We start from the raw sequence: 72,089 nt of genomic DNA, 5'->3' as shown, positions 1-72,089 counted from the left end.
TTAAAATTAAGTGTACAATTCTGGCTTTTGAAAAAAGTATCATTTATTACTGTAAGTGTTGCCGTCGTTTTTTAATAATTTTTTTTTTATTTTGAGTCATTTTTTAGAAAACTGTGTCTGGCAAGGTGTTGCCACCATCAAAACTGTCTGGCTCTTGAGGTAACATCTTTTCATAGGTTCCCAAATAACATATATAAAATTTAGCTGGTATACTATGACGAAAGTAGGGTCATAATTTTTTCAAGTTTAGGGGTGTCTGGCAGGGGGAAGCAACCGTTATAGGTGTCTGGCAATGGACGACGAGACTTCTGAAGTTATCCTTAAGAAAATATAAAAAAAATGAAGCGGTATACTTTAACGAAAATAAGGTACTATATTTTACACCATTAGTACCGTTTAGCTGCCAAAGCAACCACAACCCAGAACTAAAAAGTCAATGGTCGTTCTTACCTCTATGTGGGTATGCACAGACAAACTTTCAGCTTTTATAAAATGACGAAGGTCTGGCAGTCGTGGGCTCTTAGTCTATTCCGGAAATTCAAACTTCTACAAGCTAAATGAAAAAAAAAAATGAAATGTGAATGACAAATTTGAGTGAAGTTGGTGGAGGTTGAATGATTGAATGATGGAATTTGAACGAATGGAACATGAAACAGGTTAAATTGAATCGCAAAATGCAAAACACAATGCTCTTTAGTCGAATACACTTTGCATTTTCTTTTTCCATACTTTTTTTACGTAGTTGAGCGCAGTTAAAACGTAGTTTAACAATATCTAAATCAGGTTTTAAATATATCAAAAAGTAGGTATATTATATATACCTGTGTATTTTGTCTTCAAAAAGTATAGTTAATCGCAAGAAAACAACAACAAATACTATTCAAAATAAAGAAACTATTTTGGTATAATTGTGTTCAAAATTATTGCAAAAAAAAAAAAATAAAAAAATTTGCACTCGAATTTCGAGGGCGGGGTGGGCTAGTATATATAAAAATATGTTAAACTTGAATTAAAATCAATTATGTAGCTCTTGTACATTTTAAGGCTACACTACAAATAAGATATTGTATCTTACAGTGTAAGCTAATCATGAAATAAATAAATACTAAAAAATACTAAAACTTGTCACTCTTAAAAAAGCTGCACTAATACATACACATCAAGAAGAAACTATTTAGTCGAGAGTGCGCGCAGGTAGGTTGAATTTTGAAGGGTACAGAATTGTTTTGCGGTCTGCTCAACTTTTTAATCCTCGCAATCGACACATGAAAGAGAAAACCACTACAATTGATATGTACGGAGGATCTCTTCTCTTGTAAATATGGGTGAAAGGAAAAAATGGACTACATTTTTGTTCTCTCTTGCACTAATGCTAAATTGCTCAACTATCTAGTTGAAAGTGCGCGCTGTTGCATACGATTCAGTACGACACAAAACTAAAAATCTGATTTGGCTCAACCGTTTAGTTTGTGATAAAACACAAATCGTTTAATTGATCAAATCGACAACCAAATAGTTTCCGAATGTTCGCGGGGTCTCATACAAGACCGTGTATTAGAGTTGGGCACTTTAGTTCATTTGAGTGATCGATCACTTTAGTTCAAATCACACTAATGAACTAGTTCTGAACTAGTTCATTTTAGTTCAATTTATTTTAATCACTCCGGTTTTGTTAGAATTAAAAACAAAACTGGTTTGTACAAACTGTATCCAAATTTATGTAAAATTGACGCATTCTACATAATAAAACAAATACAACCTAAAAATAACAGATATGTACATATTTTATTTTCTATAAAAATTCTTAATTTCGTTCATATACTTGTCGTTCTGGTTCCTGACAAAAGTCCAGAAGAAGTACGTTTTGCTTTCATTAAATGGAAATCATAGTAATGCAAGGACCAAAATGCTACTTGTTTTTTGTTCTTGTTTGAGTTTCTGCACCCCTTCTTTAAACGTCTTTTGGGTTAAAATGGGCGCTGTCGTCGTATAAGACAAGGAGACAAGGACCAAATTTGAAAATTCCCTATTCAGATGGGACTTCCTTTCACCCAAAAAATATATTAAAAAAATGATAATGTAAGGTGAGCGCAAGCTGTTTCGTAATGTCATATTACGACTGCTTAAGGTTGCTGTTTAGTTTGTTGAAACAAATCTTTTTCGCTATTCGCGAACTAAATTGAACTAGGTAAGTGAACTAAGTTCTGTAGTTCACCAAGATGAACTAGTTCATTGAACTAGTTCGTTCGCGAACTACACAAGCCTACCGTGTATTAGGTACATTTTTTAATCAAACAGTTGAGTTTTTTATAATGAGCGCGCACTAAAGGGGTTTTGGGTACCCTTAATATGTATATATAGATATACACAGTACGAGCTTTATTAAAAGAGGAAGGGATGTAAAAGGAGATACCGATGCACATTGGTTTTAAAGTTCTGATTTCTGAACATTAAAATGGGAGGGAAAAACTGAGGCGGGTAATGCATTCCACATTCTAGTAGTACGACTAAAGAAAGAATCTCTGTATTTGACGGTACGTCCGAAGTTGGGCTCAAGTGTAAACTGATGGACATTCCTTGAAGTACGAGTATTACGGCTGAATTGTTTAAGGGGAGGAATGCAGCTAGCTATTTCATTAGAACATTCTTTGAAAAAGTACCTATAAAATAAGGACAGGCATGATACATTCCGGCGGTGCTGAAGAGGTGGGATTGTATCAGTAATGGACCGATCACCTATCATTTTAAAAGCTCTATTTTGAATTCTATCCAAATAACTCAAGTGGGTCTTAGGAGCACCTGCCCATATATGGGAATTATACTCGAGCTTTGGACGAATATATGCTTTATAGATTATAGCCAGATCAGAAGGGGTGAAATATTTCTTGGGGTCAACCCAGGTTATCATGGGACAACCTATCATGAGACATCATACGACAACTTATCATGAGCAACCTATCATGACGCAACTGATCATGATCATACGGTTTGATTCGAACAAATTCATTTTTAGTTCATTCTATTTGACTTCTCCTTTTTTGGAAGGATTTCTATTTGGTGGTTGTTTTTCTTTATTTTTTTTTATTTTTGGAGTTTAGGTTTAGTTTTTTTTAGACGGAATTTTGCGTTGATTGATATGTGCGAAAGGTGTTTGGTTTTTTGCAATTTTTTGTGTGTTTTTTATGAAGGGAATGAGAAGTAGGTAAGGTAGGGACATAGTTTTTTTTTTTATCTTCTATATAGGATGTGATTATGTACCTTCTTACGGCTTTTTTATGAATTTAGGGTGTGTGGTCTAGGTGGTTTTCGTGGGAAGGAAAGACGTATGGTGTATTAAGTATAACTATATAGAGCGAGGGAGAAAAATATGTGCCAATATCTTTGTTCTTGCTTTTTTTTGCATGAACAAAATGAAAGGTAACATGTAGGTTACCGACGTTTTTTGGTGGTCATAGGCAGTGCATGTTCCTTACATGTAACATGAGAATAACACATTAGTTTTGCTATTTATTATTTTGGAAAATAACTTTTTGCTATTCATGTCTCGTAGTTGTGATGTTTTTGACCCGATGATACCGAAAAAACATTTTTTAATATTGATTTTTATAGCTTGGGTTCGAAAGGGTTAAACCATTAAAAATATTTTTGCCGATTGGTGCCTATTCTTAGTCTTAACAGTAGGTACCTATTTATCTACGCTATCTACGATAGTTTTTTATTCCTCTCTCTCATCAACCAATTAAAAAACTAGTATAGGTACCTACCAGACAACCCTAACCCTATTACGGATGCCAACTACCTATCATCATTTTTAACGATTAAGGGTCATTTGCTGAATGGTAACTTTAATAATTTATGTTGAACATAAACTCTTATTCTCTACTTTTTCCTCTGCCTAAACTGTCACAGAAAGATTTATGTTGAACTTAAATGCTTAAGTTTCGATTCACTAAAACTTTTATAAAATGATTAATTTTTTAATAGGTATTTAATTTGAACTTTTATCAATTTACTAGCTGACCCGGCGAACTTCGTTACGTCTCTTCTGCTATTTACTTCCAATTTTGGAGTGTGTCAATCTTTTCCAAAAAAAAAATCGGGTCACAACATCAAAATTTTATAGGTCTTTATAAATAAAAGAATGTGTTTTTTTGAGTTCTATAGATCGCATTATCAAGATTGATGTTTTTTGGCTTAAAATTTCTGTATTAATAATATGAAATATTACGAATTTAGGCTATATTCATATGAGTTGGAAAACTAACTTTTTTGAACCCCTTGAAAAAACGTTCAAAAATTTGGAGTGGACCAACCTAACCATTTAGTGGTATGAAAATAGATGTTGGTTGATTCTTAGACTCACCCGATGATCCACAAAATTTCATAAAAATCGTTCCAAAAATATATAAAAAAAAAATTTTTGTTGGACCACCCTAACTTTTTAGTGGTATGAAAATAGATGTTGGCCGATTTTTAGGCTAACCCGATATACCTACAAAATTTCAGAAAAATCATTCCAAAAAAATATAGAAAATATTTTGGTTGGACCACCCTAACCATTTTATCATACGAAAACTTATGTTTTCGACAAATTTCAAAAAGAACGTTCCAAGAAGATATAAACAAAATTGGCTGGACCACCCTGATAATGTAGAGGTATGAAAAATAGATGCTGGCCGATTCTCAGACCTACCCGATATGTGTACAAAATTTCATAAAAATCTGTCCAGCCGTTTCGGAGGAGTTTGGTAACAAACACTGCGACATGAGATTTTTATATATCAGCGATTTATCAATTGAATCATTAAACAAGAGCATTAACTATAAGTACCTACACACCTACCTAGGTACCTTCATGCTACATCTCATTCTGTTCAGCATACAAAAATCAAATCACAAAATCCCTTTCGCGTTGACAGAAAAGAATTACCTACCTATGCTATGTACCTACCTACCTACAATCAACCAAACCAATTGAATCAAAATCTTTGCACATACATAGGTACCTATCTTTCCCTCTCTTCTCATTATCCTAATATACCCACACACTTGCCACCATACGTCACCGAATTAAAAAAACCTAAACCATAAACAAACACACCCCATATTCATAAAAAAAAAAATAATTACAACATGTTTTATGTACCCATATAATTTTCTGCATGCAAAAAAAAAAGCAAGAATAAAGATCTTGGCACATTTTTCTCTCCCTCGCTCTATATACGTCTCGAATGATTTTTTTCTAAACCACACACCCCAAAATCATAAAAAAATATTTGCAATAACCCACATAGGAAGAAAAACAATGCAAAAAAAAAACAGTATATCCCTAATTATATACCTACATGTTACCTTTCATTTTGTTCATGCAAAAAAAAGCAAGAATAAAGATCTTGGCACATTTTTTTCTCCCTCGCTCTATATAGTTATACTTAATACACCATACGTCTTTCCTTCCCATGAAAACCACCTAGACCACACACCCTAAATTCATAAAAAAGCCGTAAGGTACATAATCACCATGGTATAAAAAGAGAAGGTATGATCATTAGAAAAAAATCAGTATCGAGACCTGTCAAAACTTATGGCTACTTAAGGTTTTGACAGCCCAGCCCATTGATATTTTTGTTGTAAACAAATTTGTCTTGGAAATTGTTGTTGTTTTTGACTTTGCCAAGTGCCAAACGTCAAAACCTTATTACCCCATTTTGTAAGATGGCGGCTCTAATGATCATACCTTGTCTTTTTATACCATGCATAATCACATCCTATATAGAAGATAAAAAAAAACTATGTCCCTACCTTACCTACTTCTCATTCCCTTCATAAAAAAAACACACAAAAAAATTGCAAAAAACCAAACACCTTTCGCACATATCAATCAACGAAAAATTTCGTTTAAAAAACCTAAACTCAAAAATAAAAAAAAAAAAAATATAAAGAAAAACAACCACCAACAAGAGTCTTTTCTTGAAAGTCTCCTCCTATTTTTTTAGAATGAACTCAAAATGAATATTTTGTTGCAATCGATAAGTTGCGTGCGATATCTTGTCCCATGATATCTTCTGCCATGATAACTTACACCCAACCCAAATTCTACGCGGTTTTTTATTCCCCATTGGACAATGCATTCGAGATCAGAATTTAATGAGCTTATCATATTTTGCCGTTGGAGTTCCACATCCGAAGGACATGGGTGTGAATCTTCAAACGAATATGAAAATCTGAGGGTACTATCATCTGCGAAACAATTTAATGGATTAGAAGTTTCAGAGAGCAAATCATTAATGAAAATGAGAAAGAGAGTCGGAGAAAAAACAGAGCCCTGGGGCACACCAGCGTTTATATTATGGGTTTCAGACTTGAATCCATCTAGTGGCTTAAAGTTGAATGTGCCCGACTAGCCTTATACGTCAGATAGTAGATGACAGAATCGTTGAAGTCGTTCCATTACGAGAAATGAATTTATTAATTGGAAATGAAAATGACAGAGCTTCTCAATCGTGTTCTCAAACTGTAGTGAGGCCTCAAACCTCTTTTTAATTGAATTGCCGTCTGTCTATTAAGTAATAACAATGAATGAATAGAAAAACATGTTAATGTAAATAATGGTATTGAAAAATGTAAAATCTTATATTATTACACATCTGGTTTATTTAATGATTTTTTTAGTTTTATTAACCAGTTTGAAATAATATTTTTATTTGAAACCTATCTAATCAGGTCCGTCAAGCTGGGTACGCCACAACCGAAAATCCAAAATCTGAGTACGCAGGAATTTGTTGCTAATTTGGACCTTATCTAATCGAAAATAGTTTTAATTGTTTTCAAAATAAATTCCACAAATACGAGTTAAAAATTATACCTGCAATAAAAAGTCATGCGAGAGGAAGGGCGGGCGGAGGATGCATCTTTGGTTTTAAAAAAGATCTGGATAAAAAATGTTATGATTTTAAACAACATGGTGACATAACTCGACCTTAATATCAATGGAGAAAACTTTCGGATTATACCTGCTTATATCAACTGTAACCATTGGGCTACAGACTTTGAAAAAATGCAAGAGTTATTGTGTGGATCAGTCTCAAATTTGTTGGTTACTGGAGACTTGAATGCAAGAGTAGGTACTGCAATAGGAGTAGAAAACGAACTTCGAGGGCAAGAAAGACGTTCCAAGGATACGACGAAGAATGCCAGAGGTAACAAAATTTTGGAAATGTGTAATTCTTTTGGACTTCGAATACTTAATGGAACCAGTGAAAGCGAAAAACTCGGTGAATTTACATTCAGTGATCACGGATTTTGAGGTACAGCAAATACCATACTCAGACCACATGCCAATTGTTGTTTCCTATCAATGCAGAGCAGAAGAAGATATAGAAACAGATAATGGCAGAATTCTAAGGCTGGTTGTTACATAAATCAATTGGATCTGTGGCTGATGGCGCAAGAAACTGATAACTTGAAAAGTGTTGAGGAATACATTAAAAAAACTGCTCCGAGTTATACAAATTGGAGAAAATATAATGAATACAAAGAAGCTTGGTTTGATAAGACATGCATGAATGCTAAGAAAATGTCATATGCTTGGCTTAAATTGTATAGGACAGACAACAAAGAAACAACAAAGAACATCTACCTCAAATATAGCCGACGGTATAAGGCTCTCTGCAAAAAAAAGAAGGAAGCTTATTACGAAGAGGAAGCAAAAGCCTTACCAAATGTAAGAGTACAGGTGAATTCTGGAAACTTGTTCAAAAACTGAATGGCAAGGTTTATGTCATTAATCGACATCTTTATTGTGACACCTTAAGAACTCACTTCAGAACTCACTGTCACCGATAGATAACAGAATTCAAGTGAAGTGAAGTCAAGTGAACACAAAGGAAGAGGTATCCGAATCTATCAAAGGACTCAGGGATGGTAAAGCGGCTGGATCTGATAGAATATCTTTTGAGTTCTACACTTATGGCACAGATGAATTCATAAGAAAACTAACGGGAATTTTTAAGAATATTTTTGAAACTGGATCTATCCCGCATGAATTCAAGGAAACCCAAGTATTTCCAGTTCACAAAAAGAGAAACATGGGAGACCCCTCGAACTACAGAGGTATCTCCTTTCTGAATGCGTCATACAAAGTTTTTACGTCAATACCTAATACAGAATCGACTAAGGTCGTTTATAGATGCTTATAAGCTTATTCAAGAGACCATATTTTTGTCCTCAGAAGTATGGCGGATTCGTTCCTGGCACGAAATAAGAACTGTATGGGTTTTTTTTTTTGTTGATTTCAAGGCAGCATTTGAATTCATAGATCGAAATGCATTAATGTACAAGATGTAGGTATGCAATAGGAATGTCATTGAAGTTTGGACGAGTTGTACAAAATCTTTACCTTGATACCTAAGCAGCTGTATGGGATGGTGAACAAATTTCAGATTTTTTCCAGACGGTGACAGGTGTAGGACAAGGATGCAACCTGAGTCCAAGCCTTTTTGCCCTCTTTGTTGAAGATATTACCGACTTTTTGCCTGGAGGTGTGGAATATGCAGGAATCCTCATCAAAGCACCTCTTTTTGCTGATGATATAGAATTGTTTGCTTATTCCCTGGAATCACTGCAACTAATGATAAATAGGCTGTATGAGTATTGTACAATGTGGAAACTTCTAGTCAACCTAGAAAAGTCGAAGGTTCTAATATTCAGAAAAGGTGGAGGAAAAGCGGGTTCCAGAGAACAATTGACTTATAACAATGAAAGAATTGAAGTTGTTAATGAATATAAATATCTGGGAGTTTATATTTCGAAAAATAATAGCATGGAACTGCACCTTACTGATAAGCTTCAAAAGACAAAAACAACCATTAACGTAGCATGGAGACAAATTTTCAACATATTAATCAGAATTTTGGTTGAGGCACCGTTGCTTATAAACTTTTTATTTTTATTTTTTTGTTTTATAATGTTCAAATGTGTTTTCATCATGTAAGTGCAACAGGTTTTTTTTTTGATAATTTCAAATTGGGCTTGTTTATCAAGCCCAATTTGAAATAATCAAAAGTTAAATATATATGATCAAAAACCAATACACAGATTTTTTTTTGTTTTTTTTTTTTTTTATTAGAAAAAAAGCTTCGTCAATTTGTTTTAATTTCATGTCTTTTTACCCAACCTTCTTAGAATAACTTTACCATTTATTAGTGTTTTTCGATGAAACAAAAAGAAAATAATACAGTGGAATTAGGAGAATCCAATAAAATTGTTAAAATTGAATTTTGAGTTAGGTTGAACGGTTAATTTGGAAAAGTGTCAAAATAAATTTTTTTAGCATTTTAGTCGTAGGACAAAGCGTGATAATATTTTAAAATATTTTTGTATTTTATAATGAAAAGTTAATAAAGCTGTTCATCATGTCAGTTTGCAAAAAAAAAAAAAAATTGATTTTAATACACCTATATTGGCATTCTTTTTTTGAGGAGAAGAGTCAAAGCATCCACAATTTATTTTTATTATTTTTTTTTATTATATTTCAAATCAGTTTAAAAAATAAATATATTTTTGCTCACTGCATTTCTAATATAAATTGTTGAAAAAGTGTCTATTTAAGCTTTTTTTTACTTTGAAACTCACGCACACATACAAACCTAGTTCAAAAGAATGCCACTGCTGAAGTTGGCGCTGATGCACGCTTTCTTTCTGTTCTCTTCTATTTATTTAAAAAAAAAAGTTTCTCATGCACTCTCATCTTCTCGTTAATTTTTTTTTTTTGTTTACGTAATACTTTTTTTTTGTTTCCTATTTTCTCACTCAGACAGGCAGAAATTATTCTATTTTTGGTTTTCAAAAAGGGTTGTTTTGTTCTTGTTGACACTTGGGTTTTTCCTAGCAATTAATTTCGTGTTTATAATGCTGGATTTACATACCCCTGATATGCATTGAAAGGATACACAGTATTTAAGAACCACAGATGTTGGATAGAGAGAGTAGATGAGAATGAAGAGATCTTCACAAATGCAGATTATAGAAAGATTATGCAGAAGACGAACATGTTCGCAATTGCAGTAGATCTACTGCATTTTTTTTCAAGAAACAAATCTACTGCCTTTAAATAAAATCTACTGCACTTTTTGTTTTAAAACAAATCAGCGAGTTTCATGTGAACAAGATTTCACCCGAAAAAATTCAATTTTTCAATTACTTTTACCCTATTATAAGTTCCGTGATGAAAGTTGTTCACGTTCACAAAACTCCCCGTAGTTTGAACTTTTTTTTCAGTTAACGAGTGAGGTAGTCGACAGGTCTTTTCTAACTAAAATTTAGGAACTAGTTTTGCCGAAAATATAAATTTCATTCGGGGGAAACTTACAATATTATATTTTTAATTTCTATGCGAACAAAAATGTTTTGGGTTGAAAATTTCCACGTGAATCTCATGTAAAAATGTTATGATCATATTATTTTTGTTTGACCGTATTTCTAATTGCAGTCAATGCATAGGGGGAAGTGGTCACCCTTCGTACAGTTTTTACTTATTTTTTTTTAGTTATTTATTTACTCACTCCAGCTTCGAGAAAATGGACTTTTATTTTATTTTATTTTATTTATTTTATTTATTTCATTATTCAAAAATACATATATACAAAATTATAAAGTAAAATTAGGTATAGAATAAGACTAATATAACAATATGTAGGTATTTAGAATAAGTAGTGATATAATTAATTCAATATAAATTAGTGTGAATATCACATCAAAATATAATTATAACTAAGTTCAAGTTCAAATTAGCTGTAATACATATGTATTTTTTTATTATTTTTTTTTTTTGTTTGTATTATTGTTGTGGGGTGAACAATTATTTATTTAAAAAAAAAATTTGTAATTGATAATTCTTAATGAATTTCATAATAAGACATCATTTTTATTAAAATTACACAACATTTTTTTAGAGACTAGATCTTTAACAAAATTTATGACATATATGTCAGAGCATTAATAATTTCATCATGGCTGAAATTTAGAAGCCAAAGCTTTACATGCTTTAAGAAAGAACATTGATTTCTTATGAGCCTTAGATTTAATGGCAGAGAATTATATAATTTGCATGCGACAACAGTGTAAAAGTTTCGAAAATGGGTTGTTCGAAAAGAAGGTATATTAACCAAAAAAGCTGAATTGCTTCGTAAACTACGAGTGTCAGTTATAGGACTCCGAAAATAACCACTCTGAATAAAATATATTTTTAAAACTTTATAGTAGTAAAGATGTTTTACTGGAAGAATTCTCAAGTTCTTAAAGAGCGACATAGATGGACTTAAGCGACTTGCACCAGTTAGTAAACGAATAGCTTTTCTGTATTAAAAGTAAATTTTGTAGATAAGAGGTATATGTGCCTCCCCAACAAGAAATCCCATATTGTAGCCTAGAATGAAAAGTTGCATGATATACCGACCTTAAAGTATTATCACTCAAATATCTTTTTAAAAGAAAGAGGTGGCGAAGAGAAACACGAAAATTTTGTTTTAAATAATATATGTGATCTAACCAATTCAAATTTCCATCAATCCATACTCCTAAGTATTTGAACTTATCAACTACTTCAATTGTAAAACAATCCGAACCACAACTTAAATTTTCATTGAAGCTATAATTATTGTTGTGTCTACCACAATTACAGTTATAATCAAACATGAATTTGTTACAACTCCAAGAGTGGAAACATAAATCAGTGTCAGGGGATTCCACCTGACGCAGATTAAAAAACAATAATTTCGTTTTGTTGCTGATAACTAACCTATGAGTTAACAACCAAACACTCAATAATCGAACGTCATGATTAATATCGGCAACCAAATTCAAGGCGCTGGAAGAACCGTACGCAATCCCAAGGTCATCTGCAAAAGCTGTAGGTTTACCTCTAAACCGTTGGGAGAACAGTGAATTAACAAAAATAAGGAAAAAAATGGGTCCAAGGACAGATCCTTGGGGAACTCCTTTATTAATAAACACAGAATCGCTAATAATTTCATTTATCTTTACTTTTTGAGATCTATTAGTGAGATAAGAAGAAAACCAGCTTAAAATAAATCCACGAAAACCAGCAAGGTATAATTTATCAATAAGAATGTCATGGTCCACCATGTCAAAAGCCTTTGTAATATCGACGAAGAGTCCTGCACAGAATTTTTTGTCATCTAGTCCCTTGTATATACTGGAAGTGAATGCTAAAAGAGCATCTTCAGTAGAGATACCCTCCCTAAAACCAAACTGAGCATCGTTGAAAAATTGCATCTTTTTAAGATAGCTCAACATTCTAACTTTTATGGCTCTTTCAAAAATTTTAGAAATTGATGAAAGCAATGAAATTGGCCGGTAGTTGTTTTTATCTTTCTTGTTTCCTTTTTTGAAAAGAGGTAAGACGTACGCACATTTTAATTTGTCTGGAAAAGTTCCTTCAAAGACGCTCAAATTGAAAATATGTGTCAAAACATCAACAAGGTTTAACGCAATTTTTTTTAAGGCAATGTTTGAAACGCTATCACATCCACTTGAGTTAGAATTATCTAAACCATATATTAATTTTAAGATTTCTGACCCTGTAATAGGTTCAAATAGAAAGCTTCTAGAGCTGTTTGAAGTTTCAACTAATTCAGTGCGTGGATAGCGCATACATAAATGATTATTATCCAGTGCCAACGAGTTTTCACCAACAGAAGAGAAAAACTTATTGAAAATATTGGTTACTAGAGAAGGTTCATCAATTTCATGTCCATCATCATCGAACAATATGAAAGAACTTTGTATTTTTTTAGCTTTTCTATTGGTTATTGAATTAATGACTTCCCACTGCTTTCTAGAATTTCCTTGGGCGCTTCGAAATTTGTTATGAAAGTAGAACTCACGGCTTCTTTTTATCTCAAATCTAACTTTTTTGTTTAAATTCTTAAATCGAAGTTTCAGGCTTTGATTTGAAGGGTTCTTATGACACTTTTTACACAATTTATTTTTTAGTTTGATTAGTTTGAGAACATACGACGAACTCCAAGGTTTTAATTTTCTATCAGACTTATTTTTAACAAACGATTTTGAACAAACTTGTAAGTAATTCTGTAAAATATTCAGAAAACAATTATATGCATCATTTACGTTTACTTGAGTGTACACAGCAGACCAATCTTCCAATAACAGTTTGTTATTAAGCTCTACAAAGTTAATTTTCTTAAATTGCACATTTTCCGCTCTTTCAAGTAAAAAATCTTTTAAATCAACTAATACTATTCCGGTCATCCAGTGATCAGAAATTCCTAAATCAAAGATAGCACCAACACACCTTTCATCTGATAGTTTCGTAAATCTTCCAAAGACATGGTCCAAACAAGAACCAGATTCCGGCCTAGTTGGTTCGTTTATGAAACTTAGAAAGCCATTTTCAGCCGTCAGATTTAAAAAGGAATTAGATACTAAACTAGATACCAATAAATCGATATTAAAGTCACCGAAAAGAACTATGTTAGATCCTTTCTCGGTCTGTAACAAACTTGAAAATTCTTCCAAAAAAACACCTGGTTCAACTGAGTGAAGCCTATAAAAGCATAGAAAGTGAAAGATTTCATTCTTGACTCTACATGATAATTTTAAAACATCAGCACTACTAAGACAAAGATATGTAACCTCATGTTCGACAACGTCACGCACAAAAACTCCTACACCGCCAGCAGAGTAATTATCATTTGTTTTAGCATAAAAATTGTAACCAGTAATAGAAAAATCGTCTTTTTCACAATTATATATCCAAATTTCTGATAAAAATATAATATCTGGCAAGTAAGCAAAGGCTTCTAAGTGGCTTAACAATACATCGAAATTCTTACGCATACTTCTAATGTTTTGATGAAAAACTGTAAATGAATTTTTATTTCTAGAGTTCAAATTAAAATCGTTAACATTTTTTATAATATAATTAGAAGGATCATTGCTATATGGATCTTGAATGTTGCTTAAGGCAAACATCAAAGATTATTATTTAGAACTATTAATGTAAGAAAAATTAAAATTAATTTTCAAGCATCAGCGCCTTCAAATCATCCCGAGATCTTATAGCAATGATCTTTCCTTTATCTATTTTACGTAGTAAAATTTTTGAATTTTGGAACCAAAGATATTTAAATTTCTTTTCTAATTTTACTTTTTTTGCTTCAAGAAATAGAGCTCTATTGTAGCTTGTTAAACAATCATTAATATATACAGTGCTGCTAAAAACATTCCGGATTTTTTCGTCATTTTCATCAATTGAAATTTTATAACACAAAACTGGTACAAAATATTGTTTTAATATTTTTTCTAGGTCGTTTATATATCATTTCAGCAATTTCAACTAAAAAAAATGATCTTTAATACATACAAAAATTTTAAAAATTGAAAAATGAAGTAATGTGAGAATTTCAGCTGTGAAAAACTAACCGGATTTTTTAATGTTAATTTTTAAAGTTTATATTTTGCTCAGTAACCTTCCTTTTTGAAGACTGCTTGGCACCAACGAGACTTGGACTAGGCCAAATTAAATAAAATAGAACTAGGAATATGCTCCCAGTCATTTTTCAAAGCTACAAGTACGTTAGTTGCTGAGGTGTGCTTTTTCTTTTCTACCCGTCACTTAAAGATGGCTTATTGTTACGGCTATTCTAATCCAGGAGTATTGTCTGCCCCAAACTACTGTTTAATGAGCTTTTAAGAATTTTTGGCATCATAACTTGCAGAAAGAGGTGACGTTAAGGCATTTCTTTCTCCTTTAATGGAGCCATTATCGACTCCAACATCTCTCTATTCTGGAAATGATCCATAATTCCGTTAATTTGTTGTAACGGGCTAAAGCCTGCAGCTGAAAAAACCCAAACCATCACTGATCCTCTGCTGTGCTTCACAATAGGGAGCATATTTTTTTGGTTTCAAACATGTCCATGTTTGCGCCATTTCACAATCGGAATAAAACAAGCTAAAATTGCTTTTATAACTGAAAAGAATATTTTACCGTTGTGTTATCGAGCAACTCAGCGTTTTTTTTTTGTAAATACAACCATGATGAAGTATTTTTATTTTCAAATTTAAAGTGTTTCTTAAGATCCTTTCATTGCCTACCTTTTTAGACAGTGCTTTGTATAAAGAAATGGCCTTTTTCCGAGCCGAAAGACATAAAGACCAAATCTCTCAAACCCTTTCTTACTGTACTTGATGTTGAAGGCAGATTAAGCTCCTCACAATTCGTTTAAGAAGTCGCAAAAGGATCTTTTATCAAAAAACTCTTTATTCGCCTATCTGTTTTTAGGGATATTTTGTGATGGTATCCACCCAATTGATCTACTTAAACAAATTTTTCGCTTTTTTATTTTTTGACGATATCAAACTCACTTGACGTTGCAATTTTCAATATCCCAAAGGGATAATATTTTGTTTTATTTCGGCTTGAAAACGTTCTACAACTCAATAACCAATTTGATAACTATAACGCGTTTTTTTTCCGTTGTTCGATTAAATAATTTTTACAATTCACAAAGCTAACAACTTTTTTTGTTACTGCAAACAAAAATTGTATTGAAGTGACGCTTAAAACCGTTACCTCAACAACGAGAATCGAAATCCTTGAAAAATCCGGTTAGTTTTTCACAGCTGAAATTCTGACTCTACTTCATTTTTCAATTTTTAAAATTTTTGTATGTAATAAAGATCACTATTTTTTTGTTAAAATTGCTTAACTGATATATAAACGACCTAGAAATAATTTTAAAATAATATTTTGTTACAGTTTTTAGTTATAAAATTTCAATTGATGAAAATGAGAAAAAAATCCGGAATGTTTTTAGCAGCACTGTATATTATTATTATTACCACTACTACTATCTTTGTTGCAAAACACAGATGAAACCAGTTTTTTTTTGGCAGACCTCTTGCTGAACATGACTTTCCTCTTTGCATCTACAGATGAAAATTTGATGCGAATTATATTGTTGTTTTTGTCGCCGTTGTTGTTGTTGGTAAAAGAGGTAGAAGTAGAATCATATTTTTTTGCTCTAGTTTGTCTTACATAAAAACTCTCAATTTCGTTAGATGATATGCTGACGTTTAGAACATCATTGAAAATCGTGTGTATGTACTCCGACACGTTCTCCTTATTGACATTCGGTATACCTTGGATTTCAATGCTGCTCTCCAATTGCTTTTGTTCTCTCCAATTCAATTTTTCCTCAAGAGAAGAGATCCTCTCTTTCAAACATTTGTTCTCGTCTTTCATTAGATCAACAGTACGAACAAAGTCTCGATGCATTTGTTTCAAGCTTATGATTTCTTCATAAAGCATTTGAAGGGTTATTGACCCATTTGACTGCATAACGTAAAGTTCTGCTGTATCGTTAACTTCGGCTTTGCTTGATGTTTTTGGAGTCAAATGAGTGCCAGCATCAGAAGAAATTTCGCTTATAGATGACGCATTAGGAGATGAGCGAAGGAGAAGGGTATTATGCGTTGCTGTTGTTGCAGTAGTTGTTGCTGGGATCCAAGGCAAATCGTGAAGGTGCATAGATTTACGACGAAGAGCTTTACATTTATCACAACGAAAAGAATTATCTTTCGAGTTTTTATAAAATTCAATTTCGGCGGGCGTTAAGTTCATACACGAGCCATGACAATACAAATTACAGTCACTGCATTTAATTTTGTTAACACTGTTGCGTTCTATCTTATTATTGCAAATTATACAATTCATTTTAGAGAAAATTTAGTTTAACCAAATTACAAACTGTGCGCACCCCACGACACGTCCGATCACGGCTAAAGTTTCTCTCTCTTATTTGTAATATGTATATTATTACACTTTACAAAAAAATTTGACACTTCTAAGTCAAAGGATTAAATAGTTATAGCCATTTTACTGGGACTAGATTTTTGTACGAATCCTCCCCACCCGTTAAAAAAAACATCGATGTTTGAATACATCGATGTTTTATTTACAAAAATTGAATTCAACTTAGGTTTTTGGGTTTTAAACAAATAAGACATAAATATTTTGTTCTTTAGATACAGTAGAACGTATTTATGTCCAACCAATACACAAAAACATCGATGTTAAAAAAACATCGGTTCTATCTTCGAAACATCGATGTTTTTGTGTATTGGTTGGACATAAATACGTTCTACTGTATCTAAAGAACAAAATATTTATGTCTTATTTGTTAAAAACCCAAAAACCTAAGTTGAATTCAATTTTTAGGTACCACAAAACAGACAAATTTATCAACAAAATGAAACATATTTTCTTAATACGATTTTCGTTTTCATTTATATATAAATACCATCAATTCTAATCAAATGGAATCAATTTTTTTAACGTTCAGAGCTCTGAACGTAACTCACAAGCATGTCAATAATGGTCGCCATAGGCGTACACACCATTGGGCCAAGCGGGGCGGTGCCCTGAGGCCCCAACTGACGCTAGGGCCCTGACTGGAGACAATGCAGAAAAGGAAACTGTTATTATAAATAAAGTAGAAAAAATATTACCTCAGGGACCTCAAAAAATGCTACTAAAATAATCTAAGCGACCAACAAATAATACTTCTGGGGCCCCCAAAAAAAGAGAAAGGCGTATACATATCCTTTTTAAAAAAATGTCGAAATGGCCCCTTAAAATTAATATTGTCAATTTTTTTAACGTTCAGAGCTCTGAACGTAACTCACAAGCATGTCAATAATGGTCGCCATAGGCGTACACACCATTGGGCCAAGCGGGGCGGTGCCCCGAGGCCCCAACTGACGCTAGGGCCCTGACTGGAGACAATGCAGAAAAGGAAACTGTTATTATAAATAAAGTAGAAAAAATATTACCTCAGGGACCTCAAAAAATGCTACTAAAATAATCTAAGCGACCAACAAATAATACTTCTGGGGCCCCCAAAAAAAGAGAAAGGCGTATACATATCCTTTTTAAAAATATGTCGAAATGGCCCCTTACAATTAATATTGTCCCGGAGCCCCGGCAACTCAACGTACGCCTCTGATGGTCGCGTTCTGATTTTTGAACACACAGAAACAGTCTTTTGAATGAAAACATAAAAAAAAAACTTTGAAGCTTTGAACACTAGACAAAAAAGATTGAGTTTGAGAGTTCAAGTTCTGTTACCATGCAAAAAAAGAAAAACGAGTAACAAAATGAACGATGTCGATGTTTTGCAGATTTAACGTCGATGTATCGGCGATGTATCGGCTTAAGAAACATCGATGTTTTTAACAAAAACATCGATGTATCGTTTGCATCCCTACCCGTGGGGTACCTTCGTACAGCACATGGGGTACATTCGTACAGGATATTTAAAACGTTAATTTGACTAACTTTTGATTTGTCAAATGCCAAATTTGAGTTTTAAAACATTTAATTACTTAGTAATTTATTAATTAATTGAACTTTACTCAGAAAAAAACAAAAACAAATAAAAAACTTAATTTTTCGCGATTCGACGATTCTGAAACAAATTATTATTTAAATATATAAAAATACCAACCTTAATTTACTATAGAATGCGAAAAACTTATTACGGAGGTTTAAATTTCATTTCAATAAAACTGTAACTCCTCCGTGTTTTGATTGTTATCTGCTCAAGAAAATTTACTGGCGGGCATACGTATGCGTACGAATGTGCCCCATGTTTGACTGTACGAATGCTCCCCAAGCTGTACATAATGCAGAAAAATCGATTTTTGAAAAAATGTACTGAGATTTTGCAATATTTATAATTAAAACACAAATTTAACACTTTAAACAACAATTCTTCATTACTGTTTAGCCAAAAACATACTTAACTTAAACACAGCATGACATCAAATGTACATACAAAAATTACTCAGAGCACTAAAAAACACTAAAAGTCTTGTGGCGACCGAATCCGTTGCACTTAGGATTCAAAATTTATCTAGCAGCTCGGCGCCTACTATGTCTATGCACACTAGTAAGCACGTGTTTGAATACCGTTTAATTTTTGTTTTAAGCTCACTGTACGAAGGGTGACCGTGTACGAAGGGTGACCACTTCCCCCTACATTTTTCTTTTGTTCTGTTTTTGTTTTATTTTATTAAAAAGAAATAAATGTTAAGTTTTTGGTAATTTTTAGGAAATTTTATACAAATACAAAAATCTACTGCGATAAAAATGAATCTACTGCATTATTTGTTCAAATCTACTTCTACATTTTTTTCAAAAAGTCCCATCCCTGTTGGTAACTATGCACTTGTTTGTGTGTGTAAAAATATGTATTGACATTTAGCATGTACACAATGATTGATTTGCATATTAAGGTTGATTTCTGGGTTTTACCTATTGTTTATTTATTATATTACACTCGCGCGTGCGTGTTTGAAAAATGCGTTTTTGTGATTTTCTCGGCTCCTGTTTATCGTAGAATGTATTTTGTTGTCTTGTTTTGTAGATATTATGCTTTCACTTTTATTTATTATAAATTTTTTGTTTTGTATGTTTCTAAAAAAAAGTTATTGGGGAAAATATGGAAAATTTTCGGAGATGATATTGAGTTTTACTTTTTTTTCGATTTAGGTTCATCTGAGCGAAAAAGTTCAAAATCATATACAAACGTAAACCGTGAGTCGATTAAATTCAATTTTATAGTTGGTAAAAATGTGGATTTGTTTCGCAAGTTGGTAAAAATGTGGGTTTGTTTCGCAAGGTGGAAGCAAAATGACATTTTTCCATATACCTTTCTGACGTAATTTGTATTTTATAATTGGGTTATTCTTGAAGAAGTAGTTCTTCTAATTTTCTAACCATCATTATAATGTATTCTAAAACGAATTTAACTTTGAAGTTCACAGTGTTCTTTATACCAACAATAGCTATCAGGGTTTTCAATTCTAATGTTTTTGTTTAAAAACAAATAAGAGCATCGAATTTTGAAAGTAAAATTAGTACTTAATAACATAAATTTTGAAAAAATTAGATTGAAAGGAGACTGGGCACTTTTGTATGGGACGTGGCCCATCGGTGTAACACATTGTGACATACATCAAATGAAAGGTCTCAATGAGCGCATTTGTACTTTGTATGGACAAAAGTCTATACTTCGTGCAGAAAAAGTGCATTGGTGCATTTTATGTTCAAAGATAAATGTAACACATTGAAAATTACATACATCAAATCAAAGTTACTGATAAGCGCATTATTTCTTTGAATAGACAAAAAACTCTATCTCGTGGAAGGTGCAGTGATGCATTTTATGGTCAAAAAAGTATTCAAGGTTATTTTAAATGTTTGTGTTTTTAGAACAAAAAAAGGTGGAGAAACGACTAAATCCATGTCGTATGGTTTGTGGTTTAAATTCATAATACCTACCAACATTTTATGAGTAATACCTATATGTAACTTGTAGTTTGAGTTGCATTTTTGAAAAATTAGTCACAACCTTCGTATATTTAAATTATTTTAAAACCAACAAGGTAGTTTCGCACACGACTTCAAAGTACAGAAGATCATATACTAACTCAAACATTTTTTGGTATTGCATTTCATAAATCCATAAAAACCGATAAATGCATTTTTTTTTAAATTAGAGCAGTTGATGGATTAGTCCAACAAAACAAAGTTATTATAATGTTTTTGAATCAAGTCAATCGAGCATCTAAACAAATGAGCCACTTCCCATACAAAAGTGTTCTAAAAAACGAAAAATGCATTGCGTCATGGGTGAAAACTGGTGATGGAATAGCCCAATTGAACTTCCAACACAGTTTTGTAATGTTTTTGAAGTCAAAATGTATACTTTTATGAATTCTATTACATAAATTTTTGAAAATAAAATGCACCAATGCACTTTCCCTGCACGAGATACAGACTTGTGCCCATACAAAAAAATAATACACTCATCGAGACCTTTCGTATGATGTATGTCTCAATGTGTTACACCGATGGGCCAAAATGCCCACTCTCCTTTTTGTTTCGAATTTTCTTTTCAAAATTTTGATTTAGTAATTTTCAAAAACTATGCAATAAAATGGCTTTATTAATTTTTTTTTCATAAAAGACGAGGTTTTTGGCTTTACAAAAAGGTAGGAAGCACGTTTTTGTATATAAAATTGTTGATTTTTAATAATTTTTTTCCAAAATAAATGCATTTTTTTTAATTACCCCTCCCCGCTAAATGCTCTAGCTTTTTGGCAATTTTCTCCTGAATAACCGCGTATACAGGGTGTCCGGTAGAAAATGGATAATCCTGAAATGGCTGATAGGTGCACTTTTGACTGTTCTGAAACCGAATAGAAAAAGTTTCTATAGCAACCAGTTTAGAAAACATTAGCTTTTTTTCGTTCAGTGTACTTTAAATTTCATCATCTTACCACAACCACGAATGAATGAATTTTATAAATTTCTTATTTTTATAATTTTCTACAATAATTGGCATAAGAAGTTAAAAGTTTTTATAACTGTTGCATCTTTTCTTTAAAAAACTTTTGAAATTTGTTTTTCGATGCAAAATGTGAAAAAAAAATTTTATGAAACTTTTGAAACACCTGTGGTATAAAAAAAATCTATAGGAACGTAGGTGGCCAATTTTTTTTTAAATATGCGCGTCCAAAGGGGATTGCAGAATGGTAAAAGTTTTTATCAAATCTAGAGTTACTAGGAAGTTATTGGTACCAAAGTGCAAAAAAAGCCTATTAATTTAATAAATTATTTTAACTGTAAAATCTTAAGTTTTTCACATTGCTGCCACAAATGCATGGATTCCATCAGTTTTTTTAATCACTCATATTTTACAATAATTCTTCTTACACATAGCTATTAAAAAAGAGTTATAACCGTATAAACCGTATAAACTGGTTGCGATATAAACTTTTTCTATTCGGTTTCAGAACAGTCAAAAGTGCACCTATCAGCCATTTCAGGATTATCCATTTTCTACCGGACACCCTGTATGTACGTAAAGTTGAGTGAAAAACAAAGTTGTCTTATTTTTTTATATAGGTACATAGCCAGGATGGGTGCCATTTGGCACTTGAATAACGACAAAAAAGTTTCAGATCGACCAAAGAAATTTTAGAGGGTTCACAAGTCACTTGGAAAAAATAAAAAAACCCTGAAGGAAAAAAATTAGAAAGTGATATTGTAGGTACGATTTTAAAATATGTATGTATAAATCTTTGAATCAATATTTAATGCAGAGATACACAGAAGGACGTCCATTTCCCCAGCCCGGACCTATCTCAAATTTAAAAAAAAGTATGCCAAAGTTTTGTACAAGTTTTGTACAGTATTGTACAACCAAAGCCGAGTTTTGTACAAGCTTACAACGAAAGTTATAGCCAATTGAAAGTACCGGGCTGGAGAAACGTTTCCCCAGCCCGGACATTTCTCAAAAAAAAAAAAAAAAGTATGCACAAGTTTTGTACAAGTTTTGTACAGTTTTGTACAACCAAATTCGAGTTTTGTACAAGCTCACAACGAAAGTTATAGACAATTGAAAGTACCGGGCTGGGGAAACGTTTCCTCAGCCCGGACATTTTTTAAAATCGTACCTACCAAAATTAAAAAAAAAAAATTCTAAAATTATCTACGAGTTTTGTACAGTTTTGTAGTTTTGTACAACAAAATCGAGTTTTGTACAGGCTTAGTTAAATAATTAAAGCTAATTTTATTTTACACTGGGTAAATACGTACCAAGCCAGCGTTATCCAAAACTTACAAAACTTAAATGCAAATTTCATCAAAGAGTTATGTACAGTATTGTACAGATAAAATGGTACATCAAATTTAATTGCTGATATCAATATTAATTAAATTGATTCGTTCTTAATTAATAACAAAAATCTACATTGTGTGTCCTTGAAACCTAATTAGAATATTACATACAAATTTCCCAAAAGTATACTGCTAATTTTCACTTATGAACTTATGACTAAATCTCCCAAAGGTATGCAACGGAATTTCTCTAAATATGCATCATTTAAAATAAAAGTACCAGATTCATTGTACCAAAAACTAAACTCTCCATTATTTTGGCCAGGGGGAATAATAGTCCACGAATTTATAAATAAACACCAGAGCGCCAAACAAAACCCTTTTCAGAAGGAACGGACAATGCCAAAATACCAAAAAAGCAGCTTCATCAGATACTAATCTTCTATCAGAATGTAAACGGGTTAAGGACAAAGATCAATACGGTCTATAAAAATATAAATAACCTCCTTCATGGAATTATTGCTCTTACTGAAACGTGGCTGTTTAACCACTCTTTTCTTTTCTGAACACTGAGCTTTTTGACGGGTCATATCAAATCTTTAGACGTGATAGGCATAACTCAAATGATCTAGAAAAAGTTGGCGGCGGAATTTTGCTTCTACTACTACTTCTACAGACGCTGAAATAATAGCTATTAAAATAAAATTCGAAACTGGCTACCTATATACATAGCCGTAGCTAGGATTTCATTTCGGGGGGGGGTTAGCTCAGACCAAACAAAATTTTTTTTTAGAAATCACAATACTTTGTATCAACTATATGTAACTGCAGTCGATTCTAAATCCCGCTAAATCAAATAGTCATTTGAACTGTGTAGAAGCGAAAAGTTTGCCAATATCCTTTTTAAGTATTTTTTAGGAGAGGAATTCGTAGTTAAAAGTTTAAAAAAGCCCTGCTTACGGTAAACGAATTTAAAAATGGCCGAATATTCAGCGGCATCTCTAGTTTTGTAGGTACAAAGAGTGATAAGTTGGTTGATATAAATTGCGAGCGTTAGCGAGCAAGAAAATTTTTTTTAAGAAACAAATTTTAACCATTCTAAGGCTTTATAAAAAAAATTATTTCGTACAATTTAATATATAAAACATTGAAAATGGACTTTTTCTTGCACTGAAATTTTGTAGCAGAAAATTGACAGGTACATTCTATCTATTGAGTTCTAAATGAAATTAGCAATACTTAAAAACCAAAATTTTAAATAATCCAAGTTGTTTCACATGAGCTAATTGCACTGGTCAACAAGGTTTTTGTTACAGAAACCAGGGTATACCAGGTATATACTTTTCTAAAGGTTTTTTATGTGCTGAGCTCGAATCCGAACTCAGAAAAATTCTATCACATCGCGTTTTTGAGATATTCCCGTTAGAAAATCGAAAATCCCGCTTTTTGCCAGTTTTCGAGGTTATTTCCTAGCCTTGGTAGGTACTACAGTCTCTGAAAAAATCGATACATTTATTTTCGCTTACATACTGGATTTAAGGTTAACATAGAACAAAAGTGGGTAATAAGCAACTGAAGATATTTCGGACAGTAGAAAAGATGTTTGAAAGATTTAAATAGATTTAAGGGTAATATTTCAAAAACGAGATGTGATCGAATAAGTCCGTCTTTGGATTCGAGTTCGGCCACCGAAACCCTTTGAAAAAGCATAGTTTAGTCCCGGCAACAAAAACCCTGCATAAGTACTTGTGGTATTTAAAGGGTTCTTAAAAGAGCATTTTAAGGTGTTAACATAGTGCTTAAGGAAATGGTCAAAGAGATAAAAACTCTTTGTAATGGACCAAACAATTTTTGTTTTCCTTTGTACAAACTTCATCGACAGCTTCTGCAACGACGCAAAATTGGTAGTGATTTTAAGGGAGATTTTCGTATAGGTAATCAAATCACTAAAATACAAAAACAAATTATTTAGTGCTGCATATTAGACTTGTAGGTATATGTTTATAATATAGGTATCTTTTGATTTTCTGAAAAAAAAATTCGGGGGGGGGGGGGTTAAACACCCAAAACCCCCCCCCCCTAAATACGGCTATGCCTATATATAATCTGCACTTATGTACCACCAAGCTCCAATAATAATGTATATGAAAAATATGTTGATTGCATTGAAATTATACACAATTTAATGGAACCAAACGACGAACTTTTGATTGTAGGCGATTTCAACTTCCCAAATTTGAACTGGATACAGCCAGACGATTGCAATATCTTATCTCCATCAAACTTATCATCTTCAAATGAATTTTCAGTCATTGACGGACTTACCTCATGCGGGTTAAATCAATATAATGGAATTCGTAACGCTTTTAATAAAATACTGGATCTTGTTTTCTTTACGGATTCAATAAACTCTGACATAGCTGTAACTCCGGCTAACACTATATTATTAAACGAAGATAGACATCACCCAGCAATAGATATATCTTTGAACATGAACATGTGTAATGTATCCTTAAAATCAAATGTAAAACTTGAGTTCAATTTCAAAAAATTTAATTTTAATCTTCTAGTCAATTTGTTGTGTAATGTAAACTGGAATCAACTGTTTCTTAACTGTAATGTGAATGAGATGTGTTTAAAATTCTATAACTTGCTTTTTGAATGCTTTTATAAAACGACGCCTTTACGGAATAACTATATTAAATCTAACAACCCACCATGGTTTGATCATCGCATTAAAAACTTGAAAAATAGAAGAAATAAGGCTTGGCTTACTTTTAGTAACTCCAAGGATGATGAAGATTATAGAATCTATTCTGAACTTAAAAATATGTTTACTGAATATTCGAATACCTTGTATTCAAACTATGTATTGAGGGTTGAGAGTGAATTAAAGCATAATCCAAAAAACTTTTGGAATTTTGTGAGTTCCAAAAGAAACACAGACGATTACCCTCAGGCGCGGATCTAGAAATTTGGTTTGGGGGGGGGTCACAGAATTAAAAAAACTTCCTTCCAAAATAATCAAAAAAATGATCAAGTGCTCAAAATATATGCAAAATTTTAGCTAACATAAAAAATTCTATCCAAATTCTTAGATCAAATGTATTTTCGAGAGGATTTTGTTTCGGATCTTAAATTAAGCTAAATTTTTTACAATAAATTTTTTTAGAAAAAAAATTTTCAGCTGTCAAACATTTACTTTGCTCTGGGAGCCGGTTAAACTTTTATCTCCAGAGTATAAATTGTTTGCAGAAGGATTAATGTATTTTTTTAATTTATAATCAACAACTGAAAATAAAGAAAGCAAATTGGGAAAGTAATGTCGACTTTTCACGAGTCGATTTTAGCCGCACGATAGCATACAATAAAATCAGGATTTTGTTTTGTTAGTGTTTCGCAAATAAATACAATGATCTGATCTGGTTCACGAGAAAAATAAAAAACACAGCCTAAAACTAAGACTTGAAAATTATGTCCCGTTTTCGAAAAATTGATATTTAAAAAATATATGTACATATATATTTTTCTTAGTGAATGTTATCTTCTTCGTTGGCTACAGGTCGTATTTTGATTTTACTTTTATTACCAGAGTATTGGATATCAGTGAATAACATTAACAAAATCATGGATACTCTGCTTTCAAATTCTTTTGCAATAAATATAATAAAAACATTATTGAACCAATATTTTAATCCATTGGTTCAACCAAATTTAGTTACAAATACAACACAGTTTTCGTACAGAAGTTGTTTGTATATTCCTAATCTTTCTAATCGACTTCAAGGTGCTCTTATTAGAAACAAAGATAATGTTCGTTTAGCTATCTAAATGTTTTAAGAAATTCACTTTTTTCAAACTTAAAAGTCGAATTTTCTAAAATATAAATCAAATACCGTATATAAAACAAAATGTTTAGGTGATGGAACAAACAATTATCCATCAGTTTATGTAGGTACATCCATGCAAAAATTGAAAAACCGTATAGCCGGTCATAGGTAAGATATAAATAACGGACATTCACAAAAAACTGCTCTAGCTTTACATTGTATAGATGAGGGACATAGTCCAGATTATAACAATGAAGATATTTTACAAACAGAAAAGCATTATAGTAAAAGAATGGTATTAGAAATGCTACATATTTTAGATATAGAGAATACTGTTAATAGGGAACAGATTGTGAAGGGCTTAGCAGTATTTATAGTCAGTTTGTTAGAAGGAATTTCTAAGTTGAATTTTAAAGTCAACTTAAATTCTTAAAGTTAAATTTGATAAGAAAAATTTTTTGAATTTCTTATCAAATAAAAATATTTTTATATTTTGAAATTTCAATGATTATAAACGTCTTTTTCAAGTCATTTTTTATTGAATTTTAAAATATTTAAACAACAGCGAAAACAAACTATAAGAAATCAAGCTAGAACTATAAGAAAGCCATTATGATAAAGATAAGTATATAAAATTTAAATATATAAGCAATTTTTAGAACACTGTTTCTTAGAGTCCTGGGGAAGATTGTAAGCACAATCGAAACGTCGACAGAAAAGAAAAAGTAAAATCGAAATACGACCTGTAGCCAACCAAGAAGAAAACATTCATTAAATAATGAAAGTTCACGTAAAAAGGAAAACTTTGTATGTTTCTTAATCCAATAAATTAATTTTTCTTTATTTAAGTTTTAATTAATACAATCAAAGCATTTTTTTTAATTTGTTGAAATTATTGAGGTTGTCAAATTTAGAAGTTAATAACTATTCTACACTGTGTGAATCTTGAACCTAGTTAAAATAAACAGAAAGCACTTTGATTTAACTGTTTTTCGGAATGATTTTTCGTTGAAGGCCATCATTTTACATTGCGATTGCAGTTGAATGTTTTTATCAAAATCGCAGGGACCGGTTTGGAGAAAATTACCTATATTTTTACAAAATTCTTACGTGGAAGGTACCTTAATTTATGTTTCAACTGTACTTAAAGTAGGAAAATAATTCGGAAATGTTTTTCTTCCACATTCGTGTTTTGAGTAGAACTCGCTTGGTGCCCTTCATTTAAAAAAAAAATTTGATGTTTCGATTACATCGATGTTTCCAAGAGCGATGTTTTCAGCATCATTATTTTTTTGCGGAAACATCAAACCATAAATAAAAAAAAATGTACAAATTAAAAAATACATAGGTATAGGTATGTTTAGGATGAAATAAATTTCCTCCACACAGGTTTGTTACAAAGAAAAGCGTATATCTCCTTAAACCAAAATATCATATTAAGTTATTGCGATTATGTAGTTACGATAGAGCGTTCGTGGATCGAGATACATGTAATCATGTACCTAATAGTTATTATATAAATTATATGATTTTTCAGGTTTTAAAAGTTTTCATTAAAAAAATGTGTAAGAAAACAAAAATTTTTTTTCATGGCCTCATTTTTTAAAACTAAAAACGACTTCTTGCTAATATGCCCATGAATCATTTCCTAAAGCATAGTCATATTATAACAATTAAGAAACCCTTCTTATGGTTTAAAAGCTCGTTTCCACCTTTTTGCCTTATAATTTTCTGTTTTTCATCTGAGGTTTTGGGGGGGGTCATGACCCCCACGACCCCCCCCCCCCCTAGATCCGCCACTGATTACCCTAACTCTATGTCATTCAAAGACATAACTAGCCATGACTCCATCGAAATTTCAAATATGTTTGCTAACTTTTTCCAAGATGCTTATTTGGATTGTAATTCTAATGAACCTGTCAATAATTTCGCTCCGCACTTAAATTACTCACATCTTACTTCCATAGATTTTACTATTCAAGAAGATTCAATTGCTCGAAATATATTTGACCTTGAAAATAGTTATAGTCCGGGTCCAGACGGTGTACCGTCATGTGTTTTAAAAAAATGTGCGTCCCAACTATCTTATCCCTTATGTTCGTTATTTAATACATCTATAAAATTTTCAGTTTTTCCCATTTTGTGGAAAAGTGCTTACATTAGACCAATTTATAAAAAAGGACTAAAAAATGATGTTAGCAACTACCGCCCCATCGCTAAACTATCTGTTATCCCAAAATTGTTTGAGTCTCTTATATGTAATGTCTTATCGTTTAATTGTAAATCTATTATTAGTGACAGTCAACATGGTTTCGTCCAAAATAAGTCTACCGTTACAAACTTGTTTTATTTCACCTCTTTTTGCATTGACTCATTTGAACAACGGAAGCAGGTAGACTGTGTCTTTACCGATTTCAGTAAGGCTTTTGACAAACTATGTCATAAAACTTTATTACTAAAACTAAGAGCCTTAGGTTTCAACGAAAATTTTTTAATGTGGGTTGCATCTTATTTAGAAAATAGAAGTTATGCCGTTATTTTCCGTAGTGAATGTTCCAAACAATTGTATGTTAATTCTGGTGTTCCACAAGGAAGCCACTTAGGTCCCTTATTGTTCACTTTATATATAAACGATGTGACCACAATTATTAAAAACTCTTCTCTTCTTATATATGCAGACCATATAAAAATATTTAAAGAAATATCTTCAGTTAGTGACTGTCTACAACTTCAAGAAGATCTACAAAACTTCAGGGAATGGTGCATTACAAACCGCTTATTTTTAAATGTTGACAAGTGTAAAACAATGAGTTTTACACGCAAAAAGAATTTAGTCTTGTATAGTTTGACTCTTGCCCATTAACTAGACCGTCCGTTTTTTCTGACTTGGGGATTATACTTGACCCAAAACTAACATTCACTTATCACTATGATTATATTATTAATAAGGCTAATCGAATTCTAGGATTCGTCAAACGGTTCTCTCGTGATTTTCATGATCCATACGTTTTAAAACTATTATATGTGTCATTTGTTCGGCCTATACTCGAATATGGATGTGTTGTATGGTCACCATACTATTCAATACATATTGACAAAATAGAAGGTATTCAGAGAAGATTTATGCGATTCTCTCTCCGTTTTCTACCATGGTCCCCCGAAATCTCACTACCTCCCTACAATCAAAGAGTTATGCTACTAAATCTCCCTCTACTCTCAAAGCATAGAGAATACTTACAGCTTTGTTACATCATTAAAATAATAAACGGTTCTATAATATCGTCATCAACTTTGGATCGTTTACATTTCAGTTTTAGCCAAGCTAACATTAGAAGACAAATACCTTTATGTCCATCTTTCAGTAGAGTAAATTATGGATTATATAGTCCTCTTAATCAGTTGATTTCAGTATTCAATAAATATTACTTTATGATCTCTTCTGTTAATGATAATTTTAAAAGTATAAAATTCAAACAAATCTTTTTTAATACGAGAATGTAATGTAAATTTAAAATGTACTAGTTTTAAGATATATAATAAGTGTTGAACGTTAGTCCTTAACGCATTAAATAAATAAATAAATAAATAAATAAATAAATAAAAAAGTATTGTACAACCAAAGCCGAGTTTTGTACAAGCTTACAACGAAAGTTATAGCCAATTGAAAGTACCGGGCTGGGGAAACGTTTCCCCAGCCCGGACATTTCTCAAAATAAAAAAAAAAGTATGCACAAGTTTTGTACAGTTTTGTACAACCGATTTCGAGTTTTGTACAAGCTAACAACGAAAGTTATAGACAATTGAAAGTACCGGGCTGGGGAAACGTTTCCTCAGCCCGGACATTTTTAAAAATTGTACCTACCAAAATTAAAAAAAAAAAATTCTAAAATTATCTACGAGTTTTGTACAGTTTTGTACAACAAAATCGAGTTTTGTACAGGCTTAGTTAAATAATTAAAGCTAATTTTATTTTACACTGGGTAAATACGTACCAAGCCAGCGTTATCCAAAACTTACAAAACTTAAATGCAAATTTCATCAAAGAGTTATGTACAGTATTGTACAGATAAAATGGTACATCAAATTTAATTGCTGATATCAATATTAATTAAATTGATTCGTTCTTAATTAATAACAAAAATCTACATTGTGTGTCCTTGAAACCTAATTAGAATATTACATACAAATTTCCCAAAAGTATACTGCTAATTTTCACTTATGAACTTATGACTAAATCTCCCAAAGGTATGCAACGCACTATTTCAAAAAGTCTCCCAAAACTTGCAAGAATTTCTAAGGCGGAAATATGTAACTTCCAAAGGTATGCAAGTTATTTAAAATCTATGAAGTAGGAAGTAGCACTTGTAGTTGATACATAAATCAACTACCATTTTGCGTTTTTTTTTCTTCTAATAAATAACGTTATAGCACAGACAATTATATACAGATATCGTATCCCATAGAAAAAAATTGTCATCAAAATTTTTTCCAGCCGACACGTTTCAGCCGACAAGAGCTTTTTAAATTGGAATCAAAAAGGAGAAGAGAATTTTTCAGCCGACAAAAAAGCTTTTTTTTTAATTTAAAAAGAGAACAATAAGAAAGGATCTCTTACGACCATGACCTTACTCACACTCCCGCGAAAATAAAAGTGCAAGTGGGTAGATAGACGTGATTTCAATTCGTCTTTGACTTTCTAAGCAATCAGCTGCTGTGAAATATTTCAAATAGGTATATATCGTCCGCGTAAAGCAAAATTGTTCTAAGTACATAGGATTTCTTAAGACTAAGAACAATTTTGCTTTACGCCGACTATATGTACATAAACTGTATGTAATTGAAAATATTTTATAAGAGTGTCGGCTGATTTTGAGATTTCATAGGCACTGGGCACCGATCAGATTGTTCAATTGTGTGTAGACATATAGACATGCATATGAGGTGCAGAGTGTTGGTGAAATATGAACATGAGCATAGTGTGCGAATCTGCTTATACATTAAGCCGATGTCGTTGGGCGACATGACGTCTGCGTGCATAAGGCGGCCGGCCCATAGACAAGATACTTGTGTGTTTTCTCCGGTGTGCACACAAGTGTGGTGTCTGGTGTGTATGCGTCGCTTAAATCTGTGAAAATTTTGGTAGATGGATAGGTAGGTAAGCAAGTTATTAGATGAACTTAATTTTTTGATGGAAGCAAGAAAAAAAAAGCAGGGTTGTAAAAAATCTTTTTAAGCACCATCTTTATTGACAAAAACAATATTTTGCCTTAAAACAAATTGTACCTATTGCAAATTAAAAAAAATCTCCATAGAAAAAATAAATCAATGCAAAGTGTGGGGGTGTGGCCAATAAATAGTTCATTTTTAATATTCGTCGAACTTCTTACAATTTTAGTTGCAATAATTATTTTTTTTTAATAAAAAATATTTTTCTATTGTACCTTATACAATTTTTTTACTGACGAAATTTTTTTCAGTTGCAATAAACGTTTTTTTTTTTCAAAAAATATTCTTTTAAATTTAAATTCATATTTTTACTTGCGGTTTACGATTTACGGAAAAGTTAAGAATTCGTAAAAAAATCGAACTCGAGATAACAAAAAGCGAAGATTGGGTCTCGCAATAATGTTGACTGTCTGCCTCTATCTCGATCTGTAGCGATGTTCCTACTTAAAAATTGGTAACTAAGAGTGATTTGCTTTAGGACCAAAATAAACCTTTTATAGAAAAGGTCGGGTTTCTCAAAAATTTTTGAGAAATATTCAGTATATTCAATTATATTCAATTATACAGGGTGATTCAAAAAAAAATGTGCCAAAAAGCTAGAGCGTGTAGGTTAGGTCGAGACAAGAAAAAAATCGTATGGAAGGGAGGGGGGGGGGGGGGTGTAACACAATAACGTGTTACACCTTTTTGTAAAGCCAAAACCCTAGTCTTTTACAAACATTTTAAAGAAAGCCATTTTATGGTACAGTTTTTGAAAAATTAATTTTGAAAATAAAAATTTTGAAAAAAAAATTTCAAAGTAATTTTTTTCAAAATTTCATGTAATTAAGTACTAATTTAGTTTTTTAAATTCGATGCTCTTATTCATTTTTACACAAAAACAAAAAACCAAATTGAAAAATATTTTGTGATTTTCGAAAAATTAACAAAAAACCAAAACTATTTTTTTCTAAAAAACCTCTTTAGTTTTTGTTTTTACATGGCTGGACTTGTTGATAAATTAATTTATGAAACATTTACCATTCGTCAACTATTTTTTAAACAATTGGATTAACCCTGAATTGATCAACTTTTTTCATTGATAACACCTGAGAATTTTTCTTACTAGGTAGGTATGTCTGGGGTGCCCGCTGCTCATGGATTCTAGCTTTAAGGGGTTTTAGGCAATTTCTTAATGGAAATTGAATAACAAATAATAATGTACACCCAAAAGATTAATCGAGGACAAGAAATGGCAAATACGAAGGATAAGAATTCAAATGTTATCTAGGAAAAAATGATTCTCTTGAAACCTTTAAAAATCAATGAATATGATTTGTCAAAACAAACCACCAAACTATCCGGACGTGTTTCCATTTCGCTCCAGCAATTAATTCGATTTTATTAAACCTCACCTGATTTTCTGATTACGCTGCAATTTTTGCATTTAATTCTGTTTTCCGATTTCTTACCCACTCTTTTCTTTTGACCCATTAACTTCACCGCGTACCACAAACTGTGTCACCAAAATTTCTGCAATTCGGTAATTGTATTCTGTGCAACCCAAAAACCAGAACAGTGAACCACTTGTAAACAAAAATAAAAAAAAAAAAAAAAAAAAAAAAAAAAAAAACATAACAATGTCGTGCGCTAATCCGATCTGTAATCAAATTGATGTCAATGCCGAATTGATCAAATGTAGCGGTTTGTGCGGTAATTCTTTTCACCCCTTGTGTGCCGGCCTTACAAAAAGAGCATGCACATACCTAAATGATTTCAAAAAGAAATTAGTTTTTTATTGTGATGAATGCAAAACAATCTTCCTATCGGACATAATGCTAGCAATCAAATGCTTGAGTGACTCCTTGCGAAGTGACAATTCTGTTTGCCTTAAAAAAATATCTAATCAAGCAATGAAGTTTGACTTATTGATTAAATGTATCGAAGAATATCAATCGGAAACACAACAAACTATTTCTGCCCTATCGAACAAAATGACAAGTTTAAATAAACAGCTTGATGCACTCAAGAAACAAAATGCCACATTTAATGATACGATCAGTGAACTTGATACTTCTTTCCAATCCTCCCAAGATAAAACTCTTTCCGCGGTAAAGAATATAACCATTGACAAACCAATACAATTGTTACGCGACGATCTGAATCGAACCGCGAATAGCATAGTTACCGCTAGATCCTGTCAAACCCATCTCCCTACCAATCATCTCTCACTGATCGAAGATGCTGTTAAATACATCGCGGGTCTTGCCGTTGAACTTACAACGACAAGGGAAAGCGTAAATGAACTAATAGCTGCTGTGAGAACTTCAATCCAATTAAATGTTCCTGCATCCGATTATTCAACGAAGCAATATCTCTCTCTTCATGATGTCCCATCTGACGATATACCCTCCACATCATCTAATTTATCACTCCACGATGAGTTTCTTCAACTCCAACATCAAGGTTCTTCTTCTCTTACAGCGCTTGCCCCCTCTCCCATCCTTATTGCCCCCTCTCCCATCCTTATAGCCCCCTCTCCCATCCTTATAGCCCCCTCTCCCGTCCTTATCCCACCTGCCTGCAATGCAACTCAAAATAAAGCTTTATCAGATATAATCACTAACAACAATTCCTCACCTAAACCACCTGGATGTAGTCCTGAAGATCAAGCACCAATTGAAAGTCCGGCTATCTCTTCTGTTGTTCAGCGCTTTGGCGAAACTTGGACTCTTATTGATTGGAACAAACGGATTCAAAAAATTGAAAATTGCAACGAAAAACTCTCCACCTTATTCGTAACAACATCCTCCCGTGCAATCAATATTAAATATATCCATAAAGTATTTAATAATTTAAAAATTCCAATAGCTAACTTCGTTATACTAAATAAATCGAGGCCAATCAAACTGAAGCTGACTATCCCATCCAAATATGATTGGCTAGTCACTAACTTCGACGGGACTCCATTACTCTTAGAAAAACTTACAATTAAGAAATGGGTTGTTAAAAATAAAATCATCCAAAACAACTGGAGCTTTAAGACTAATCTTTTCCCAAATTTCTCCCACCCTTCTATACCCAAATTTTCACCTTCTCAATCAATCCCAATAAAAAATAAGGATTTGCATACTCCTCGAGAACCCCATACTGAAAAACCCTACAGCTCCAAGCAAAAAAGAGTCTCCTTCCACATCCCAGATTCACAACACGCACCCACCCCTCAAACAGCTTTATCTAAACCACTGTATCCCAATTTCATACATTCACATACTCTTAATCCCGCTCCTCTCCTCACATCATCATCTCCTCCGCCTTGTCTTCCTTCTACATCTAAAGCCTCTTCTTCAAAAAATTTGCCCCCTACAGCATCTCTATCTACCAATTTACAACCTTCTTTTTCAAAAAATCTACCCCCTGCAGCTTCTCCCGCTAGCAACTTACAACCCTCTGCCACTTCATCCAACTCAACATCCTTTCCAGATCCTCTCTTCCCCCCAGTTGCTAAACTTACAAAACATCTCATTGACCAAAATGATGATGGCCGTTATGTTCTCTCTCGCTTACGTGACCAACGAATATATTCAAATATTCGACTATATCTTGCATACCTTCACAATAAAGAAGACAATGTAATCGTTAACGGCGTTACAAGGACAAACTTAATAGTTTCCATCAACCAAGAAGGTCTCTCTACAAATCCTGTCGATCTCAAAAAAATCTTTGTACGCTTTCATGAAACATTAAATCTTACCTCTTCCGATGTTGATAACGATCTTTCTGCCTATGCGTCGTATGTCAATTCAAATAGAATATCTCACCTCCAAAGAAGTAGGGCTGACCATAGTAAATTTTTTCGTTCCTAGCTCAACTTTAACGTCTCCTCACCTACAAAATCCTCAACCTATCCCTATCACATTTTAATACCAAAATGTGAGAGGTCTTCGGTCTAAAACTCAAAGTGTATTAAAGCAATCACATGCTCTCCCTTTCGATATCTACGCTCTCACCGAAACCAACCTTATACCTAGCATTAATAACCAAGAACTTTTCCCTTCTTATTTTAATGTGTACCGCGGTGATCTTAACCGACTTTCAACTGATCCCCCTTGCCGAGGCGTTTTACTTGCTGTTAAAAACACATTTGACTCATCCCTTATATCGTTCTCTTCATCGCCGAACATTGATTATTTATCAATTAAGATAAAACTCCCCCGCAAAGCACTTTATATAATTTGCTGCTACATTTCGCCTGCGCAACCCATTGAGTCATACGACATAGCTATTGACGCTGTTGATCAACTAATAACACAAGCTGACTCTCAAGACGATATCCTTGTTTTCGGAGATTTTAATCTTCCCCACTTAAAATGGAAAGCGTCAGAAGATCAATCGCATTTTACTGCCTCTAACCCTTCCACTGCAAAAGAATGCCTTTTCATTGATCGACTGACTGACTCTAGCCTTTTCCAGGTTAGTAGTATTTGCAATTATATGGATAGACAACTCGACCTTATTTTCTCAACAGACCCTATCAATTCCAGTGTATCACTTTGCACACTTCCTCTTTCAATCATTGACAACTACCACCCACCTCTCTTTCTCTCTATGTTTCAAGAGTGTCCTACCCAGAACTTAAACATTTCAACTCGTTCGTTCGACTTTCATAAAGCAAAATTCCGAGAAATAAACGAATATCTTAGTAGAGTCCCTTTTAACTTTGTAAACCAATCTGTAAACGATGCCACTGCTACATTGTACGAGGAAATTTATAATGCAATTTCTCTCTTTGTCCCAATTACACAACGTAAAAACTCATTTTCTTCTCCTCCTTGGTATAATCAGAGATTACGTTCTCTGCGAAATAAGAGAAATAAGTTGTGGGACATTTTTCTTCGTACTCGATTAAGTGCGGATTATTCTAACTATCTCGGAACTTATCTCGCTTTTACTGAACTCTACAACTCCCTTTACACACGGTACCTTATTGAAATCCAAGCCAACCTCATTAATGACCCTAAGACATTTTATCAGTTCGTCAACTACAAGAAAAAGTCTGATGGATATCCAACATCTCTTTCCCTTGACAACGAAACTTCAAGCGATGCTCAACACATCTCAAACTTGTTTGCCACATTTTTCAAACAATCTTTCACAGACGATTCTTTTAAACCAGATGAAGCTTATTTTAAATATTTGCAAAATTTTTCATTCGGGCCATTTCTCCCAGATTTCATCGAAATAAATCTCATCGAAGATAAATTAAATCAACTTGATGATGAATACTCTGAAGGACCAGATAAACTCCCTGCCATTCTTCTTAAAAAATGTTCTCATACTCTCTCTTTCCCGATTTATCAAATATTTAAGTTATCTTTATCTCAAGGAGAGTTCCCCCAGGTATGGAAATCATCTTTTATAACTCCAATTCACAAAAAATGTGCAAAAAATGACGTTAGGAACTACCGCCCCATTGCTAAACTTTCCCATATACCCAAAATTTTTGAATGCATCCTAAACGAACTCATAAGCTTCCGCTGTAAGTCACTTATATCCCCTAGACAACATGGGTTTCTCAAGGGTAAGTCCACTAACACTAACCTCATCGAATTCGTATCTTTTACCCTTTCAGCACTTGAGGCTGGGTTAGAGGTCGATGTTGTCTCCACCGATTTCAGCAAAGCCTTCGACAAAATTTCCCACAGCCTAATACTTTTCAAACCTACTGCACTTGGTTTCGAACCTATATTTTTGAAATGGATATCTTCCTACCTCCAAAACCGTTCTTATAGAGTGCGTTTCAGAAATGCTTACTCTACCCCCTTTCTCGCTACTTCGGGGGTCCCCCAAGGAAGTCATTTAGGCCCTGTCCTCTTTATTCTTGCCATTAATGACATCGATATGATCATAAAGCACTCCCATATCTCGTTGTATGCTGACGATACTAAGTTTTTTAAAACAATATCATCGGTAAATGATTCAAAACTTATTCAATCAGACCTTGACAGCTTCTCAGTTTGGTGTCTTAAAAATTGTCTCGAATTAAATGTAACCAAATGCCAATCAATGACCTTCGCACGTAAGCGCATAAAATCTCCTCCCCGTTACTACCTACTCCACAATGAACACATTCCCATTGTTGAAACGATTCGAGATCTTGGTCTCATATGTGACCGAGAACTCAATTTTCTAATGCACATCGATAACATGATACACAAAGCCAACTCAGCCCTCGGTTTTGTTAAACGATGGTCCAAAGAATTCTCTAACCCTTATGTGACTCGCTCCCTTTATATAACTTACGTTAGACCCATCCTTGAATACGCCTCTCAAGTCTGGTCACCATATCACTATGTCCACACAGCCAGAATCGAAAGCATTCAACGTCGCTTTCTTCGCTTCGCTCTTCGTCACCTACCGTGGGACGATCCCTTTATCCTCCCTCCCTATCAAAATCGTCTCCAACTAATCAACCTGAAAACTTTAGAAGAACGAAGAAAAATAAACGATATTCTATTTATTCACCGACTTCTCACCGGATCTGTTGACTGTCAAACTCTCTATAATTCCATCTTTTTCAATACTAACCCCCGAAATCTGAGAAATCCTCGCCTTTTTTATTTGTCCTCCCACCGTACATCCTATGGATCCAACGAACCCCTCACTCGAATGATGCGGAGTATAAACACTAACCTTGACTATTTTGATTTCAACATCAGCACGTCTCTTCTTAAACACCGCCTTCTTAACTGTCCCGATCACCCTCTAAGTTAGCTATAAGTTAGTTTTTAAGTTAGATTAAGTTTTTTGTAGCTTGAATTAAGCCGAATAAATGGGGGTGCTGCCCCCACCAAAATTAAAATTAAAAAATTAAAAAGTCCTTTTTTTTATTTTGAACTGCTTGCGCAAGTACTATTTCATTGTTTAAAAACAAATGGTTAATGTTTCATAAATTAATTTATCAACAAGTCCAGCCATGTAAAAACAAAAAATAAAGAGGTTTTTTAGAAAAAAGTAGTTTTGGTTTTTTGTTAATTTTTCGAAAATCACAAAATATTTTTCAATTCGGTTTTTTGTTTTTGTTTAAAAATGAATGAAGAGCATCGAATTTAAAAAACTAAATTAGTACTTAATTACATGAAATTTTGAAAAAAATTATTTTGAAATTTTTTTTTCAAAATTTTTATTATAAAAATTAATTTTTCAAAAACTGTGCCATAAAATGGCTTTCTTTAAAATATTTGTAAAATACTACGGTTTTGGCTTTACAAAAAAGTGTAACACGTTATTATTAGTATAACCTTTGAATTTTAATAATTTTTTTTCCAAAATAAGTCAATTTTTTTTTAAATTGCCCCTCCCCGCTAAACGAAGGGGAATAGACCCTCCCTCCCATACGATGTTTTTCTTGTCTCGACCTAACCTACACGCTCTAGCTTTTTGGCACATTACTCTTGAATCACCCTGTATAAATCACTCTTGTATGCATATAATATAAGAATATTGCGCGAATAAAATATTGTTGATTAATGTACCTACTTAGTAGCTGATGCAGAATCAATAAATGTTATGTATTAAATAATCATCTGAATTAAATTGATTAGTGAAGTAACTAAATCATTTTTTATGGTTTAGGTATCTTATAATAATTTTCATAATTTTATGGGTTTAAATTTCACTGTAATTGCTCACTACGTGACCGATCTTCTATACCTACTAAATATTAAAAAAAATGAAAGATAAGTTCAAATTCAAATACACTGCTTTCAATTTCCGTATACTTGATTTTGAAATTTGTCAATTTGTTAGAAAATTGCTTCTGCCGCTTTAATAATGTCTTCAAATAAGTCAGGCAATCTTTTCATATCATTTAGGAATTTTTTTTTGAAAAAAAAAACAACAAAACACAAATTAAAGTCTTAAGTAATTTAAAATTTAAAAGCAAAACGGAAGCAGTGCAATTTTCCAAGCAATTTTTCACAGAAATAAGAGTATTTTTAAATTACCGACGTTTGTAAGAAAAGATCATGAATATCGGATCTGTTTACTCCACTAAATAATTTTATTGTTAAATTAGTAATTTTCTTAACTCTACACAAACGAAACAACAACAAAATTAGAATGTGTAATTCCTTTCGCTTATCTAAATCTTGTCTTTCTAAATCTATTAAATATCTCTTTTCTTCTTCGAGAAATGTTTGTAGTGTTGTAATTTTTTTTGTATGCAGCGTTGCCCCTTTTTCATTTTGCCACCCGGGCCCTTTTGTATTGTTTTTAAGGAATTGAATTTTAAATAAATCTTATTTAATTAAGAAAGAAAATATTTATTAAGATAACGAATTGAACAATATGAAAGAATTTATTAGAAAGAAAATTAGTTTTAAAAACAATATTGAATTACTCTGAAAAACAAACTTGATTTAAAACATAAAAACTGAGTTGAGAAAATGTAAAGTAGAATTAACACAATTATGAATAAATAACTTCAACACTTTCCCTTGTTAATTGATGCTTGACATTTTTAGAAGAGACCCATTTCGCCGGATAAAAGTTTTAGTCTTGGATAAGGAAGTGGTTTCGTCATTATATCAGCTACTTGTTTTTCTGTTGATATTTGCTGAATTTCAAGCTTGCCTTCATTTACTTTTTCTCGGATGAAGAAATGTTTCACGGAAATGTGCTTTGTTCTTCGATGAAACTCTGGGTTTTGAGCAAGTTGACCGCTGCAGAATTGTTCACTTGAAGAATTGGCGTTTGTTTCAACTTCATTATTCCTTTGAATAATCTACAGAGCCAAATTATTTCCTTCGCTGCTTCGTTTGCTGCTACGATTTCAGCTTCAGTTGTAGACGTTGCTACCATTGCTTGTCTCTGACTCAACCAAGAAATAGCTCCTCCAGCATGAGTAATAACTACACCAGAAGTTGATCCCATAGAAAAAAATTGTCATCAAAATTTTTTCCAGCCGACACGTTTCAGCCGACAAGAGCTTTTTAAATTGGAATCAAAAAGGAGAAGAGAAGAGAACAATTTTGCTTTACGCCGACGATATGTACATAAACTGTTTGTAATTGAAAATATTTTATAAGAGAGTGTCGGCTGATTTTGAGATTTCATGGGCACTGGGCACCGATCAGATTGTTCAATTGTGTGTAGACATATAGACATACATATGAGGTGCAGAGTGTTGGTGAAATATGAACATGAGCATAGTGTGCGTATCTGCTTATACATTAAGCCGATGTCGTTGGGCGACATGACGTCTGCGTGCATAAGGCGGCCGGCCCATAGACAAGATACTTGTGTGTTCGCTCCGGTGTGTATGCGTCGCTCAAATCTGTGAAAATTTTGGTAGATGGATAGGTAGGTAAGCAAGTTCTTAGATGAACTTTATTTTTTTGATGGAAGCAAGGAAAAAAAAGCAGGGTTGTAAAAAAATCTTTTTTAAAACAAATATTTACTGCAACTTGATATTGTTTCGCATTAAAAAATGCCATTGCACCATCTTTATTGACAAAAACAATATTTTACCTTATTAATTGTACCTATTGCAATAAAATTCTCCATAGAAAAAACAAATCAATGCAAAGTGTGGGGGTGTGGGCAATAAATAGTTCATTTTTAATATTCGTGGAACTTCTTACAATTTTAATTGCAATAATTATTTTTTTAATGAAAATATTTTTCAGTTGTACCTCATACAATTTTTTGTATTGATGCAATTTTTTTCAGTTGCAATAAACGTTTTTTTTTTTCAATTAAATTTTTTTTTTTTTTCAAAAAATATTCTTTTATTTTTTTACTTGCGGTTTACGATTTACGGAAAAGTTAAGAATTCGTAAAAAAAATCGAACTCGAGATAACAAAAAGCGATCTATCTCTATCTGTAGCGATTTTCCTACTTGAAAATTGGTAACTAAGAGTGATTCCGTAGAGGGAAAATTTGCTTTAGGACCTTTTAAACCTTTTATAGAAAAGGTCCCGTTTCTCAAAAATTTTTGAATTTTTTTGAAACTTTTTTTTTATTCATATTCAATTATACAGGGTGATTCAGGAATAATGTGCCAAAAAGCTAGAGCGTGTAGGTTAGGTCGAGACAAGAAAAAAATCGTATGGGAGCGGGGGGGGGTGTAACACAATAACGTGTTACACATTTTTGAAAAGCCAAAACCCTAGTCTTTTACAAACATTTTTTAGAAAGCGATTTTATGGCACAGTTTTTGAAAAATTAATTTTTAAAATAAAAATTTTGAAAAAAAAAATTTCAAAGTAATTTTTTTCAAAATTTCATATAATTAAGTACTAATTTAGTTTTTTAAATTCGATGCTCTTATTCATTTGTAAGCCAAAACAAAAAAACCAAATTGAAAAATATTTTGTGATTTTCGAAAATTAACAAAAAACCAAAACTACTTTTTTCTAAAAAACCTCTTTATTTTTTGTTTTTACATGGCTGGACTTGTTGATAAATTAATTTATGAAACATTAACCATTCGTCAACTATTTTTTAAACATTAAGACTTAATTAAGGATACAATAAAGTGATACCGTATTGGATTAATCCTGAATTGATCAACTTTTTTCATTGATAACACCTGAAAACTTACCTGAGAATTTTTCTTACTATGTCTGGGGTGCTCACTGCCCATGGATTCTTTTCTTTTCAAAATTTTTATTATAAAAATTAATTTTTCAAAAACTGTGCCATAAAATGGCTTTGTTTAAAATATTTGTGAAAGACAAGGGTTTTGGCTTTCCCATAAGATGTTTTTCTTGTCTCGACCTAACCTACACGCTCTAGCTTTTTGGCACATTACTCCTGAATCACCCTGTTTAAATCACTTTTGTATGCATATAATATAAGAATATTGCGCGAAAAAAATATTGTTGATTAATGTACTTAGTAGCTGATGCAGAATCAATAAATGTTATGCATTAAATTATCATCTGAACTAAATTGATTAGTGATGTAACTAAATCATTTTTTATGGTTTAGGTATCTTATAATAATTTTCATAATTGTATGGGTTTAAATTTCACTGTAATTGCTCACTACGTGACCGTTCTTCTGTACCTACTAAATATTAAAAGAAATGAAAGATAAGTTCAAAATTCTGAGTTTGGGGACCAGTTTCTCAAATACACTGCTTTCAATTTCCGTATACTTGATTTTGAAATTTGTCAATTTGTTAGAAAATTGCTTCTGTCGCTTTAATAATGTCTTCAAACAACTCAGGCAATCTTTTCATATCATTTAGGAATTTATTTTTTTTGAAAAAAAAAAAAAACCAACAAAACACAAATTAAAGTCTTAAGTAATTTAAATTTTAAAAGCAAAACGGAAGCAGTGCAATTTTTCAAGCAATTTTTCGTAGAGATAAGAGTATTTTTAAATTACCGACGTTTCTAAGAAAAGATCATGAATATCGGATCTGTTTCCGCCCTTTACAACATTTTTTAGCTTCAGTTACTCCACTAAATAATTTTATTGTTAAATTAGTAATTTTCTTAACTCTACACAAACGAAACAACAACAAAATTAGAATGTGTAATTCCTTTCGTTTATCTACAAGACATGAAAAATAAAAGAACTAAATAAAGGAGGAATTTATTTCCTTTTTTCTCCAATTTAGTAGGTATTAAGGTATTTAATTTGGTTCTGCAATATGGATCAAAGACAAACCAGACATTTGAATGTTCTCCGTTTCCGCTGTTCTTGATTTATAGATTACACTGGTCAACAAGGTTTTTGTTACAGACACCAAGATATACTTTTCTATACCTAGGTTTTTTGGGTGCTGAGCTCGAATCCGAAGTCAAAAAAATTTTATCACATCAAGTTTTTGAGATAATCCCGTTACAATATCGAAAATGCCGCTTTTTATCAGTTTTCGAGGTTATTTCTTAGCATTTGTTTATTTGTTATAAATAAATTTGTAACGGTTTCTAAAAGAACTAAATCTTGTCTTTCTAAATCCATTAAATCTCTTAAATATCTCTTTTCTTCTTCGAGAAATGTTTGTAGTATTGTAATTTTTTTTGTATGCAGCGGTGCCCCTTTTTCATTTTGCCACCCGGGCCTTTTTGCCCCAGTCCGACCTGTTTCACCTACCTAATTAGATACATGAACCCCAGTTCAACAAGACAAAAAAAACACAAACCAAATCAATGCGCAAACAAATAAAACTGTGCATGCATTCTTTTTTCCTTGATTTCCAAAAAATATCCCAAAACCAGATTTCATTTGTATATTCCTAACCCTAACCTATCCTATGAAAAAATAGTAAAGAACAAAATTTCATTCATTGATCAGGTAGGTAGTACTAGGTATACCTACCTACTTTCTTAAAATGCATTCACAATCCTTTTGCATACCTACACACAATTACTCAATCGCGCCATCCAAGGAAACAAAAACAAAACTAAATTGCAAAAAAAAACAAACAAACAAAAACAAAAAACCAACCCAAATATGTATGTAGATACTAGTACATATTCTTATTCTTTCTTTCTCTTCTGATAGATCTTTTGTGAGTAGGTACTGAACTACTGAGTAAGTTGTTTGTGTTGTTTTTTTAATGAATCGTTCTCGTTGAGGCAGACTGACCAGCGTCAACCGTATATTCTTTTGATAGAAAGAAACAAAAAACGTGCGCCAGGAAGACTCGATACTCGAGCTACAAGGTCTACTTCTATGGACAGAAAAAAAAAAAAAACACATAATGTGCACAACGGTCTTGAGTTGTAATCGTATCTGAGTACTATTTTCTTTTGTGCTCTTATACTTCAAATACGACGATTTTCTGTTTGCCTTTCCATTTTTTTAATTGCCAAACAATATTGCAACACCACAGATCACCTATTTTTATTCCTCATCTCAACCTGAACCTAACTTATGAAAAAAATATTAGAGAAAAAATGCATTTATTGCTCAGGTTTTTATTTTTCAATACGTTCACAATCCATCTGCACACACACAGCTCTATTTTTCTTCCAAAAATCCCGCCTTAAAAAAGAAACAGTTAAAGCGCGATTTTGCAATGCAAAAACACAACAAGAATACAAGAACAAATTTCAGAGATACAGAAAAATAACGATTCCAACTCAAGAGTCAAGACCGTTATGCCCATGATTTTTTTTTCTTTTCTATCCATACAAAAAGATCTTCCCGCTCTGTCTGAGGCAGAGCCGTGAAAACACATGATACTCACTCTCAAAGACCACGTAAAAGAGAATCAGTGAATAAATAATCAAAATTCCAAAGAGAAATAAAAGCATTTTAAAATTTCTCAAATTTTGTATTGAAAAGTGCTTGTGGTATAATGGATGCTTTGTATAGTGTTCCATCACAAATAATTATATACAGATGTCTCATCTTCATAGAAAAAAGTGACATATGAAACTGAAAATCACCACTTTGAAGAGCTTTTAAAAAAGCTCTTTTCAATGAAAAAATTTGAGAAAATTTAAAATGCTTTTTTTTCTCTTTGGAATTTCTTTATTCTCTGATTCTCTTTTACGTGGTATTTGAGAGTGAGTATCATTATCATGTGTTTTCACGGCTCTCGCTCAGACAGAGCGAGAAGATCTTTTTGTATGGATAGAAAAGAAAACAAAAATCATGGGCATAACGGTCTTGACTCTTGAGTTGGAATCGTTTTCGTTATTTTTCTATATCTCTGAATTTTTTTCTTGTATTCTTGTTGTGTTTTTGCATTGCAAAATCGCGCTTAAACTGTTTCTTTTTTAAGGCGGGATTTTTGGAAGGAAAATAGAATTGTGTGTGTGCAGATGGATTGTGGACGTATTTAAAAAAAAAAAACAACCTGAACAATAAATGCATTTTTTTTCTCATATATTTTTTTCGTAAGGAAGGTGTTGCAATATTTTTTGTCAATTCAAAAAATGGAAAGGCTAATAGAAAATCGTCGCATTTGAAGTAAAAGAGAACCAAAGAAAATAAAACTCAGATACGATTAAAACTCAAGACCGTTGTGCACATATTTTTTTTTTCTTTCTGTCCATAGAAATAGACCTTGTGGCTCGAGTATCGAGTCGTCCTGACGCACGTTTTTTATTTATTTCTATCAACGGTTGACGCTGGTCAGTCTGGCTCGACGAGAAAGGTTCATAAAAAAAACAACAACAAAACCTACTCAGTAGCATGGTATAAAAATAGAAGGTATGATCATTAGAAAATCTAAAGTATAGAGAACTGTCAAATGAAAAAAAAAAAGATGGCTACTTAGTGTTTTGACAGCCCAGCCCATTGAAATTGTTGTTGTAAACAAATTTGTCTTGGAAATTGTTGTTGCTTTTGACTTTGCCAAATGCCAGACGTCAAAACACTATTACCCCATTTTGTAAGATGGCGGCTCTAATGATCATACCTTGTCTTTTTATACCATGACTCAGTAGTGCAATACCTACTCACAAAAGATCTTTTAGAAGAGAAAGAAAGAATAAGGAATATGTGCTTGTACATACATATTTGGTTTTTTTTTTTTGTTTTGCAATTCAGTTTTGTTTTTGTTTCTTTGGATGGCGGGATTAAGTAATTGTGTTTAGGTATGCAAAAGGAGTGTGAATGCTTTTTAAGAAAGTAGGTATAGGTAGGTAGGTACCAGAGAACCAAACGAGTCGAGCATTGTTTACGAACATCGAGTACTTACTCGAAAAAAACGATCTCGAACAAACAGAATCAACACAACTCGAAAATGTTCGAGCTTTCCTGTTTAGGAGTATGATGACTCGTAAGTAATCCTACTTTTCAAACGAGTTCAAACGATCATTTTTCTTTTCGAGTATAATCGAGTAAAATGATCGTGAACAAAATGTTTATGATCAATGTGATCGAAATTACTCGAACTGGAAAGGAAATGTTCATAGTGTTCGAGGGTGGTTTTTCTTGTAGAATAAAAAAAAGAGAATCAGTTTGGTACACAAAAGCAAGTTACATTTATTTTATTTAAATTAATTAATTTGACAAGATAATGAAATGAAGAAAAACATATTAGAATAAAATTAAATTAAATACAGAAAAAAAAGAAAAATTAAATAAAACTTAATGCTAGATACAAAAAATTGAATAAATTAAACTAAGTTAAAAATGATGACACTTGTATTTATGAAAAAAAAATATTTATATTGGATTTATCTTTTAGTTTAAATTCGCAATCATCAAATTATTTACAGTTTCTGGGTTCAACCTCGATCGTTTTTCTGTAATTATATTTCCAGCCTGTGAAAATGCTCGTTCTGATGTTGCGGGAATACAATTCAAGATTTTATGTGCTTCATAAAGGTTTTTGAATTGGCCTTTATTTTCTCACCACCATTGAAGAATATCCACAGGGCCTTTCGAATTAAACTGAGTGTATCTTTCTATTTGTAATTGATTTGTAGTTTCCCCAATATACCAACCCGAAAAAATAGTAATTTGTTTTAAAAACAATCATCCCAAATCGCATTATTGCATATTTTTTAGGGATATGTTTCTACTACGCACCTACCTGCACAAATTAACTGAGCATTCCCCACTACCCCAATTGTATTGTTACCTAACGACTAATTACTTTTTTATTTACTCAGTCATTGAAAATCCTTTTCTAAAACCACAATTATAAAATTAAAATAACCTGCTTTAATTGCAGTTGTACCGCAAACAACCAACCCTGAAAACCTAAATAAAAAAAAAACATATGCAACAGGTACCTGTAGGACGTAGAAATTGGAAGTGGTTGTTTTCATTGTTCAAACTGTTCATGATTTTTCGATCACGTTCGAACATTTCAATCACTTTCGATCATTTCGCCTAGTGTTTATGAACAGTTAATCTGTTTACGAGTAATTTTGTTCGTGGGTATTGAGGATCGAGTATACTCATGAGTTCAAACAATTTGTGTGGTTTTGTTTGTGAGTATTTTTGTTTATGAGTAAGATGATTTACGAGTATAGAGAGAAAACGATCGAGCACGAACGATCATTTTAAAAAATTGAAATTGTTCGAACACGTTCGAACATACTCATTTGGATCTCTGGTAGGTACCTAATCAATGAATGAAATTTTGTTCTTTAATATTTTTTCATGGGATAGGTTAGGGTTAGGAATAAGCAAATGAAATCTGGTTTTGGGATATTTTTTGGAAATCAAGAAAAAAAGAATACATGCACAGTTTCATTTTTTAGTGCATTGATTTGGTTTTTATTTATTTTTTTTTTGTCTTCTTTAACTGGGGTATGAAATCATGAGTATCTAAGTAGGTAGGTGAAACAAGTAAGTACCTACATGGTAACATATCTGCTACACTTTGTCTTAATTTTGATCAAGTTGAGTTAGTAGGTAGGTAGGTACATACCTATGTCGAACAAATAGTAACTATGTACCTACAAACGTTATTTAACGTAGGTAGAACATAGGTATACCTATACTTACACAAATAAATTCATTTAAACCGTAGTCAGTCAGATATGTTTGTAATTATATTATGTAGGTATGTAGCAGATACTACGTATCTCATTGTTGTAGGTACATTATAAAAGGCAGGTTTATGAAATTAAACTAGTTTTTATCAACTTTTGATTTTGATCAACTACCTATCTACCTACGATTTTTATTCACAAAACAGAACATAAAAATTTATTTTACAAAAGAAATTATAAATTGTAGGTATAAAATAACAACACAGGGATTTTTCGGGGTCCGTAGCTAGAATCATGTAGAAAAAAAATATTTGAAAATAAAGATAATTTATTGACCAATTTAGAGTTAATAATCGAAAAAGTGGAGAAGAATAAAATCTTGTTTTCCTTTGGCTTTTTTGAAAAACAAGATGGCCAAAGAAAAACAAGATTTTATTCTTCTCCACTTTTTCGAAAAAATGATTTAGTTACTTCACTAATCAAATTAATTCAGATGATAATTTAATACAACATTTATTGATTTTGCATCAGCTACTAAGTACATTAATCAACAATATTTATTTCGCGCATTATTCTTTTATTATATACATACAAGAGTGATTTATATAATTGAATATGAATTAATTTTTTTTTTTTTCAAAAAATGAAACATAACTTAGTTTTTAAATATTCTGCTCTTAGGCTATTTCATTTAAAGTGTTTAATGTTATGGTATTTACCTTATTCACATTAAATGAAATAGTTTCCAGGGGACACGATCGTGGACGTGGCAGAATGTCGTCCCCCACCCGCCCTACCTCCATCTTATTTTAAATAGTGAATCCAATTTTAATACATACTTTTTCGTTTTAATTATTTTATGTGTTCATTAAATTTTGAAGCTTTTTATTTTTCGGTTTTTTAGTTTTACAAAGATTCTTATCTAGTGTCCATTTACAATTCTTCCACAGTAAAACAATAATTAAAAAGTTTGCGGTATCAAGTCGGTGCGTGTAACAATCATCAGTACTTTTAAACCAGTCAGGAAAATTAATATTTGTTGCTTCAATGCATTTTTGTAAGATATTCTGGCGTATATTGGATGTGAATGCATTTTCTTTAAAGTATTTTGAAAATACTTCTACATGTGTGCGCGATATTTGGAAGTATTTTTCAGAAGGCCATAAAAGCAAAGGTTTTTCCTTTGAGCTATCATATTCTTTCAGTTTTAATAGAACCTCTGTTATATGAATTGTAGATTTATCTTTTGAGATTTCCTGAATGCACTTTTGACAAACACTACGCATTTTGCTAAACGTTTTGAAATAACAATACCCTGCAAAATACCTCGTTGCTATATCGCATGTTTCTGGAATTATTATCATAATATCGTTTTGTTCTTGCTGATCATTTATTGGTACGATTTCATCTATTACATAATGCTCAGATTCATTTATGTCACTGTTTTCTAAATCATCATTAAGTACAGGCATGCTTTCGACTTCTGTGTCTGTTATTGCCTTCCAATCTAGCTCAAGATATTCTGAATCATCTTCTTCGCAATTGAAAAACTTGGAATTAAATAAAAATTTTAAGGAAATTACTTTTGCAAGCAATGAATTAAATTCGGATACCGTTGGATTATTTTTGTTGAAGTTTCTTGCTCTTATTTTGCCGAATAGGTTTTCAAGTGGATCTTGATTACATTTATTAATATTAATGTATTTTATATCTTCATGATCTGCGAACAATTCATTACGCATACATAAAACACTCCTAATTGTTGTAACTAGGCCTTCAAAGCAAAAGGCTCTACTTCGTGCGTTTGTAAGCTCAATATTTTTAATATAGATTGTCATATCTTTTAAAAAATCTATGTTTTCATTATTGCGAGAGAGTGCTGGTTTTCCTATAAGAAGATCAAACAATTTATTTATTTTGTTTATAAAAGCGGCTGTTGGAGATGCATATTTTATTAATTGTTCTGGAAATTTATTTAATGCTATAAGTGCCTCAATCCCACAAGCAACTGATCGACTTAGTGTCTGTGCAGCCATGGCAACATTCATTTTTTGGAAATCTGTTGGATCAATGTGGGAAGAAGTTAATTTAGGACACATTTTTGTTGTGTTGTTTTTTTCAGCATTGTATACAAATTCAATAATTTTCCAGCTTATTGATCCATCTGATGTCACTAAGTCATACTTTAATAAGTTATTTCTTACACTTTTTATTAGGTGTGGCATATCATACGTTGCGCATATTTTTTTTTCCTTTATAGTTAAATTGAAAGTTTTCTAAATTAATACTCAGTTGCTTGTATAATTTTCGGTTCGTAGGACCTTGATCACAACATATTGCTCTTACATTGAGATTCAGATGATTGCATATCTCCAAGCAGTTTTTTACTTCTTTTTCAAGTTCTTCTGTAGGAATATTTGATGGACAAGCGACGTGGTAGAGGACTTGTTTGAATTTTCCGCAAACGCTCCGAATCATGAAAACGCAAACAGACTTAGGGCATTCGCTTTTTCGGATACCCCTGCCGTAATCAACAAAGCCCTCTACTATGTCTTTATACTTATTGTAGGTAAGATTAGATTGAATACTCATTTCATCGAAAATTAATACAACTTCTCTGTCTTTCGGTGCCAGGTCCTTTGTCACGTTCCTAATTTCTTGAAGAACACTTGAATTCATACCAGGAGATAAGCTTTTGATCTGAATCCATCTATGCAATGAAGAAGCATGTGGTAGATGTAATTTTAGATGATCTCTTAAAAAGTTATACCCCGAAGCGGATCGGAAAAATATACATTGACATATACATTTTTCATCTTCTTTATATGGTTTTTTTCCTTGAGATAAGATTAGTTTCGCAAATGTTTTTGTATTTTGATTCAATTCTTTATCTGCATCAATTTTTTTGCAAATACTTTGTTTTTGAGCTGCTTGCAAGGTTTTTTTGTCTTCTTTTAACCGATATACTTTTCGCGAAATTCTAGCGTTCAATTTTTTATATTTTTGGACTTTCGTCTTCAATATTTTATTTTCTTTTTTGAGGCAATTCATTTTCTTAATGTAATAAGATTGTTTTTTGGAATTTTTTTCGCAGCTTGAACACATAACGGGTATCTCATCGGAATTTCTGTCGTTTACATAAGAATTTGTTAAAATTTGAATTTCGTTTAGATTTTCTGTCTCTGCTTCAACAACTGCTAAATTTGTTGTATTTCTTGGGGTCAAATAGTTGATTTTTGCATTTTCTGGATTAAAATAAAATTCATTTCTATCGCTTGATTCACTACACTCTCTTTCCCTCAAATCATTTTCTTTTAAGAAAAGTGTTGGCTTACATTTTTGACGTAGCTTTTGTTTGCCTATAGAAGTTGATTCAAAATGAAGACTGCAAATATATGGCTTTTTTAGATTCTGAACTCTTTGTTGACACTCTTTTTCGAGCACCGTCAACCACTCATTATATTTGTTCGTGTCCTTTTTTGGAAAGCGGAACAATTTTCTCTCTTCGCTTGTTTTCGAATTGCAATGTGTTATAACACATCTAGTTCTTTTCCAAGACATTTTTAAATAGAATGTACCTGTATAAAACTAAAAAATATATAAAAATAAAATACAAAAGTTACCTTCCTCTTTCTTTCTTGAAAATCAAGTCTTATAATCAGGAAAAGAAAGGATTTCATTCACTTTCTTCAAACCTTTATGCTAACCATATTATTTGGAAAAAAAAAATAAAATATATGTTAATTTTGTTATTCTTTATTGATGGAATTTAATATTAAACAATTAGAAGGCAATCAGGCTTATCACGGATTCCATTCGCATCGGAAATTTTCTACGATTCCCCAAAGAATAATCACAGAATTCGTTCGTAATGGAAAATTTCATACAAATCCACGATCGGATTTTGTGAATGTTTTTTCGTGAATATTGGCAAATTTTTGATACGAATAGAAGAATGAAAACGTAGCACAGTGTGGTAATTCGCCAATTTGACTGGACAAAATAGAAAAAAAAAAGTTTAGCCACATGATTTTAAATCATGAGTTGAGCTTCTCAATACAATGGGTAACTGTAATTCATGTTTGGTTTTTTGGTTTTCATCTCGGATTAGCTTAAGCTAAGCTTGAAAGTTGGTTCTTGCCAACAGTTGGATGGAGATAATATAAAGTATTCTATTTTTCGCTTGAGTTTGGTTGACGATTAAAAACGCTTTGGTAGTTTTTTTGTTGTAGTTGTTTTTTTAAATTGTTAATCTACATTTGGAGGTAAAGTATTATAATTTTTATTTATTAATTACCATTGCAACTATTTAAAAAAAAATAAATTCTGTAAGAAGGCTAGGAAGTGCAAAAAAAAATATCTTTGTTTTTCAAATAGAGGTAAAGTTAATTTTTCCGCATTTTTCCGGTCTGAAATTAATTAATTAATGTATTGTGGAGTGTTGTCATTGAGATTAGCTATTTACATGTCTCGCGTTTTTCGACCGCCATACAACTTTTTTAACTTTTCAAAATGAAGTCAAGATTTTCAAAAAAACAAATTTTCCAAAAATGTGTCAAAACTGCCAAATAAGATCGAAAAGACAGTTTTTTTGATCTTTTAATAAGCAGGTATCATCTTTGGAACATTTTTGACAATAAATAAAAATTAAAAACATATATAAAAGTTTTGTGCTTCAAGTTAAGCAAAAAAAAAAAAAAAAAAAAGGTGGAAGACACTTTGGACCGCTCTTTAAACATGAATTTCATTTTGCTTGACCAATATTATGTGGTAACTAAATAAACAAAAACAGTAGATAGTGAAACAAAGAAGAAAAGAATTTTTAAAAATTAAAAAAATGTGAAAAATATAACAAACGAAAGGTTAAAAGTGCACCTATCCATTAGAAATAGTTAAAATCAGTAGAATCGCTCTCCGCAAAATTGAAAAAGCATATTCCAATAAAACCGTAAAGGATTTATCGAAATTTTCTTTGAGTGAAGGATCAAATATATAAAAGATTAAGTTCTGATCCTCTGGAACCACTAAACCACTGGAATTTTCAACTAATCAGGCATTATCATTGATGAATGATGCTTTTCTGTCGGAACACCTAAAACAAGTTAAATGCAAAAAGCAAGCAAGTGTAAAAGGCCAGAAATAGGGACACCAAGAAATTTAGAGAATTATTAGCTTGAAAAACATCGAAGGTAATAATAAACACAGCTGCTTTTAATAGGCCCTTAAGTTTCAAGTTTGCATCGCACGAAAAGGAGTTACTTTTTTAAATTATCTGCAAATATTTTTAAAGGTGATGCCATTTTTTATGATTGGGAAACATATTTAATTAAAATTATTGCTTAAATTTTAATTTAAAGCATGATATTGAGAAAATAAATCATATATGTCACCTGTCAAAAACGTGTGTAAAAGTTCTATTTTTTAATAAAAACTAATTATTCTGCCTCTCTTTTTTCGTGAATAGCAAAAGAGTTTTTATTTATTGAGATTTTTCAAGCGTTTTTTTTAATAATTAAGTATATCCAATCATAGAATATGTTTACGGAAACATAAATTCAAATACTATAAAAATTCATTTTCTTCATCACTATTTTAACCCACTTTTTGCAGAAGTTATAGATTTCTTTTTAAAAAATCTTTCTTTTTTATAGAATTTTATCTATTCACATTCATTTGTTTAAAACTGTTTAGAAAAAAAGTCGATTTAACGCGAGTTATTAATTTTGTCCAGCTAGATTCGTGATTGGCCACACTGTGCGTTGGTCAGGCAAAATTTGTAATTCCTCAGAAACATCTCGGATTAAGATGATTTTTTTTTTATATCTTACATATGTATATTTATTAAATCAAAAAATTTTTGAAATGGAGCAATATTATTGACATTGTGAAAAAAAAATTTATATATGTCGTACAAAAGACACAAAAAATTGATTTTTGATCAAAATGTTTCCGTATATTATAATATTATTTTTTTCATTTTTTTTTTTTTTTGAAAAGTGTCACTCCTGCTTAAAGAAGTTGGGGTATTTAATTATTTAACAGAATAGAAGGTCCTTACTATGCGATACTCAAAAGGTTTCTGATTTATTAAAGATACAAAAAAGTAAAATGTTGAAAAAAGCATCGAAATCGGAAGTGTTTCTAGGGTCTTCGAAGGGAAAACTTCATTTGTCTAATTTAAAAGAAGTGATCACATGTTTTCAGAACAACTTTTAAATTTACAAATCGTCGGTCTCATTAGAAAACCTCGTAACTCCACTTATTTTCAAATATGACTTTTGAATGCCATTCTTTAGAAAATATGTCAGCGGAGCAACCCAGAAAATTTGGGGTCATTCCGAAAACTCTAAATAGACTTAAATTCAAATTTTGCACAGCGCGTTTCTTTCCAACTGCTCTGTTGTTTGTTTACTCTTTCGTCTCTCTGGGAGTTACGAAGTTTTCTCATGAGACCAACGATATTATGAAATTTAAGTAAGAAAACACATAACATCATCGATTTTTTTCTTAACTTACTTTGAAAAGAATGTAGCTACCTATTACAAAAGAAAAAAATGTATATGTACATAATATAGATAAAGAAATTGTAGATATGTATATTTTGAAAAATAAAATAATAATCAGAACAAATGAAAACCATTTGGTAGTTTACACGAACATTTGAGTCAATTAAGGTTAAGAGCTAAAAAAAACAGATTTGAAAGTTTATCTTCGATTACAATAATTTTTGTAAAATATATGATTTTATAAAGGAGTTCCTCAGGTTCATAGTTTAAGTTCAAAATTATTTGTAACTTATTTTTAAAATAACTTTAAACTTTTAATTTTTCTTTGATTCATCTAAAATTTAAACGGTATTAATAAATAAAATATTCAAATAAACTCAAAAGAATTTGACTTTGCTCATAAAAAAGTGATTAAAGTTTTATTTAATCTCAAGTTCGAACCCTCATAACAGAAAAACAGTTTGATGAATAAGTCTGAAACTTTGCAGATTAATTTCAGGTGTATTAAGCTTCAATATTTAATATATATAAAATAGTTATAAAATAGCGGCATATTTTCAAAAAATAAGTAAAAAGGTCTATTATGATAGCTTTATTAAAGTAAACTTAATTTCTTTGTAGAGAATTAAATGGGGTATTTAAATGTATCCTTGATTTTTTTGAAAGTGATTCGTTGTTTAGGTATCTAGTCAAAGTATGGTTTTTGGTTTGATGACTGATTTTGGAGTCTAAGAACTCGTAGAATTTATACATAGCCTTTCTAAAAATAATAATCATTTTATCAGAAAAAAATTTCCCACTTAAAAAAAAAAGAAAAGAAAATATTTTGTACTAAAATTCTAAAACAAAAAGAATGTCCCTTTCACATGCTTTTTGTTTTGTCATGATACGATAATTTTTTACTGAGATACAGCTTATCGAATATCACTAAAAAAAACAAGAATTTTTTGTCTTCCTTTAATTTTTTGTGCTAGTGTATTTTATAAATATTCTGATGCATATTCTTTAGCTTTAGGAAAAATGTCAAAAAACTTCGAAAAACCATATCTCGAAAACCTATCAATACGCTCGTATCTGTGCGATAAGTACTTACCTAAAAATAAAACAAAAAATTATTTTACACTATTTTTACTGTAATTAAATTGATCGTCAAAAATATACGAATTTAATAATAAACTAGCAGTAATGTTCAAGGTATCTATCCTTAAACTTTTGTTTTCATTAATTTTAAATCTATAACAAATGATTTATAAAATTTTATTTATCATAGAGTTCCAAAATCCGACCGAATTTTCTTTTTACGGAATGTATAAGACAAAAAACTAAATGCACTTATAATTAAGTTAATTTTAAGTTTTCTTATGGATTGTTGTAAAAGGCAAAAGTACTTACCTACTCCTTAAAAAACAAGAAGAATAAATACATTTTAAATAAATTTTGTTGTTTTTATACATAAATCAAGTAGTTGGTAGTGCAAAAAAAATCTCTATCCATTCTTAAGAAATAAAAAAAAACTTAAAATATTATAATAAAAGTTCTTTTAAAGTTACAAAATTATCTCGTTAAAAAGGTTTTTAGCTGCAAACCAAGTAGGTATGCCATTTAATTTCTTGTAAAACGAAGAATTTTTAGAAAAAAAATTTGAAAATCGAGACGTTTTTCTAGCCATTTTTTTATAAATAAACAAAAATTGAACTTTTTTAAAAATCCAAAAATTATATTTGGAAAATGTTCCTTATTTTTCATATACCTAAGAGATCCGTTTTTGCATAAATATAAATATAATAGTAACAGTTCAAAGTATATTTTTTTTTATTTGATAGGTACGACCTCGTTTGCCATTTTTGAGAAACCCAACCTTTTCTTTTTTGTCCAGTACGTACATATCTACCGTTTATTTTTGTCTTAAAACAAATTGATTTTCCGTCTACGGTATCACGAAAAACTCTTAGTTATCAATTTTCAAGTAGGAAAATCGCTTCAGATCGAGATAGAGGATACAGACAAAACTATTGCGAGACCCAATTTTTCGCTTTTTGTTATCTCGAGCTCGATATTTTTACGAATCCTTAACTTGTCCGTAAATCGTAAACCGCAAGTAAAAAAATGAATTTGAAATTTAAAAGAATAGGTGTTTTTAAGAAAAACAAATTTAATTGAAAAAAAAACGTTTACTGCAACTGAAAAAAAATTGCATAAAAAAAAATTGTTTTACAACTGAAAAATATTTGCATTAAAAAAAAATATGTTATTGCAACTAAAATTGTAAGAAGTTCGACGAATATTAAAAATGAACTATATATTGCCCACACTTCTCATTGATTTGTTTTTTCTATGAAGAATTTTTTTGTATTTGCAAAAGGTACCTACAATTTTTTTTGAGGCAAAATATTGTTTTTGTCAATAAAGATAATATTTTCAATACAAATATTTTTCAGGTGCAGTAGTATTTTTTTAATTCAAAATATTATTAAGTTGCAGTAAATATTTGTTTGTTTTCAAAAAGATTTTTTTTTCAACCCTGCTTCATTTTTTTATTTCTTGCTTCCATCAAAAAAATAAAATTCACCTGTTTGAATGCAATTCAAATGTAAACAAAAACATGAATAGAATTCGCCAATTCATTCACTCTACTCTATCTAAGAACCTGCTTACCAGCGATGCCAACTGAGGCATAATTATGCCTTTTAGGCATAATTTTATTAGCTAAGGCATTGAGGCTTATTTTTTGCCAAAAAGGCATAATTTTTTTCTTTCTACTCTTGATTTATATTTTAAAACTTTCTTATAATTTTTTAAATATTTTGTTAAAAAGAGTAAAAACTTATATTTTCTATATCTTTTAAATAAAGGTTGTTCGAAATTTTGTATACAGAATTTGTTTTTAACATTTAACTATTGGTAGTGTTTAATTTTTCGAAGAATTTTGTTCACACTAATCACTTTTACTAGAAAAGAATCTAATTTTGTTGCTGTAAGAAGGTCTAAAACGCTTGCAAATAGGCTAATATTTTTTATTGGTGAAAAAAATTGGCCGCTTATTTCTTCCAATTATATGAAGCAACGTCTTGAAATATTCCTTTCGAAGAAAAAAAGTTTCCGTTACGTGACAAATAAGTTGCTTTTCAATCGTCAGTTAGACTATAAGAAGAATAAATTTCAATATAAAAAATGTTATTCCTAGGAATAATCTCTATCTGAGGTTTATCTGAATATTGAAAAATTGGCCCTTAATGTATAAATTGATTAAATAAACATTTCGTTTTGTGTACTTGTGTACTTTTTGTATATAATTTTTAAGCATAAACTAAGAAATTTAAATTGAGGCATAATTTATTTGAAAAGGCATAATTTTTTTTCAAGTGAGGCATAATTTTGACTGAACGGGTTGGCAACGCTGCTGCTTACCTACCTATCCATCTACCATACACATACACACCAGACACCACAATTGTGCGCACATCGGAGCGAACACACATAATGTTTTGTCTATGGGCCGCCTTACGCACGCAGACAGACGTCATGTCGCCCAACGACATCGGGTTAATGTATACGCAGATACGAACACTACGCTCATGCTCATATTTCACCAACACTCTGCACCTCATATGTATGTCTAGATGTCTACACACAATTGAACAATCTGATCGGTGCCCATGCAATCTCAACCAGGGATGAGAATGCTAAGCCCGAAAAGTGAAACATACTGCCCAAAAAAACGAAGTAGATTTGGAAAATATGTAGCAGATAATGAAAAAAAAAATATACATATAAAACAAAGGAGAATGCCCAAAAATAAATATATTAAAAAAAAAAAAAAACCAGCACCGATTTAAATGAGACCTGCATAGCTTGAAAGCGCATCACTCGTAAATAACAAATATGATTTTTTTTCTCAAAAAGCCATCCCCGTGATTGCTATAATGATTTTTAATGTCAAATTATAAAGTGTTTTTTATTACAAAATTATTTTCATTGACTTGGTCTTAGTTCCATGAGCAAAGATGTGCCATCTGCCATATAAGAACCTAAGATTGTTTTTTAAAAGCCGATGTCTGATTTATTTTATAAAAAATGCATAACCGGACCCACAGCCATTATGTGGATTTGGGCGGTGACATAAAATAATTAATATCTTGGATGGGTCTTTGATTTGGATGTATATGATGTGAAATTCTTGCAGTGCCTAAAGAGCACTAACAATGCATTTTTTTAACAAAAAATGAAACAAGATGACACATCTTAAATGAAATTTTGTTCGTTAGAAAAAAAATTTTTAAACGAAGTAGAAATAGGTTGCTACGTAGCAGATACATCAAAATAAATTAATGAAGTAGATCTGCTACATATGAAGTAAATACTCATCTCTGATCTCAACATCAGCCGACACTTATAAAATATTTTCATATTGTCGGCGTAGAAAAAAATTGTTCTAAAGGCTTAACTACATTGGCTCAAAAAGTGAAAAAGTACAAAAGTGAAAATTTTCAAACACATTTTTGTACAGTTTTGCGGACTGGAAAATTAAAACAAATGATGCAGGAAGCTTATTTTTTGGTCTAAAAAACAATTTGTAAACTCTTTTTCACAAAAAAATTGCGCTAGCCAGAAAAAAAATATTTTCACTTTTGTACTTTTTCAAAAAGTGGTGTATGTAGTTAAGCCTTAAGGCTTTAAGAAATCCTTTGTACTGAGAACAATTTTGCTTTACGCCGACGATATGTGCCTATCCACAATAAAAAGAAATAAAGAACTAGGTACATACGTAGGTACCTAACTGAAAACAATAAGATATTTTAATGAATTGTTAAATTTTACTCACATTTTTCTTATTTGGTTCAATTGGAACCTTTAAAAAAAAAATCACCAAATAAAAAAAAAATAAGAAACACAAAATTCAGAAAGTAGGTAGGTAGGTAGATTATATAAAACAAAATAATTTCACACAACACTTGCACAAAATTAATATTAATATTTCAATTGTTTTTCAAAATATTTATAGGTATGTAGTAATAAAAATTACTGATTGTTATTTAAATAGGTAGGTAGGTATGTATTTGAAATATTTTACAGCAGCTGATTGCTTAGAAAGTCAATAGGCCAGTCATTATGTCGGAAAAAACGGCTTAGAAATGCAAAATGACCGAGAAAGCTAAATTTTGGATATGTTGTAGAGGATGCTTAAAAAAACTTAACTTGAAGTTTTCGACCAAGATTTCCTATGAGCTTTTTCCGCCATTTTGAAAAAAAGGATAAAATTGGTTTTTTGACAATAACTCGGCTATCTGACGAGATGCGAAAATTTTACAAGAAGCTTTTTTGTAGCTTTTAACGAGTTCTACAATTCATGCATACACATTTTTTGTGTATCATGAACCGTTTTCGAGATATCGATTAAAAAAGTCAAAAATTTAGGACATGCCATTTGTTTTTTGACAAAATCTATTTTTGGGTGATGAATATCGAAAAAATTATTAATATAAAATTTGTAGACCACATTCAGACCTACAATGTCGTATTTTTATATTTTTTTTTGGACAAAAATTACGGCCGCAAAGTCGTTTAGGCCGCGCCCACCGCCAAGCAAGCCGCCCGTTCGGTTGTAAAAAAACAATCATTCATGTTTTTTTTTAATGTTTATATTATTATATCAGTAACACATGCATACAAATGTATGTATTTATTTAATAAATAATGAGAAGAAGATGGCAATGGTTTTTTTGTAACCGCAATTTTATTAACCAAAATTTTGTAAATACAGTATACCGGCTTTTTGTGTTGATTGTGCATTTTGTAATTTGCTTCAATCTCTATATTATTTAGTTCATCAAAATTGCAATTAGATCAGTGCCAATAATATTTGAAAATAAAAAAATTATTAGCAGCATATGAGTGGTAGGAAAATTTAGGATAAATGGTATATCAAAGCGGAAAAATAAATTGCCCACAAACTAATTGGTGGAAAAGGTTGGGTGGGCGAAAAAGTGCGGTTGGTGTCAAAAATCGTGGTTTTTTACGATTTGTATCAAAAGTAGACCTCCTATCGAAAAAAGTTAAATGCAAAAGTTGTGGATAATAAAAGTATAATAACTTTTACTCGAACCATTTTTTTTATATAATCTCAAAAATATTGAAAAAATGCAAAAAAATACGATTTTTTTATTTTTATTTTTATCTTTTACCAAAATGGTTTGATTTTAATAAATCTTGGTTAAAAATTACTTTGTTATGTTTTCTATCTTTTGTAAATGTTTTTTTGAGCAAAAAGTTAATATTTGAATTTTTGACGAATTTAATTTAAAAAAAAAAAACATGTTTTTCAATCCAAAAAGTTTTTGATTTTTGAAAAGCTTGGAATGCAGTTACTTAGATTAAAACCTTTTATTTAAGATTGTATGGAAAAACTTTACTTTTGATTTAGAAAATATTGAGAAAAATTGAAAAAAAAAAAACGATTTTTAAGATCGATTTTTCCGTAAATGACAGTAATATTGGCGAGAAATAATTTTCCATAGAAACCAAATCGTACTTTTCTAATGGCCTTTGACCTTCTTAATTTCAATCTAGCATTAGAATAGCTCTAACGTGCAAAGTTTATGAGATATTGAATTTTGAACGTTCAAAACACTATTTTTGTGATGTATTGTCATGGTAATATCTCAACGTGATGTGATAGAATTTTTCTGACTAAAGATTCAAAGCTGAAACACAATCACGCTTCAGGGCGTCGCTTCGTTGCGTTACGTGAGAAATCCTCAAAGCGCGCTTCTGTCACTTTGACTTTGAACAGCTGATTGTAACATAAAATCTGCTGTCAAATAAAAAAAAACACAGTCACTCACAAAATTATTGGGCCAAGTCTTTATCTTGATTTAATTGTGGAAAAACGAAAAAGGATATTAATGTGTTTAAAAAATGCATAGAAATTTGTGTATTCTTTAATCCTATAGTTATAAAAACAAAACCAATCAAAATATATTGTTTTTAACAATAAAACTCAGTCTAAAACATCATTAAATTTTTTTTGTTTTTAATACGTTAATTGTTTTGATTTAAAATATCTCGATGTCGTTTTTTTGTGCAAAATCTATATAGAGAAATTAAAAAACACACATAGTTTTGCAATAATTTATTTTTTTTTATTCACATTTGGCGCAATAATAATGTAGGTGACTGTAACTATGTCTGTTAAATGTCAGAAAGCGAGCAAAAGTTCAGTCTGGTTGAACTTTTGCTCGCTTTCTTACGTTTCCTTACGTTTGTCAAAAAAAGAGTACGTAAGAAAAGCGTCATTGTGTGAGGATACACAGATTTCCTATAGTTGAACTTTTCGCAGTTGTCAAAATCGACGGCAAAGCGTGATTGTGTTTCAGCTTTCAAGCTCAGCATACAAAAAATCATTAAAAAAATATACTTTGATTTCTATAAAAAAAAAACTTTTTGACTAGTGAAATCGAACAAGGCATTCACCCACTCCCTTTAGCCCAATTAGTTTGTGGGCAATTTATTTTTCCGCTTTGATATACCATTAATCCTAAATTTTCCAACCACCCATATGCTGCTAATAATTTTTTTATTTTCAAAAATTTTTGGCACTGCTCTAATTGCAATTTTGATGAACTAAATAATATAGAGATTGAAGCAAATTACAAAATGCACAATCAACACAAAAAGCCGGTATACTGTATTTGCAAAATTTTGGTTAATAAAATTGCGGTTACAAAAAAACCATTGCCATCTTCTTCTCATTATTTATTAAATAAATACATACATTTGTATGCATGTGTTACTGATATAATAATATAAACATTAAAAAAAAAACATGAATGATTGTTTTTTTACAACCGAACGGGCGGCTTGCTTGGCGGTGGGCGCGGCCTAAACGACTTTGCGGCCGTAATTTTTGTCCAAAAAAAAATATAAAAATACGACATTGTAGGTCTGAATGTGGTCTACAAATTTTATATTAATAATTTTTTCGATATTCATCACCCAAAAATAGATTTTGTCAAAAAACAAATGGCATGTCCTAAATTTTTGACTTTTTTAATCGATATCTCGAAAACGGTTCATGATACACAAAAAATGTGTATTGAATTGTAGAACTCGTTAAAAGCTACAAAAAAGCTTCTTGTAAAATTTTCGCATCTCGTCAGATAGCCGAGTTATTGTCAAAAAACCAATTTTATCCTTTTTTTCAAAATGGCGGAAAAAGCTCATAGGAAATCTTGGTCGAAAACTTCAAGTTAAGCTTTTTTAAGCATCCTCTACAACATATCCAAAATTTAGCTTTCTCGGTCATTTTGCATTTCCAAATGTATACAGGGTGTCCCAAAAGTAATGGAACAAACGAAATATGCTGATAGGCCAACTTAAGGGCTCTCAGAATTTGGTAACTTGTTCATCCCAAATCCTTACGGTTTTCGATTTAATGCAGTTTTTGTGAAATTTCGAAAAATGCCGACTTTGCATCAGTATTTTGCTTCCTCCGCTCATAATTGATTTTTGTTTTTTACAATTCTTCCACTAAAACATTGCCCAATAATAGGAAATTATTAATTAGTCAAAATATTTTCTATTTCATACGCCATTTTGCTGCAAATTAATTAACAGTTCCATGTTTTATAAAAACTCAATTTCTTACTTTTATTTCAGAGCAGCATCCCGAAAAAAATTTGTATGGTATGATACCGGTTTATTATTTTGAAAACTTTTCGTGTTATTGCGGTTTTCAAAAATGTATAAAAGTTTCCAAAGTTGAAATTAGAACGAAAGATATTACAATTTGAATGCAAAAAAACAGGGCTTTTCAGAGAAAAATAACAAAGAAAAATAAACACATTTGTTCGACTGTTGTTTGTTTATTTCTTTTTGCATAAAAGCCTCTATTTTTGTTTGTTATTTTGCTCTGAAACGCTCTGTTTTTTTGCATTCAAATTGTAATATCTTTCGTTATAATTTCAACTTTGGAAACTTTTATACATTTTTGAAAACCGCAATAACACGAAAAGTTTTCAAAATAATAAACCGGTATCGTACCATACAAATTTTTTTCGGGATGCTGCTCTGAAATAAAAGTAAGAAATTGAGTTTTTATAAAACATGGAACTGTTAATTAATTTGCAGCAAAATGGCGTATGAAATAGAAAATATTTTGACTAATTAATAATTTCCTATTATTGGGCAATGTTTTAGTGGAAGAATTGTAAAAAACAAAAATCAATTATGAGCGGAGGAAGCAAAATACTGATGCAAAGTCGGCATTTTTCGAAATTTCACAAAAACTGCATTAAATCGAAAACCATAAGGATTTGGGATGAACAAGTTACCAAATTCTGAGAGCCCTTAAGTTGGCCTATCAGCATATTTCGTTTGATCCATTACTTTTGGGACACCCTGTATAATGACTGGCCTACAAAGACAAATTGAAATCACTTCTATCCAGCGTTGCCAACCCGTTCAGTCAAAATTATGCCTCACTTGAAAAAAAATTATCCCTTTTCAAATAAATTATGCCTCAATTTAAATTTCTTAGTTTATGCTTAAAAATTATATACAAAAAGTACACAAGTACACAAAACGAAATGTTTATTTAATCAATTTATACATTAAGGGCCAATTTTTAAATAGTCAGATAGAGATTATTCCTAGGAATAGAGATTATTCCTAGGAATAAAATTTTTTATATTTAAATTTATTCTTCTGATAGTCTAACTGACGATTGAATAGGCAACTTATTTGTCACGTAACAGAAACTTTTTCTCTTCGAAAAGAATATTTCAAGACGTTGCTTCATATAATTGGAAGAAATTAGCGGCCAATTTTTTTCACCAATAAAAAATATTAGCCTATTTGCAAGCGTTTCAGACCTTTTTACAGCAACAAAATTAGATTCTTTTCTAGTAAAAGTGATAAGTGTGAACAAAATTCTTCGAAAAATTAAACACTACCAAGAGATGGTAAAAACAAATTCTGTATATAAAATTTCGAACAACCTTTATTTAAAAGACATAGAAAATATAAGTTTTTAGTCTTTTTATCAAAATATTTAAAAAAAATATAAGAAAGTTTTAAAATATAAATCAAGAGTAGAAAGGAAAAAATTATGCCTTTTTGGCAAAAAATAAGCCTCAATGCCTTAGCTAATAAAATTATGCCTAAAAGGCATAATTATGCCTCAGTTGGCATCGCTGCTTCTATCTACCCACTTGCACTCCTTTTTTTATTTTCGCGGGAGAGTGAGTAAGGCCATGGTCGTAAGAGAAAAGAGATCCTTTCTTATTGTTCTCTTTTTAAATTAAAAAAAAAGCTTTTTTGTCGGCTGAAAAATTCTCTTCTCCTTTTTGATTCAAATTTAAAAAGCTCTTGTCGGCTGAAATGTGTCGGCTGGAAAAAATGTTGATGACCATTTTTTTCTATGGGATGCGATATCTGTATATAATTGTCTGTGGTTCCATTCAATTGTCGACTTCCGCACAGCACTGTTTCGCCATCTACATCAAGCCAACAGTTTGTAGCTGAGGACTTGAAAATACTATTTTGATTTCTGTCCTGAGCAGCCAAAACAGAAAACAAATTGCGTGATATTGTTGGAACATACCATACATTATTCAGTGATATAATCTTGTTGTTGTGGGTTGATTTCACTCTTATCGTTCCACTTCCAACAGCGCTTAATATTTCTTTACCAGCTGCTTGAATTCTACAAGGACTTTCAAACTCTTCAAAATCAATGAACCAGTCTGGACAGTTGGTGACATGTCTTGTGGCACCATTATCTATCCACCAATCCATTGAACTCAACTCTGTTGCATACGCATCATTGCAGACTGACACTAGAGATGCGTTAATATCAACAAGATTTGTTTTATTGCTGCTTGATGCTAACCCCCTTGTTGGCCTGCCTTCAGCTATCCACTTTCTACAGTCTCGAACCCAATGTCCTTTCTTTTTACAAAAATTACAGACTTTTTTTTGCTTCGGGTTGTGCTTTTTGGTTTTTGTCGAATCTCTTGCTTCGTTCTGTCAGATCTTGCAACTAATGCCTCTTGAGCCAAGTTTTCAGTATCTTCACTTTTTCTGAAGTTCCTTTCATACATACACAGTTGCATAGTCAATTCATCAAAAGTTTTGTCTTCATCTTTTGTAAGCAGCATCCAGCTTGATCTAAAGGTTTCGAACGAACTTGGCAAAATATGCAATACTTTGCATACTACTATGAGATCTGGTAATGCCTGTTGCTTTTTCGCTTTAAGACCACTGTTCAGTTCGTTCCACAAACTTCTTAGTTTTGCAATATGCATCGATACATCTTGAGCTGGATTCCAGTTGAATGCAAAAAGATCAGTGCAGATTTTAAACAACTGATCCTTTGAAGTTGCTTCGAATTGTTGTTTCAGGGCATCCCATGTTTCGTGTGCGGTTTCTTTATCCATGATCTTTTGGTATACTTCTTCCGTAACCGAGCTTGTAATCATGGATTTCGCATAACTGTTTGCTTTTCTATATAAATTGCTCTGTTCTCTATAATTGCTGATTTCATCTGGTTTAGCAGTCGCTGCAAGTTCTTCCGGCTTCTTCAGAACACCATCAATTGCGTCTAGAGCGCCTTCATGATAGTCTAGCAAATCTCTGATTTTCCTCTTCCATACAGGCCAATCAGACTCACTAGCCAAAAGCTTTATATGCTTCGCTAAATCCATTCTTGGAAATCAAAAACAACCAATTCGAAAATCTCAAGTAAAAAATTCAATCAAAATCAAAAATTAAGTTTTATTAATATTCGCCCATAACCTATTGTTTAACACAATTATGAATAAATAACTGCAATATTTTGCCCCAGTCCGACTTGTTTCACCTACCTAATTAGATACTCATGATTTCATACCCCAGTTCAACAAAAACACAAACCAAATCAATGCGCAAACAAATAAAACTGTGTAGGTATGCATTCTTTTTTCCTTGATTTCCAAAAAATATCCCAAAACCAGATCTCATTTCTATATTCCTAACCCTAACCTATCCTATGAAAAAATATTAAAGAACAAAATTTCATTCATTGATCAGGTAGGTAGTAATAGGTACCTACCTACTTTCTTAAAATGCATTCACAATCCTTTTGCATACCTACACACAATTACTCAATCGCGCCATCCAAGGAAACAAAAACAAAACTAAATTGCAAAAAAAAAACAAACAAAAACAAAAAACCAACCCAAATATGTATGTATATACTAGTACATATTCCTTATTCTTTCTTTCTCTTCTAATAGATCTTTTGTGAGTAGGTACTGAACTACTGAGTAAGTTTTTTGTGTTGTTTTTTTAATGAATCGTTCTTGTTGAGGCTGACTGACCAGCGTCAACCGTTAACCGTATATTCTTTTGATAGAAAGAAACAAAAAACGTGCGCCAGGACGACTCGATACTCGAGCTACAAGGTCTACTTCTATGGACAGAAAAAAAAAACACATATGTGCACAACGGTCTTGAGTTGTAATCGTATCTGAGTACTATTTTCTTTTGTGCTCTTATACTTCAAATACGACGATTTTCTGTTTGCCTTTTCATTTTTTTAATTGACAAACAATATTGCAACACCACCTCATATTTTTATTCCTCATCTCAACCTGAACCTAGCTTATGAAAAAAATATTAGAGAAAAAAATGCATTTATTGCTCAGGTTTTTATTTTTCAATACGTCCACAATCCATCTGCACACACACAGCTCTACTTTTCTTCCAAAAATCCCGCTCCCGCCTTAAAAAAGAAACAGTTAAAGCGCGATTTTGCAATGCAAAAACACAACAAGAATACAAGAACAAATTTCAGAGATACAGAAAAATAACGATTCCAACTCAAGAGTCAAGACCGTTATGCCCATGATTTTTTTTCTTTTCTATCCATACAAAAAGATCTTCTCGCTCTGTCTGAGGCAGAGCCGTGAAAACACATGATACTCACCATAGAGGAAGGAATACCTAGAGAGCCGACTCGTACCCCACTTGCCTAAAACACCCGCAAATTTAATCTCAGATAATCTCTCTTATTTTTCTCTTTTTTTCGTATCTGTGAATACGTGTGAAAGGTACAACATTGTATATATATTCTTATAGTACTCTCATGAAGTAGAATTTTCTATTTTGCGTCGCCACCGCTGGGATCGCTAGTTTATTTTATGTTTGAACCTTATGCAGAAAATTGAAGTGCAGATCTACCAAAAGATGTCGCTAAAGTATTTTCATGGATTGATAGTACTATAGAAATATATATACAATGGGTACAATTCGTTTAATACCTTCCTTTCACCAGTAGATGTCCTCACAAATTTTGAATTTAAACATGATTTTGGTTTGTACATGAACTTGAATACATTGTATGTATATTCTTATCACAGACAATTATATACAGATATCGCATCCCATAGAAAAAAATTGTCATCAAAATTTTTTCCAGCCGACACGTTTCAGCCGACACGTTTCAGCCGACAAGAGCTTTTTAAATTGGAATCAAAAAGGAGAAGAGAATTTTTCAGCCGACAAAAAAGCTTTTTTTTAATTTAAAAAGAGAACAATAAAAAGGATCTCTTACGACCATGACCTTACTCACTCTCCCGCGAAAATAAAAAAAGGAGTGCAAGTGGGTAGATAGACTTGATTTCAATTCGTCTTTGACTTTCTAAGTCAGCTATTACATGAAGCCTCAAGAGGCTTGACTCTTTTTTCTAATTTTCTTTTGATAATCATTCTGTGAGGCGCGTACTATTATTCAGCTATTACATGAAGCCTCAAGAGGCTTGACTCTTTTTTCTAATTTTCTTTTGATAATCATTCTGTGAGGCGCGTACTATTACACGATGCCTCTTGAGTCAAAGACTCAAATTTGACATTTCTTTTCTGATTTCAGTATTGTTGTTGTTGTATTCCACCAAGAAGCAAAAAGAAATGAAAGGGAATGTTGAAAAAAGAAAGAGTGGAAAAAGAAACGTCAAAAAAGAGTCTCGGAATTTTGGCCCACGACTCTCCGGTCGGATAATTTTTTGTTTTATCTTCTTTCTCTTTTGCACTCATTGGTTTTGAAAAGAGGCGCGCCTCTTGAGGCTTCATGTAATAGCTGACTAAGCAATCAGCTTCTGTGAAATATTTCAAATAGGTATATATCGTCGGCTTTACGCCGACGATATGTACATAAACTGTTTGTAATTGAAAATATTTTATAAGAGAGTGTCGGCTGATTTTGAGATTTCATGGGCACTGGGCACCGATCAGATTGTTCAATTGTGTGTAGGCATATAGACATACATATGAGGTGCAGAGTGTTGGTGAAATATGAGCATGAGCATAGTGTGCGTATCTGCTTATACATTAAGCCGATGTCGTTAGGCGACATGACGTCTGCGTGCATAAGGCGGCCGGCCCATAGACAAGATACTTGTGTGTTCGCTCCGGTGTGTATGCGTCGCTTAAATCTGTGAAAATTTTGGTAGATGGATAGGTAGGTAAGCAAGTTCTTAGATGAACTTTATTTTTTTGATGGAAGCAAGGAAAAAAAGCAGGGTTGTAAAAAAATCTTTTTTAAAACCATTATTTACTACAACTTGATATTGTTCCGCATTAAAAAAATACTATTGCACCATCTTTATTGACAAAAACAATATTTTGCCTTAAAAAAAATTGTACCTAATGCAATTAAAAAAATTCTCCATAGAAAAAACAAATCAATGCAAAGTGTGGGGGTGTGGGCAGTAAATAGTTCATTTTTAATATTCGTCGAACTTCTTACAATTTTAATTGCAATAATAATTTTTTTAATGAAAATATTTTTCATTATATTCTTTTAAATTTAAATTCATTTTTTTACTTGCGGTTTACGATTTACGGAAAAGTTAAGAATTCGTAAAAAAAATCGAACTCGAGATAACAAAAAGCGATCTATCTCGATCTGTAGCGATTTTCCTACTTGAAAATTGGTAACTAAGAGTGATTCCGTAGAGGGAAAATTTGCTTTAGGACCTTTTCAACCTTTTATAGAAAAGGTCGCGTTTCTCAAAAATTTTTGAATTTTTTTGAAACTTTTTTTTATTCATATTCAATTATACAGGGTGATTCAGGAATAATGTGCCAAAAAGCTAGAGCGTGTAGGTTAGGTCGAGACAAGAAAAAAATCGTATGGGAGGGGGGGGGGGGGGGGTGTAACACAATAACGTGTTACACATTTTTGAAAAGCCAAAACCCTAGTCTTTTACAAACATTTTTTAGAAAGCGATTTTATGGCACAGTTTTTGAAAAATTAATTTTTAAAATAAAAATTTTGAAAAAAAAATTTCAAAGTAATTTTTTTTCAAAATTTCATATAATTAAGTACTAATTTAGTTTTTTAAGTTCGATGCTCTTATTCATTTGTAAGCAAAAACAAAAACCAAATTGAAAAATATTTTGTGATTTTCGAAAATTAACAAAAAACCAAAACTACTTTTTTCTAAAAAACCTCTTTATTTTTTGTTTTTACATGGCTGGACTTGTTGATAAATTAATTTATGAAATATTAACCATTCGTCAACTATTTCTTAAACATTTAGACTTAATTAAGGATACAATAAAGTGATACCGTATTGGATTAATCCTGAATTGATCAACTTTTTTCATTGATAACACCTGAAAACTTACCTGAGAATTTTTCTTACTATGTCTGGGGTGCTCGCTGCCCATGGATTCTTTTCTTTTCAAAATTTTTATTATAAAAATTAATTTTTCAAAAACTGTGCCATAAAATGGCTTTGTTTAAAATATTTGTAAAAGACTAGGGTTTTGGCTTTACAAAAAGGTGTAACACGTTATTATTAGTATAACCTTTGATTTTTAATAATTTTTTTCCAAAATAAGTCAATTTTTTTTAAATTGCCCCTCCCCGCTAAACGAAGGGGAATAGACCCTCCCTCCCATACGATGTTTTTCTTGTCTCGACCTAACCTACACGCTCTAGCTTGTTGGCACATTACTCCTGAATCACCCTGTATAAATCACTCTTGTATGCATATAATATAAGAATATTGCGAGAAAAAAATACTGTTGACTAATGTACTTAGTAGCTGATGCTGAATCAATTAATGTAATGTAATAAATTATCATCTGAATTTAATTGATTAGTGAAGTAACTAAATCATTTTTTATGGTTTAGGTATCTAATAATAATTTTCATAATTTTTTGGGTTTAAATTTCACTGTAATTGCTCACTACGTGACCGTTCTTCTATACCTACTAAATATTAAAAGAAATAAAAGATAAGTTCAAAATTATGAGTTTGGGGACCAGTTTCTCAAATACACTGCTTTCAGTTTCCGTATACTTGATTTTGAAATTTGTCAATTTGTTAGAAAATTGCTTCTGCGGCTTTAATAATGTCTTCAAATAACTCAGGCAATCTTTTCATATCATTTAGGAATTTTTTTACCTAATAAGATACTCATGATTTCATACCCCAGTTCAACAAGGCAAAAAAAAACACAAACCAAATCAATGCGCAAACAAATAAAACTGTGTAGGTATGCATTCTTTTTTCCTTGATTTCCAAAAAATATCCCAAAACCAGATCTCATTTGCATATTCCTAACCCTAACCTATCCTATGAAAAAATATTAAAGAACAAAATTTCATTCATTGATCAGGTAGGTAGTACTAGGTACCTAGACCTACCTTCTTTCTTAAAATGCATTCACAATCCTTTTGCATACCTACACACAATTACTCAATCCCACCATCCAAGGAAACAAAACCAAAACTAAATTGCAAAAAAAAAACAAACAAACAAAAACAAAAAACCAACCCAAATATGTATGTAGATACTAGTACATAGGTATTCCTTATTCTTTCTTTCTCTTCTAATAGATCTTTTGTGAGTAGGTAGGACAACTCGATACTCGAGCTACAAGGTCTACTTCTATGGACAGAAAAAAAAAACACATATGTGCACAACGGTCTTGAGTTGTAATCGTATCTGAGTACTATTTTCTTTTGTGCTCTTATACTTCAAATACGACGATTTTCTGTTTGCCTTTTCATTTTTTTAATTGACAAACAATATTGCAACACCACCTCATATTTTTATTCCTCATCTCAACCTGAACCTATGTAGCTTATGAAAAAAATATTAGAGAAAAAAATGCATTTATTGCTCAGGTTTTTATTTTTAAATACGTCCACAATCCATCTGCACACACACAATTATATTTTTCTTCCAAAAATCCCGCCTTAAAAAAGAAACAGTTAAAGCGCGATTTTGCAATGCAAAAACACAACAAGAATACAAGAACAAATTTCAGAGATACAAAAAAAAAAAAAACGATTCCAACTCAAGAGTCAAGACCGTTATGCCCATGATTTTTTTTTCTTTTCTA

At 31.6% G+C, this 72,089-nt stretch overlaps 1 protein-coding gene across 1 annotated transcript; it reads right to left on the bottom strand.

The window, feature by feature from the left end:
* Positions 1-50,399: 50,399 nt before the first annotated feature.
* LOC129906747 (uncharacterized) lies at positions 50,400-52,863 on the bottom strand. Its single transcript, XM_055982643.1, has one exon. The coding sequence runs from the start codon at positions 51,748-51,750 to the stop codon at positions 50,416-50,418; it is 1,335 nt and encodes a 444-aa protein (XP_055838618.1). The 5' UTR covers positions 51,751-52,863; the 3' UTR covers positions 50,400-50,415.
* Between the last annotated feature and the right edge of the window lie 19,226 nt (positions 52,864-72,089).

This window comes from Episyrphus balteatus, chromosome 1 (assembly GCF_945859705.1).
Source record: "Episyrphus balteatus chromosome 1, idEpiBalt1.1, whole genome shotgun sequence".
Lineage (NCBI taxonomy): Eukaryota > Metazoa > Arthropoda > Insecta > Diptera > Syrphidae > Episyrphus > Episyrphus balteatus.
Note: the sequence above shows the minus strand (reverse complement) of the source record. Positions and strands in the feature narration are given on the sequence as shown.

Coding starts and splice junctions, on each gene's coding strand:
- LOC129906747 (XM_055982643.1), bottom strand. CDS start 51,750: ATGTCTTGGAAAAGAACTAGATGTGTTATAACACATTGCAATTCGAAA.